This window comes from Ruditapes philippinarum, unplaced genomic scaffold (assembly GCF_026571515.1).
Source record: "Ruditapes philippinarum isolate M1 unplaced genomic scaffold, ASM2657151v2 ctg4810_1_1_1_1, whole genome shotgun sequence".
Lineage (NCBI taxonomy): Eukaryota > Metazoa > Mollusca > Bivalvia > Venerida > Veneridae > Ruditapes > Ruditapes philippinarum.
In genome coordinates this window covers 2850-74938 of record NW_026858822.1, presented here as the reverse complement: position 1 = coordinate 74938, position 72089 = coordinate 2850, and the positions used below count along the sequence as shown (strand labels likewise).

The 72089-nt window shown below is 33.2% G+C and overlaps 3 protein-coding genes across 5 annotated transcripts in view; 2 read left to right on the top strand and 1 right to left on the bottom strand.

Moving 5' to 3' along the window:
• LOC132754375 (OTU domain-containing protein 3-like) overlaps positions 1–8034 on the bottom strand; it is a 10995-nt gene extending 2961 nt beyond the window's left edge. Inside the window, exons 1-5 of one of the 2 annotated variants that reach the window (XM_060744988.1) lie at positions 7905–8034; positions 2640–2952; positions 1657–1805; positions 848–960; positions 243–371 (exon numbers count right to left, since the gene is read on the bottom strand). In XM_060744988.1, coding sequence (XP_060600971.1) covers positions 243–371; positions 848–960; positions 1657–1805; positions 2640–2872 — 624 coding nt within the window. In that variant the 5' untranslated portion in view covers positions 2873–2952; positions 7905–8034. The remainder of the gene's footprint in view (positions 1–242; positions 372–847; positions 961–1656; positions 1806–2639; positions 2953–7904) is intronic. The other variant, XM_060744985.1, reaches the window with a different exon arrangement.
• Positions 8035–12836: 4802 nt separating this feature from the next.
• LOC132754374 (ER membrane protein complex subunit 1-like) lies at positions 12837–43409 on the top strand. Its single transcript, XM_060744984.1, has 22 exons — positions 12837–12961; positions 15963–16096; positions 19153–19318; positions 20188–20304; positions 22512–22670; positions 23091–23199; positions 24619–24771; positions 25166–25237; positions 26089–26187; positions 26809–26905; positions 27400–27572; positions 28470–28622; positions 29248–29412; positions 30031–30201; positions 30909–31034; positions 32334–32421; positions 33287–33406; positions 34962–35080; positions 38356–38566; positions 39333–39417; positions 39954–40102; positions 42148–43409. Exons 1-22 carry the CDS (start codon positions 12861–12863, stop codon positions 42306–42308), a joined length of 2928 nt encoding a protein of 975 aa, XP_060600967.1. The 5' UTR covers positions 12837–12860; the 3' UTR covers positions 42309–43409.
• A 12473-nt stretch (positions 43410–55882) lies between these two features.
• LOC132754386 (complement C1q-like protein 4) lies at positions 55883–69697 on the top strand. 2 transcript variants are annotated; one of them, XM_060745004.1, is made up of 3 exons: positions 55883–56159; positions 68785–68851; positions 69217–69697. In XM_060745004.1, the coding sequence occupies exons 1-3, from the start codon at positions 55884–55886 to the stop codon at positions 69621–69623; spliced, it is 750 nt and encodes a 249-aa protein (XP_060600987.1). In that variant the 5' UTR covers position 55883; the 3' UTR covers positions 69624–69697. The 2 variants fall into 2 exon arrangements, with proteins under 2 accessions (XP_060600987.1, XP_060600986.1); XM_060745003.1 differs by lacking the exon at positions 68785–68851 and adding an exon at positions 56924–57002.
• Positions 69698–72089: the final 2392 nt, after the last annotated feature.

Below are 72089 nucleotides of genomic sequence, written 5' to 3'. Positions count from 1 at the left end.
CCTCTTGGTGCATTATTTCAGGCACAAACATGCACCCGAGTAGAAGTACCAATGTTCTGTAAGCTTATTTTCTATATGTACCATGTTATAAATCCTATCAACCAGAATAGGTAAACCTGATGGAGCAAAGCCCCATGGTAATGCTTATGTTAGGCCTATGTTCTTTGTATATTATCTTAACTCAAAAATAAGGACACATTCATAAATCAGGAAGAAAAACTGCATTGTTTTTGAAAATTTACCTTTAATCTGATATTGGTTTGAGATTCTGTATTATCGCCACATTTTCTAACACTTGAGTAGTGATCTCCATTATGGTATGCTATATGTAACTGTCTTGTTGAAGGGGAACTGACATTAACTCCTTGAATCTGTAATTTGTACAAGTGAAAATGCCAATCAGTTCCAGTGTTTAACTTTTAAGTAACTGACAAGAGTTTTTCAACTGTTCAAAATTCAAAGATTTTATAAATGTTACTTCTTGCAATAATCATATTATTTCCATTAACCTCTACCACAGCTTTCAAAATAAGAAATTATACAGAAAATAATTTTGTGTAATAATTTTGATTGTTGTACAGCATTCACCTGAAATAGCCCCTCAAAACATTGAAAAAGAAAGTAAAAAGGTTAACATTGAATTCACCCAAGGCAATGTTTCAACTTATTTCTCCATCATAACTGAATCGATTATTCCAAACTAAACAGTAAACAATTTGTAAAGCTAAATATGTTTGGTTTCAAATTTTTGATGATTAAATTCCTTAATTTTGAAAATTTGAATAAAATCTACTTGCTAGTGGTCAAGAGGTCAAGGTAATATTTCATGAAGTACATGTGTACCTACCATAAGGAAAGGTGAATTGAGTTGATGAATGATCACATTAACTTCATGCAGTCTGGCAAATGCCACTATTGCATCATTGCCAGCATATGTCCCAAGTTTCTGTAAACCTGAAACTAAAATGTTGACATGATATTATTAATCAGAATGTATGATACAAAAACAATGTCTCTTATACAGCTTTGATTGGTCAGTTTTTTTGTTTGTTTTTTTAGCTGAGATTTTTTTCAACCCTTTTGGGAACAAGTCCACTGGTTCATGTCTTTCTAATAAGGAAATCAGATAAATTTAGAAAAACTTGAGTGCCAATTAAAGCCACCATATTGCAAATTTTGATTTAATTATTGACACTGTTTTAAGTACAGCTAGAAATGTGTTTCTTTAAAGGAGTGGAAATACATGTACTGTAGTTGGTGTGTTTACTTATTATGATTATTTTGATGACAGACTTGTGTACCAAAGTAAGGTTAAGTACAATGTAGATAAAGATGAGAAACATTGTCTGAACTGCCTATTCATCAAACAGGCATGTACATGTATTCCCTTGCAAATTTATAAATAAATGAATAATTGTTGTTTTTATTTTGTTATATTTATGTTAAATATTGAACTGCCTATTCATCAAATCAAATAGACATGTACATGCATACTTTAAAAATTTATAAACAAACAAATAATAGGTGGTTTTATATTTAACTTACATATTCAAGGTTCTGAAAAATAGCATCAAAAGTTGAAAATTTATAGCAACAAAATAACACGTCAACATACATTTTGTAATAACTATCTGAGACTTATGTAGAAGTACTTACTGTGTCGTTCAAAGGTGGTATCATCACTAAGGAATGGTTCAAAGTCGTTCTTGTGTTCACTCATATATTTAACTGTGTCTTGTCTATGGCGGAAATGATTGCGTACATGACCTTCATACTGGTCTCCGAGTGCCCTAAACAAACAGTTCCTGTAACAAAATGTTTATACTTTATATCAAAATTAATTAGCTGAACACAATGTTCTGTACAGATAAATATTTTTTTTCATTTTATTTTGCATATTTGAGCCGCGTCATGACAAGACCAACTTAATGTGTTTGCAACCAGCATGGATCCAGACCAGCCTGCACATCCGCGCAGTCTGGTCAGGATCCATGCCGTTCGATATTAGTTTCTCTACTTGTAATAGGTTTTGTAAACGAACAGCATGGATCCTAATCAGACTAATCGCAAGCGCATTACGTTGGTTTTGTCATGACGCAGCTCATTTATGTACCACTGACTTTCAAACATTCATGTAATGCTGTTACAGTTTTCTAAGCACTTTCCCAGAGTTGGGAATTTTTACAATGTTTTAGACAAATTGACAAAAAACTGACAATATATTGTATACATCAAATAAGGCAAAGTAATCAAATATTTGGTTAATTAGACTCCTTTTATATTTTAGACATAAGCACATATTACAATTTAAAATGCAAGTTTACTGTTTTCTACGGCACAGTGCGATTAAAGTGGCAAAATGACAATAATTTTGCTTATTTTATTTTTTTATTTTTTGTTACTTGAATTGGAAATTTTGAAATTGAAAAAAAAAAAACACAAAAAACACATACTTTTTGGCATTGGAAACAAGACCTATTATGGGTCATCACAATGGGCCAGAAAAAAAAGAAGGTTTTGTATAAAAAATTAATGGCAAATTAAAGATATTCATAGTTTTACTATTGTTTTTTTAATTCTTTAATTGAACCTTTCATGGTAATTTTAACATAGTTTAAATTATATTTAAATTTACTTACCCATCACCTGGTATATCTCTCAATTCTAATCCAAGTTTCGCCAACTGAGTCCGGAAGCTCGGAAAGTTCTCGTCCTCCGCTAGGTACGAACTTATCTTATGTTCACGCCTGTACGCTTCTCGAACCATCCTCTCATTCCTTTTCTGAGTTACAATGTCCGCCCGTACATAATGAACACGAGTGCCGCCTCCTTGTCCCTGGTTACGCATCTTGTTAATCCTTCTTGCAGACATGTTTGTTGAGTTCCTTATTCTTTTTTATTACCAGAAAAGTCAGTAGTGTTGAACACTATAAATTTCAAGATGTTTTACATCTGAAATAAAAAATTAAAATATATCAAAATCTCTTTTAAACAAGAGCCGGTTGAACTGGGTGATGCTCCCCGAATAGGTTTTGGACACAGGAAGGTATACCTCTTGTTGTGTCAGAGTTATGTCACAGACAAAGTTCAAAGTGTAAAAAAAAACCCAAATATTGTCCACGACACATTGTCTCAATATGGTGATCATTTTTGTGAAATAGTTGTAAAATCCAACTTCAAATAACGAAGTTATGCGCCGGACACGATTTTGCTGCAAGGTCATGCTGTGACCTTGACCTTGAAGGTAGCGACCCAAACGTTGCATGCGACACATCAATTCAATATGGTGATCATCTCTGTAATATAGTTGTATAATCCGACTTCCTGTAACGAAGTTATAGGCCGGACACGATTTTGATGCAAGGTCATGCCGTGACCTTCAAGGCAAGGACCCAAATGTTGCGCATGACACAATGTCTCATTGTGGCGATCATTTCTGTGAAATAGGTGTAAAATCCGACTTCAAATAATGAAGTTATGTGCCGGACACAATTTTGCTGCAAGGTCATGCAGTGACCTTGACCTTCAAGGTAGCAAGCCAAATGTTGCGCGCAACACGCCATTTTAATATGGTGATCATTTCTGTGAAATAGTTGTAAAATCTGACTTCAAATAAGGAAGTTATGGGCCGAACACGATTTTGCTGCAAGGTCATGCTGTGACCTTGACCTTCAAGGTAGCGACCCAAATGTTGTGCATGACACGTCATCTTAATATGATGATCATTTCTGTGAAATACTTTTTAAATCCAACTTCAAATAGTGGAGTTATGGGCCGGACAACTTTTGCTGCAAGGTCATGCTGTGACCTTGACCTTCAAGGAAGCGACCCACATGTTGCGTGCGACACATCGTCTCAATATGGTGATCATTTCTGTGAAATATTTTTAAATCCGACTTCAAATAACAAAGTTATGGACCGGACATGATTTTGCTGCAAGGTCATGCTGTGACCTTGACCTTCAAGGTAGCGACCCAAATGTTGCGCGCGACACGGCGTCTCAATATTGTGATCATTTCTGTGAAAAAGTTGTAAAATCTGACTTCAAATAAGGAAGTTATGGGCCGAACACGATCTTGCTGCAAGGTCATGCTGTGACCTTGACCTTTAAGGTAGCGACCCAAATGTTGGGCATGACACGTCATCTTAATATGATGATCATTTCTGTGAAATACTTTTTAAATCCAACTTCAAATAGTGGAGTTATGGGCCGGACACGATTTTGCTGCAAGGTCATGCTGTGACCTTGACCTTCAAGGAAGCGACCCACATGTTGCGTGTGACACATCGTCTCAATATGGTGATCATTTCTGTGAAATATTTTTAAAATCTGACTTCAAAGAACAAAGTTATGGACTGGACATGATTTTGCTGCAAGGTCATGCTGTGACCTTGACCTTCAAGGTAGCGACCCAAATGTTGCGCGCGACACGTCGTCTCAATATGGTGATCATTTCTGTGAAAAAGTTTTAAAATTCGACTTCAAATAACAAAGTAATGGACCGGACACGATTTTGCTGCAAGGTCATGCTGTGACCTTGACCTTCAAGGTAACGACCCAAATGTTGCGCGCAACACGTTGTCTCAATATGGTGATCATTTCTGTGAAATAGTTTTAAAATCTGACTTCAAATAACAAAGTTATGGGCCGGACATGAATTCGGGACGTACGTACAGACGGACTGACGGACAACCCAACGACTATATGCTCCCCAGAAATTTTTCGGGGAGCATAATAAATGATAATGGAATCAGTGTTTTATGGGAGACTACTTTTAAAAACAATGATATCTATTTCTAACATGTAGAAATTTTTGTTTATTTGTTAAGGAAATAATCACAAAATTTGAGAATAGATAACATTTCTACATATTTGTTCATCATCTCCTTTGAAAATGCGTGTCTCTCTCCATTTTGTTAAGATGAATTGTATTATTATCTATTTCATATTTATGCTATGCCTCTTTATGTTACTGTATGTTTATATACTACAGCGGCTTAATAGCTCATATTGTCATGTGTGTACAATACTGTAACATGAATTGAGTTCAGAAGTAAACTTTGAAACTATCCCTGCACTATCCCACATCTGCTCAGGTTTGCATTTAAAGAACTTTTCCCAAAGGCACAGATTGTTATGATTTGAAAAGTATGGGCAGGGCTTCCGTTAATGGAAGTTTGGGAGTCATTTACTCCTTGATTTTGGCTTGTGACTTCCAAACTCTAATACTTTTCTTCTTTAGCTATATAATGTGACTTCCAATATCAGAGATTTTGAAGTCTCTGACTTCCAAATTTTGAAACTTAATGGAAGCCCTGTATGGGAAAAAGGTATTTAGCTAGGTTTTGAAATTCATAATTCCTGAATTGTCAGGAGCCTCAATCCAATTTGGGGGAAGTGGGTTGCTACCCTCAGGCCATCCTTAAAAAAATGTTTGTTTGCAGTAACCCGACCCAGAATTTTCAAGGTGGGTAGGTAGGTCGATTTTTTTTTTTTTTTTTTTTTTTTTTTTGAACTGTACTCCCAAATAAACATGGAATTTCAAAATGCTGGACAATTTATGCTTTGATAATCTGGTAACAATTAATAAATTGATAAATGAATTCTAATAAAATAATACATACATTTTATTTCTTCTATTAACCTTTAAAAGAACAAAAACAAAGCACAAGGCATAATTTTCTGATTAAAAAAAAAAAAATTTTTTATCCAGACCATGAAAAAAACTTTTGAGTAGGGGCAAATTTTGTGAGTAGGTCGCGTTACTGCAAACAAACATTTTTTTAAGGATGGCCTCAGCAGGGGGAATTTTAGTGTACAGGGGGAATTTTCCTCTCTTTTTCATGATCAAATATCAAATAAACTAACCTTAATATTAGCTGTTTTTTTATTTACATGCATATTATTTTTTTAAAAAATCCCAAATAAGTAACACTAAACTGTTCAGAAGTGATTGATAAGATTTGAAGAAAAGTTTTTATGACCTTGCCCCATCAGACCTTTATGCTGCTTAGCTTTCTTTATGATTCACTCCACCACCCCCACCCCTAAAATAAGCATTGAGGAACACATTCAGACAAATATCTCCATTTCCACTAACATGAACAATATATGGACCTAAAGTGAAACTGCATTTCTAGTGTTATAACACACCTTTTAATAAGACAATGCTTCCTTTTCTTGACTTTGTAAAACAATTGTAAAAATCGGCATCGCGAAAATATGTGACAAATGAAAATTTGTCTGTTTTCTGTTTACACATCCACAAATTCTAGTTGTTGCTGATGTATATTATATAAAATTAAATTTATTGTTTATTATAAGATCGTTTTCCATGATCAGTTATTTCATCAAGTATCATGAAAACAAAACTTACAAGTTTGTAATTTACGGCAAAATTTACCGTGGTTGATGTAACATTTTGAAGACAAAAAAAATGATTTCATGAATAAACAATTTGAAATCGAATTGTTGATGGGAAATGTGGTTTTTTCTGCATATTTCTGTTGAAATTTTAGCATTTTTACTGGATAAAAGGCCAATATGTGACAGTACATTTTTTGGGGGGGGGGGGGGGGAAACAAACAGAAACGTGCAGACATGTACAGTACTGTATACAATATTCCGCTTACAAAATAGCTGTCAAATAGATGGATTTTACTTTTCAAAAACAACATGAGTTTTCATTTTTTGTCTTTATAACTTTATATGTTTAGAGGGGGAATTTTTACCTCTGTTAGGGGGGAAAAAAACATACTATTTTGGTGGGGGACAGATTTGGTTGATCGAGAGCCCAGCCCTGATTATTAATACACAAACTCTCACAATAAACACATGTGAAAAAAAACAACAGAATGAGGACTCTAACAGGATGACGACACTATTAAAATGATAAAATGCACAATGATATATGAATATTTTACCCATATCTCAAAAAATAAAGTAAGACATACTGTAGTCAAAATATATTGACGTGCCAAAGCTTGATTCTGAGATATTTTCGTTCTGGGGCAGAATCTGGCGAGATATTGCCCAGACACGAAAATAGCACAATATCTCGTCGCGCAGTACAATTAGTTGGACTAGACATACTGTAAAAATGAATGTTATTTTAACTGACTTCCCCATTCATACATGTACTGCATGCTTTGCCTAATTTCATATTAAGGAGCTCAAAGAGCGAAGGGACTGCTCACAAAACGAGCTTTACGGTACCTGCTAGATAGTGATGGTTTTGAAAACTTTCGTCCGAAGTACTGAATTGACACATCACAACTTTTCGAATTACAAAATAACAATAAAAGCTGAGGTATTCTGATTGAAAATGGAAGCGTAGACTGGTGTACTGCACACTTATATGGGAACCATAATAGGTAAGGGAACCAGAATAAACGGAAGCAGTGTATAAAATACCGAACGACAGTTTTTAAAACGGAAAATGTAAATTTAAAAAATGAACGATTTTTTATACTATTACACGACACGGTAAAAGTAAATTGAGCTCGCTTTGAGGCTTTGCCTTTTTCATATCAACTAATATCAGTTTGTAAAAAGTGGTCAGTCTTGCAGTCAAAAATTATACAAATATATTTGTATAATTTTTGACTGCAAGACTGACCAGAGCAAAAGTTCCAAACAAGAGAAATGTTACAATTTTATAGACTTTATTATTTTTCTGTAAGTAAATCTGTAAGAAGAACAAGTTATTTCAACTTAATATTAAATACAAATAGTACACGCCTTGTAGACTTTATTTAGATTCTGTGTTTATTCAGGTGGAACGAAACCTGTTTTGGAACCAACATCACATGTTGTCAAATTTCCACTCTATTCTCACGACACAAGGAGTAGTATTAGAGAAAAAAATTAATAAAACGAAAATTTCTTTTTAAAATAACCATACCAAACATTTACATTGTCAATCCTTGCTTATATCTATTAAATAATTCTGATTAATCACACGCACGGCGTTTCTTCTTTCACAAGTTTGGGTAAGTTACGGCCTTGACCCTTAGTACAATCGCAACTTTTCGGCTCTTTCCGTCAGTATTCGAATTAAGGATAATAGCCGAGGACATTCCGATTGCCCATTAATAGCGAAAAGAGTTTTTATTATACGAAAAATCGGCTTTAAGCAAATATGATGTTTCGGCCAAAAACCAATTCGGCTCCGAATGATTTTATGTATCTCAAGTTATATGTTGTAATATGGTATATATTGTCTCTGGTTATATGCAATTTTACAAAATATAATAGTAAAGAACAACAATTTACTGAGTTCAGCCGCTAAAATATGTATGTGCATATATCTCTATAGTTTGTGATTTAAAAAAAATATATCAAAAAGCAATATCATTTGATTATAAGCCTTGTATAGTTGTAATAATGTTCTTACCGAAATGGGTACAAACTATGCTTAAAGATAAATAAATCTAATCAAAATAAAAAAAAAATAATACATATACATTGTAGTAACTGACGTTCGGAAACTATTTATGTTTCATCCTATTAAAGACAAATTGAAAGACTAAAGTACGTATTATCTGCCGGAAAAATGGACATCTTCTCGTCGCAAGAGAGATAATTAACGCATAACAGACATATGCCATGTCAATGGGCATACTCTGGAGTGAGGTTAACTTATAATAACTGTCATTTCAGTTCCGTATATACAGTAAAAACGGGACAAAACGTACAGTATAATTTATGTGGCTGTTGCTTCACAACTTTATCTACATGTTTGCAAGCACTATACCATTTCATTCAAAATGTATTGCAAAAGTAAAGAAAAAGAAAAAGGGTTTGAACCGTATGTCTCATGTTAGACAATCACTAAACTGATTGCGCTTTTGCGGATGTGATGACACTCTAGTTTAAGCCAGTGTGACTTTTTAAAAATTAATTTCAAAAACAACAACAACAAAGTCCTTTTATTTAGTCAATGACCACAGTAAAATGACAACATTGCAAAAAATTTACCATTTTAACAAATGTGAGTTGAACCTAAATGATAAGTACTGTAAAAATGAATAAAGAATGCTCGCCAAGGCGTACCATTTTCAGTAAAGTAAGTACATGTACTGAATTCATGTGCTAAATATTAATAACTCACAATATGACAAAAGAATTACAAAACAATTTGACGGGGATACCACTGAAAAAATTGACACCTTTTTTATATACAAATATACATATCTATTATAGGCTGTTAATTGTATTAGTTTTTGCAATAAGCAATAGTAATCTAAGAGAGATGAAGAAGAAAACAACAACAACAACAACAAAAAGAAACAACAGCAACAGCGAAAACAAGTAATAACATTCAAAGTTGATAATGTAATAGTGTAGTAAAGTATGTCATTGATATAAATAAAATTGATAAAAAGGGGGAGACGAGCCTGTATTTGTGTCGTATGTCATTGATTGGTAAATAAGTTAGGAAAATTGAGTCCAGGGTAAAGCATGTTGAAAAGAGTAAAATTTGGCTGGTAAATAAATAATATTGGGAGAATAAGATCAAGGGGAAAACATTATGAAATTGACTTGAAATTTGTATCGAATAGAAGCATGCTGGTATTCCGAGAGAAAGGGGGTAACATATGACAGCTAGTAATCATGCGCAAAAACAACAATAATTTTGTATGATACGTAAATATCAGTTATTACTGGTCTGTGAGGCAACACATTTACAATATATAGCCTACAAGTACATGGGTCACATAATGGTTACATATGTCTCTTATAAATCTCAATTGATTTGTCTCACATGTATCTTAAATGTATAATATATGAATTTTATTTTATTTGTTTATGTGAGAAAGCGACGTAAATAAACAAATAAAATATCACATGAATGGGAAACTATTTTCATACATAAACCTTCTCATACACCAATAAGCTTTAAAACAGACTACACATTTTTAAAACTATATTTACTAAATTACATTTAATCTCGTTTGGCATTTGATTACTACCTTCCATCGGTATTAAACTACTATGTAAGTAAATTGTTTATCTATCTCTGAGTACTGCCAATCCCTCTCGCGAGTGTTATAGGCAGGGAATTGTGCGCATCGGGTGTGTTAGTAAAAGGTGTGAGAGAAAGTAAAAACTTGAAAATGAACATGATCAGGACAGTGAGAGACATTGAAAACTTCTGGTCATTGTTAAGATATTTTTATTAGTAAGGGTGAAAGAAAGATTTAAAAGTAAAAACACAACAAGTCAACTAATACTGTATCTTAACCACTGCCTGTTTGCATTGATCTAGATCAGGCAGGGTGACAATGTTCCTTTGGAGCTGGTTCCAAAGTGTGATACAGTGGGGGAAGAAGGAGAACTTATGGTAGTCTGATGTAACTTGTATTTTCCTAAGAGAGAGGGGATGCATATGTCTAGTAAGCCTAGATGGAGTTTTAATGTAGGTGGGAAGGCTAATGGCTACTAGATTATGGTAAATTTTAAAAAACATAATAAGTCTAAAGTCTAGTCTGCGATGCTCGAGAGAACGCCAGCCAAGATCTTTCTGCATGGCTGTAACTGATGACAAAGGGGAGTAATCCTGTTTTACCCAGCGTATCGCTCGTCTTTGGACCATCTCTATTTTTTTGGATGTTTGATTGTGTGTAGGGGCTCCAAATAGTTGATGCGTATTCTAACTGTGGTCTTACTAGGGATTTATAAGCTAGATGTTTTACTTTTTCATTTTTTGTATTGATATTTCGTTTTATGAATCCTAGGGTTTTGTTTGCATTTGATGTAATTCTTGAGATATGTGTGTTGTAGTTTAGGTCTGTGGACAAGTCAAGGCCTAGGTATTTTGAGCTAGGAACTGATATTAAAGCTTGGCCATGAAGGGAGTACTTGTTGTTGATGACTTTTTTGTTTTTAGTGATGTGAAGGACTTGACATTTTGAGGGGTTGAATTCCATGTCCCACTCCCTTTCCCAGATTTGCATCTTATTAAGATCCTCCTGAAGGGATTGTGAGTCTGAGGACGAGTTTATAGTAATGTAAACCACAGTGTCATCAGCAAAGAGGCGAATTTGAGACTTGGAGACAGAAGATGGAAGTTCATTAACGTAGATCAGAAAGCAGAGTGGGCCAAGGACGGAGCCTTGGGGGACACCAGAGTTTACAAGGACTTCTGTAGAGTGTTCATCTTCCAGTACAACAGTTTGGCTCCGACCTATCAGGAAGGAACGTGTCCAATTGAGAATTTGTGTGGAGACACCGTTTTCTTAAAGGGTAAGGAGAAGTTTACGGTGATTTACTTTATCAAAGGCATTGCTAAAGTCAAGGAGAATAAGATCTGTTTGTTTCCCTGCTGAGATGTTGTTGCCAGGTGAGTCTGTTAGTTCAATAAGCTGTGTTTCACATGAGCGTTTCTCCCTAAAGCCATGTTGAAGGTCGAAGAGAATGTTGTGATTACTGAAGTGTGAAGAGAGATGTGAGGCGACAATGTGTTCGATCGTTTTTTGCAAAGGATACATGTTAATGAAATCGGTCGATAGTTGGCTGGATCTGTGCTGTCACCTTTTTGTAAATAGGGCAAACATAGGCTTTGGTCCAGTCAGAGGGAATTGTACCAGAGGATAAAGATTTTTGGAAAAGAATTGTGATGATATCTGTGATTTCATTCCTCAGTTCTTTGAGGACAACCGACCGAACAAGGTCTGGGCCTGCAGCTTTATTTATCTTTAGGTTGGCAAGAAGTTTCAGCACCCCATTTTTGCTGACAGATATATCATCCATTTGGGAGCATTTACAGTATTTTTTGGGGTCAAGGTAATAAAGTTTTTGCATGCAAGTTTGTTTTAGAGACAGTGGAGAGGCACTGGAGAAAACTGATTGGAACTGATTGTTCAATATATTGGCCTTGTCGCGGTTGTTTGATTTAAGATAGCCTGTTGTTTGGTCTTTGAGAGTTGTTACATTTTGGGACTCTTGTTTGGAGTTTTTTAAGTGAGAGTACAGTTTTTTAGTAGAAAATTTAGTTTGGGCGTCTGTGGGATCATTGTCATCAAGTTCTAATATGTGTTCTAAGTGTTGATCGTAAGATGTTTTGATTTGAGTTTTGATAAGTGCTTTCAATTTTTTGAATTTCATGATTTGATTTATGTTTTTTTAGTTTTTGGTATAGATGGTCTCTTTTTTGTCATGCGTTTTTTAATTGCCTTTGTTATCCAGGGTAGGGATTTTTTTTATCCTATTCTTTTTATTGGAACAAATTTAGCAATTCCAGTTTCAATTGTTGATTTAAATTTTATTATAGATAAAAGGTGATCATTGACTGTCTAAAATGGATGACAGATCCGGTGTAAACTATTTCACACTTGATTTAATATATATTTTAATCAAATTTTAGATTAAAACATAGTTACTTTTAGAACATTAATAACAAATTAGGAACACATGTACAGTAGCGATTGTTTTTATTTGTGTGTGAAATTTTATGTTATAATTGTTATTATCATTAAGTTTGATTTAATGATGAAATTCATGTCTCAAATATAAAATATAATATTGTTTAGTCGATGCATTAGATTTCTTAGTGTGTATGTCTTATTAATTTTTTATTATCAATATACATCAAAATAGGAATCACAAAACTAATTAACGCTTTTACACCTTAATTTCGGTATATCATTAGTACTGTATATCAATTAATTTTTCTTGGCATGTAAGATCAAATCAAAAGATATTACTAAATTATTCAAATAGAATTGAAATGAATTGTTAAGACAGAATTTTAATTTTATATGCGAGAATGTTGATGTCGGTAGTAACATACCGCTGTACGCCACATTACAATTTTACGCCACTTTACGTACTTTAGGTACCATACATCGTTTCCAAAATGGCGTCTACCGGTGGATTTATCCTTGTATTCAGCACGTTTTTGGCATGTTTCCTGTGTATTTCTGCTCTGTATGAGGACCAAGTTGGCAGTTTTGATTGGTATATCTTTTCGAATGTATACATAATATCATTAAGGAAATTGATATGTTGATTAGATACGCTCTATTCCATAAGAGACAAAATTTGAAATGTGAATATTTTTTTATAGAGTTTAGCAGTGTTTAGGCTAGTAGATCGAATACTCCAAGATCGTCGTAAGTCGACCTACAGTAAGAGGAATTGTCGTTCATGAAATTCTTGAATAGGAAATGAAGCAGATTAATTTTTTTTTTGGGGGGGGGGGGAGGGGTACATCTTAGTCATCTATCTACATGTTACTACTGAACAATCAATGGGACTGGGAGGCGCTTGTCAGGAAAACTGTGTTAAAAGTATTAGGTGCATACTAAAATAATATGAAATTACATGCTACCTATGGCGCGGAAAGCCCTTATGAATTATGATTTTAGCATAACATGTTTAGTGTACATGTAAACCAGATCTTTCTTGCAATAAATTGGTGGTGTTCAACCTATCATTGGACGCTCGGTCTTATTCCGTAAATCTCCGAACGTAAAGGGGAACCACTGCGCATGCGTCGGCGTTTGGAAAATCCCGTCCGCCATTTTTGTTAATCTCTAATCACAGTTGTTGTTTTAACGTTATTTTTAATGCACTAAATTATCAAAAAGGATAATTATGTTAAAGTAACTTTTTTATATTTATTATCGTTACTATTTTTATTATCAATGAAGTGCATGTTTACCGTCATTCTTTCACCGGAAGTGTTATTTAGCATGCGTCTGCTAGCAATAGTCTAAATTATGTAGACGCTCATTAAAAGCGCTCTGAAATCTATATTTAGCTCAAAAGGATTTCAAAATGGCGGCGCCCAGTTAACTAAGGATTTTTTCACAGCTCATTAGGCTACAGAAAATTAATTTTTAGACTCTCATCCTCGCCCGCCCGTATCAAAATCTTTCCGCCCCAAAATAATTTATTTTCATAAAAAAAAATTGTTCATTTCCAGGGTTCCCTCTGGGTCAAAATTAGTTTCATCTTCACATGTTCCCGAAGTGTCACACAATTGATGACATAATTGATTATACGGTACCCGATTATACAGTTTGATAAACAAACTAATAGTGCGTGACCTTTCACATTTGGGCCGCTTATGTAATTGACGCGGCCGCTTATGACATTTAAGTGTACTAGTTGTTGGATGCTTTTATCTTACGTTGGCGCCAGTTAAATTCGCAAATTAAAGATTTTATGCGCCAGAATTAATATTTTGTCGCATTTGGCGCCATTGGCGAGCGACAGCGGGAACCCTGCATTTCGCAGACGTCTGTGGACGAAAATTCGTCCGAAAATCGTGGTTGAATATTCGCGGGACGAACGCATAAAAATCAGACTGAGGTTTACAGCTTCTAGTGATCAAGATTTTAAATACGTTCGTTTTCGATCAGTAAAATTGTCAAAATGTTCGTCTGACGTCATATGTGAAATATATGATGCAGTAAACAAGAAAACTGTTTGTGATTGGTTTGGCCTTTGGGTTTAGTTTTGATCAAAATCTGGGTGGAAATGATGCGACGTTCATCAATATATTCATACATTTCTGTTTTTTCAGGTCTTAAAAGTGATGGATAAAATAAATTATAAATTATAAATTCCACCCACCCGCCCCAATTATTTCTTGAAACCTGGATGAGAGTCTAAGATTAATTTTCTATGGCCTTAGGTATAGGATATATATTTTTTTGAAATTTTCATTTACTTTTAATTTGATATCATTTGAATTGATACGCGTAATACATGTTATCTCAGAGTGCTACAGCCCTCGCGGGGCCTTTGGCCCCGCTCGGACTTTCCGCGTATAAAGATCACAGATAAAAAAGGTGCAAGATAAAAGAAAGAGTGCAAGATTACAAACATACTGGGGGTGGGGACTAGAAGGTGTCTGTCGCCAGCCTATCCTTGAAGGCATCTAGGCTGGGACTGGATTTGACCTGATATGGAAGGCTATTCCAATACCTGAGAGTTCTAGGAAAGTAGGAATTAAGATGATATTGGGTACGGGACTGGGGTAGCTTAGGGTCTTCAGCATACCCGTTTATATAATATATACTATGACATGACGTGAGCGCTGAAGACAGACCAATAGCGGGTAGGGAAAGTCCACCAATAATCGTGCCAGGAATCTGACATGTTGGTATTCATTCATCGAACATGCCATGAAGTAAAGTGAAGACTACCTTGATAAAACTATATATAGTGGAAGTGCCTAGCCAAAAGTTCTAGCCGTACGTGAGTCATGTACGGCTAGCCAGGACACACTGTATTGGCTAATGCACTGTATTGGCTAATGTATAATATTGGCTAAATGCAAATGTTATATTATGACTTTAAGTAAGGATTTTAACCAAGAAACAGCAATTGTCTTCGTATGTTTACTTTTACTTTTTAGAGATTAATCGCCATGTCGGCTACAGTAAAGAAAGTACGAATATCCAGACGGCGAGAAAAAAAAGAGCGTTAATAACATCAATTGAAATAGTGATAATAATCCTTTTTAGTTTCATTAAGTTTAATTTTCAACACCTTTAAAAATGAAAAAAAAAAACACCGGAAATAATTGTTGTTGGGCTCTGATAATTGGGTCAATTACCAACAATAGAAATTTGTCCATCATTAAGGAAAGTTTGCATGTTCCATGAAACGCATTCTAAAATTCTATGGTACATGTAGCTGAAGACCTTAAGCTACCCCTCCCCTAGTTCTGGCTAAAACTTTATAAGCCGCTTTTTAATATTTACAATGTGTAAATTTCATTTATGTACCATCTCCGGCAGCACAAATAAATCAATACAAACCGATGCTTTTTCACACCGTACAAGGCATCTTGCTTCTTTTGGAATACAAGCTTGGTGATTGGCATATCTATCCAACCAACTTGTGCTTTAGTAAATAATGGACAGCATGATTGTCGCGTTGTATTGTAAACTGTTTTGATACGAAACTTCTTTTTTTTCAAGTGAGTAATTTTCTTGAATTTCAGGCGGCAGCAGTATATAGGAAGGTATAAAACTGCATACTGGGAGCAGGTCGGGGGCTCAGCAGGTGGAAAGAAATTGTTTGTGTCATCTGAGAAAAATGTCATAGCTTCATTGAATACAGCTAATGGAAAACTTAGTAAGGGTTTATATCACAGCAATAATAGTTTTCTACTACAAAGAAGGACTTTTAAAAAGAAATTGTTCTATTTTGTCCCAAAACAGATACTTCTTAAAGAAAAAGGAAATAACTTTCAAGGAGTTTCAGCTTTTTGTGTCGCCTCTACGGAGTAGTGGCGACATATAGGGATCACTTCTCCATCGTCTGTCTGTCCGTCTGTCTGTCTGTCCGTCCGTTTTGGCCGAGTTATGGTCCTTTGATAAAAGGTGTTTTTTTCTGTGTGTTGCCAGATACGCAAAAGCTTGTCCAGACTACTCCTCATAAACTACTGGTGCAATTTTTTCCAAGCTTTACAGGAATGATCAGTACAAAGTGGTTAGTCTAGTTGTGCACTGTCCGTCTGTCACAAAATTTGTCCCAACATGAAATTGGCCATCATAAGGCGACACATGTGATTACTGATCGCTCTTGTTTATTGATCATTTTTGTGCCCCCACGTTAGTGGCGGGCATTTAGATTTACCCTTGTCCGTCCGTCTGTCCGTCCGTCCGTTCACTTTTGTGTCGCACGTAACTCAAAAAGTATGTGACCTAGAGTCATGAAACTTTACAGGAATGTTGATCAGCTTGTGAAGTTGTGCACCTGGGTATTTTCGTCTGGATATTTTTAGTATTTTCAGAGTAATTGCCCTTGACTTAGTAAAATTTTGCAATTTTCAACTTGTGTTGCATGTAACTCAAAAAGTATTTGACCTAGAGTCATGAAACTTTACAGGAATGTTGATCAGCATGTGTTGTTGTGCACCTGGGTATTTTCGTCTGGATATTTTTAGTATTTTCAGAGTAATTGCCCTTGACTTAGTAAAATTTTGCAATTTTCAACTTGTGTCGCATGAAACTCAAAAAGTATTTGACCTAGAGTCATGAAACTTAACAGGAATGTTGATCAGCATGTGTAGTTGTGCACCTGGGTATTTTCGTCTGGATATTTTTAGTATTTTCAGAGTTATTGCCCTTGACTTAGTAAAATTTTGCAATTTTCAACTTGTGTCGCACGTAACTCAAAAAGTATTTGACCTAGAGTCATGAAACTTTTCAGGAATGTTGATCAGCATGTGTAGTTGTGCACCTGGGTATTTTCGTCTGGATATTTTTAGTGTTTTAAGAGTTATTGCCCTTGACTTAGTAAAATTTTGCAATTTTCAACATGTGTCGCATGTAACTCAAAAAGTATTTGACCTAGAGTCATGTAACTTTACAGGAATATTGATCAGCATGTGCAGTTGTGCACCAGTTATTTTTGTCTGGATTTATTTAGTATTTTTAGCTCGACTATTCGCAGAATAATCGAGCTAATGCAGTCACCCATTTGTCGGCGTCGGCGTCGGCGTCGGCGTCCCTGTGGTTAAGTTTTTGTATGTAAGCTGGTATCTCCATAACTACTGAAGGGAATGGATTGAAACTTCACACACTTGTTTTCTGTGATTATCTAAGATGATTGGCACAAGTCCCATAACTCTGATTTGCTTTTTTTCATAATTATGCCCCTTTTTCGACTTAGAAATTCTTGGTTAAGTTTTTGTATGTAAGCTGGTATCTCCATAACTACTGAAGGGAATGGATTGAAACTTCACACACTTGTTCTCTGTGATTATCTAAGATGATTGGCACAAGTCCCATAACTCTGATTTGCTTTTTAACATAATTATGCCCCTTTTTCGACTTAGAAATTCTTGGTTAAGTTTTTGCGTGTAAGCTGGTATCTCCATAACTACTGAAGGGAATGGATTAAAACTTCACACACTTGTTCTCTGTGATTATCTAAGATGATTGGCACAAGTCCCATAACTCTGATTTGCTTCTTTACATAATTATGCCCCTTTTTCGACTTAGAAATTCTTGGTTAAGTTTTTGCGTGTAAGCTGGTATCTCCATAACTACTGAAGGGAATGGATTAAAACTTCACACACTTGTTCTCTGTGATTATCTAAGATGATTGCCACAAGTCCCATAACTCTGATTTGCTTTTTTACATAATTATGCCCCTTTTTCGACTTAGAAATTCTTGGTTAAGTTTTTGCGTGTAAGCTGGTATCTCCATAACTACTGAAGGGAATGGATTGAAACTTCACACACTTGTTCTCTGTGATTATCTAAGATGATTGGCACAAGTCCCATAACTCTGATTTGCTTTTTAACATAATTATGCCCCTTTTTCGACTTAGAAATTCTTGGTTAAGTTTTTGCATGTAAGCTGGTATCTCCATAACTACTGAAGGGAATGGATTGAAACTTCACACACTTGGTCTCTGTGATTATCTAAGATGATTGGTACAAGTCCCATAACTCTGATTTGCTTTTTTTGCATAATTATGCCCCTTTTTCGACTCATGAATTCTTGGTAAAGTTTTTGCATGTAAGCTTGTCTCTCCATAACTACTGAAGGGAATGTATTGAAACTTGAAGAGTTTGTACCTTTTCGGACAATTTTATGTATTCATATAGGTAAGCATTATTATACTCAATGAAACACCCTTGTGACAAATTTTCGAATAGTCGAGCGTTACTGTCCTCCGACAGTTCTTGTTAGAGTTATTGCCCTTCACTTAGAAAATTTTTGCAATTTTCAACTTGTGTCGCAAGTTACTCAAAAAAGATTTGACATAGTCATTAAACCTTATGGGCAGGTTGCTCAGCATATTTAGATTTGCACCTGGGGTTTCGCTTGTGGATTTATCCAGTATTTGTAGAGTTATTTCCCTTGACTTAGTAAAAAGATTGACAGAACAGTGGCGCGGTGGGGGCACCCGTGTCCTATGGACACATCTAGTTTAAAGCCTTTTTTTTATTTAAACCAATTATCATACATTATTCTAAATGCAAATAGCTTTAATTACAACATTCATGAAGCAGTCATTTGAAACACTAATACATGTAGGTCATTACATGCCAATAAAAAGTAATATGAAATAATTTGAATCGAAAATAACATAAACTGTACATTGGATTTTAATTTTCTTTGGAATATAAATATAATTTGTTTGAAAAACAAAAATGTTAAACTATTTTTTTCAGTTTGGAGGAAAGTGTTTGAAGAGGGGCGTCGAGGGGAGGTGGATGATATGATCTATAATGGAGATATTTTGGTATCTGTGTTGGGTGGTCGTCGTGTCGCTGCATGGAGCCCAGGATCCGGAAACCTGCAATGGGAGTCATACCTAGATGGCAGTGACAAACATAAGTAAATAAATTAACAAAAAAATCATTTACCTTTATTATTTGAAAATTAATATTATTTTTTATGAATATTACCAGGGTTTTCATTATTAACCAATTGGCGTTTCGAACCATCGGTTAAAATGCTGTTAAAATTGGTTGTATTTTCAGCCTGTATATTAAAGTGTCACCCTTGGCAAAATCAATTGTTTTCTTTTGAGTATCATTCTGTTGCCTCAGATAAAAATGAAAACCCTGTATTAGAGTAAATTTACTAATAATTACATTAAATGTAAAAAGTAGTGATTGAGTTGAACTTAAAATTATGGCTATAATTTTTGAATGTGATGACCCATCATGTTAGATAACAATTAACATACACCTTTTAGTTTTAGTGCAACAGCATTTAATGCTATTGATAAAAAAATTCTACAATCCTTAAAGGCTTTTTTAGGTAAGAAAACCTGAAAACATAAAATTTGAATTACTTGTAAACATAAGATATCTGAGGCACTTAAAAGAGAACGACGTGCAAACAGCCTCAGAAATAAGTTGAAAATCATATTTTTGTGTTACTGTTAAGCCTTTTTCAGAGAAAAGCTGTCAATTTTTGTTCATTTTTATAAATTAGATAATTATTGGAAAAACAGAAGGAGCAAATGTACTGAAATTTTGCACACAAGTTATTGGTCTAGACCTACCTCAAGTGGAACATTAATCTCGAAAAAATGATTTCCAATTGGTTATTCAGTTTAGTCAAAAAATCTCAGTGGAGTTCCTTTAAACTTCCCATTTGAGCAAGACTTCAGAGAGTGTGAAACCATGATAGATAAAGTTTAATTTATTTGAACTCTTCAGGATTGAAATATTTGTTTTTTATTGATAAATTTACAGAGGTGTGGTACAGTTTGTTGGAGAGAGTGGACTTGTTGTAGCTCTCACAGCAGAGAAAGTTTATGCCCTACAGATGAGAGACGGTAGCCAGGCTTGGGATGTTGAATTATCTAACAGGTATAATGGAAATTTATAGATATAAAATTTTATCTTTTCAAAAGGAAGTTTTATTATGTACTAGAATACAGGGTTCTCACTAGGACTTTAAAACATGGAGTCCATGGACTCCCAACCCTGAAAAAGTTGGGAGTCCAAAAGCTTGTCGCAATTAATATGTTTACAGATTAGTCATTCAATGCTCACAATAGCATTGCTGATATTTTGAATCTTCAAGAGTCTTCCAAAGTTTATAGTTATTCAAAAGAAACTTTGAACTACATAGTAGATTCTATAATTATTGTTTTGTTGTTAGTAATTTATTATGAAATTATTTCATTATAATGCATCAACACATGGAAATCGTTTTTTTTTTCACTTTTATACCATTATACCAAATCAAATTTTATTCTGGTTAAATAAGTCCACTCTAAAGACAAAAAGTTTATATTTGTAAAAAAAAAACGTAAAAGTATATAGGCAGCGTTTAGCGGAATGAATAGGAAAATCGTGTACAGCGTCACACAGTGTGTAAGAGATTTCTGATCGACAATTATTTTAGCAAATATCTTCAAAAGGGGGCAAATTGAAGATTGATATTTAAAGATTTAATGTTGATTAAATAATAAAGGAACAATTCATTCGCATGTTTGGCTTGGAAACCGAGAATTTTTGCGAAATTTTAAGGTTTCTGGCGAACGTGAAATCGCCGATGTTCGGGATCAATTTTCGGATAGAATCTAGATATCAAAGAAAAGCATATGTGTATTTTGGTTTGTTGTCCTGGCATTTCGGCACAATATCTTAAATTCTTAATACTCTTATATAAAGTTTTTGCAAGAATGAAACTAAAGCAAAATTGTGCCTAGAAAATGCCGAAAATATTCGACAATCATTCAAAATTACACTCATTTGTATTTTGAGAAACAGTCTTTAAACTTGCGGCGTAAATAGTCGATATTTTTATCCCTTTGTCGGTAAAATTTGCTAATTTCCAATCAACTGTTGATCAAAGATATAAAATTATCACCTCGTATTATATCTGGTAATTACATGTACTGTACAGCGCGTGTATACATTAGTCTGATCAATGATCGGAAGCATTATCGCTGATTGGCTAATCGCTTCACGGGTCGATGTGCATAGGACTGCCTACCTATAGACTGACACGCTCTGATGCATTTGTGTATTTGTGGCTGTAAACAATCGGTAATGTTTATTCGTCCCCAGGCAAAATTAAGCGTACGTGGAATCCTTGCTCTGAAATATTTGCGTCCAGCTGTAATAAACATGCGTACCGGGACGCCGAAATAAGCGTCCCTGAGAACCCTGGAATAGCTTTCATGGCCTTCTTGTTAAGGCATTGACTTTAAATCCTCACCACTATGGGTTTGAATACCACAAGGAGCTTCTGATACTGTCATGTGAGAGTTATTCAGCAAGATTAAGGGATGTTGGTGGTTCTACTGAGATTTCCTCCGCTGTTTTAATGTACAGAGTTATTCCTAATTGTGCATGAAATAATGTACAAAGTGGTGTTACAATTACATGCTTCTGAGATTCTCACTCATCCTGAAACAATGAACAAAGTGGTGTAAGGGTCTTTCCAGATTCCCTATAGCGCATGAAATAATGTACAGAATGGTGTAAATTCTTCTGAAATTCCCACTTGTGCTTGAAATAATGTACAAAATAGTTTAAGATTCAACTGAAATTTTCATGCTGATGAGAGTTATCATAATATGAATATGTTATTTTTGTTGACAATTACCTCCAGGGATCGGTGATTAGGAACATGTATGAGTTAATAGTCATTCCATTAACCAATCCATGTTCCAACAATTTATTGGTATCATTACACCTGTAAAATAGATTGGTTCACTTGGTATACTTGAAAGAAAAGGAAATAAGGAAATAATAATGGGAGAATATTTGCTGCAATACAAGATGCATTCATGACCGAGTGGTTAAGGTTGTTGACTTCAAACCACTTGCCTCTCACCACTGTAGGTTTGATCCACGCCAACATCTTCAAATTATTTCATGTGAGAAAGCTATCCAGTTAGCTTATGGAATGTTGGTGGTTCCATTGAGGCACCTAAGGTCTTCCTCCACGAGTAATGCTGAAGAGTTTCCATAGGACCTTCAATGTAAAATCCAAAAAAAACTTAAATAAGTTGTATACACTTTAATCACTCACTTAATCTATATTTTGAAATTCGTTACAGTGATACAGTCAACTATAATAAACTGCAAGTGTTTGACGGGAAAATTTATGTGGTTGGCATGACAGCAGGGTCAGAGGTCAAGGTCATTTCAATTGGACTTGATGGAGCCGTTCTTTCAACAAAACCTGTCTTGGCTGGTTTCTTAAGAAAGGATACAAAGTAAGTATATGTTATTTGTTTTGATTAACGGAATGGGCAGATACTGCAAAATCACTTATTTGTGGGGGACTGACTTTTCATGGATTTCATGAATACAAAGGAAACTTTATATCGTTTTCTTTCAGTTATTGCTGTTACATTAATTGCAAAAAAACCCAGAGAATTTATGAATTTGAGAACCCATGAAAATGTCCTTTTTGACAAAAACAAATTTTCATGCACACAAAATCAAATGAATTCACAGTTTTTCTCAAGCATGACATTCAATGTTAATATTAATAGTAATACCAAGGTTGAAATTATTCAAAAACAATTTGAGGCCTGGCTTTGAAAATTGTGTACATTACACATTTCTGCTATTTTATATTTTCATTTTTTCATAATAAATGATCCTCTACATTTGTGTATCTGTTTTCATAGGTGTCGGATAGTGGAAGAGAAATATCTGATGTGTATATGTTGGATGTCCTCGTCATTTCATGTCCTTAATCTTAAATCACCGCAGGGCTTTGTATCCACATCAGCTCAGGTAATGTTTTACATATTAGTTAATTCTTTAAGACTGCTTGCTGTTCACATTAAGTTACCTGTTTTGGTTACATTTTCATTTATGCTCATTTATTTCCATACATACAAAGCTATTACATTCAAATATATTAAACACAATTGTATTATTTTATTTGCCAAAATTGTGCAGCTGCAATTCAGATAGCTTATGGAATGTAGCTTATGCCTGAAAAAATGCACAGAGGGGCACCAATGTCTTCCTCCACCATTAAACCTTAAAGTGACATTATGCTTAAATTTTGCTGTCAAGTTAAGCTGAATTATAATATGTTTCAAAAGATGGACTTTAAGGTATTAGCACCCTAATGCATTACCTCCGCTTTGAAGAGTATTTAAATAGGCTAGAATTACTGTTAACTACATTAAAAATGAGGGCCATGGGTTCAATCCCCAGAAGGGTCAACTTTTTTTTTCTTTCTTTTTTTCTTTTAACATTATTTATGTATCTCTCATGTCCCATATGGAAAGAAAAAAGTGTTTAATTTTGAATTTTTAATTTATATAGGTATTTATTGGCTAAATTATGCTAAATCTAGTAATAAATATTGTACCTGATATTTTCAAAGTGTAATATAATCAAAACTAGACGGTAAAAGTATTTCATATTTTACAAGATCAACCAATATACTTTTTTAAAAATTTAGGGAAACTTTGAAAACAGGCACTCATTTGGGTAAATTTTAAGAATTTTTTGAATTAGGCTCCCTAAGTAGAAAAATGGTCAGACATGTAGTAAAAATGGGTGGGGTAGGGTAACATTTTTATACAGATTTCATAAATTTTAAGTAGAAACCATAATTTTGCTTATGTGGATTGTGAATTGAATGGTACTATTTTTTTCTTACCAAAAATTTATGGGAAAACATTTTTCATTAGAATGTTATTGCAGATTATTTAAAGGTTCCTCATTTCTAAAAAAGGGCCCTCATAACATCCTAGCTTGAGTTCAGAAAAGTGGCCATAACTTGATTTCCGTACGGTAAACTTTGTTTAAATTTTGCATACAGGTGTACTTTAAGGTATACATCTGACCTATGATGTCAATTCTTTAGTTCCTGATAGTACCCATTAGGGTCCTAATACCTTAAATGGTGATTGACCATTAATTGAAAATGAAAAATATTAATTTAGGATATAATATGAAAGCTACGTAAATTAGAAAAAAAATGCCACACTCTCTATTACATGTATTACAATTGAACGCCACCGATACATTTAAAACAATAGTTATAGAAATTTATTGTTATATCATGCAGACCGCTTTAAAAGTTTTGTACATTTTTCTTGTCCGGCTATTATTTTGATATTGAAGTATATTTCATTTATACTTTGAAGAGAAAACTAGTCAATAAACAATGCCAATCGTCAAATCTTTTTACAGGATTTAGGTCATGATATAACTGAGGAGTCAAGATGGATCGAACAATATTCTCCAAGTATGAAAGGGGAGGCTGTTCAAATAAACAAAGATCGTACAATTCTTGTGACAGTCAAGGACAATGGAAAAGTCATTGTGATGAAAGATCTACCAAAGGTGTGTACAGTATATTATGGTTACTGAATATAGAGAGGATTTAAGAAATAAGATTTAAATTTTCCAATTCAAAAGAAGAAAGAGGGTAATATGCAATGATAAAGTAATACTTTTTTTAAGTATTCTCAAAGATCAAAACTGAAGAAAATATTCAAATATCAATCATCAGTTAATTGAGTAAGTAAGGTTGTTTTTATTTCATGTGGCAAAGCTATCTCTCCAGCTTAATGAAGGTTGGTGGTTCTACTCTGGTGTCCATTGGTGGGTGAAATAATGCAAAAAAATGACATTCCGCCATCACCAGATCCCTTATGAATATTTTTTTATGTTGGTTTGACTTTAAACAAACAGACAAAACCAACAAAACATAAAAAACTTAACTTTTGTATTACAGAGTGTAATAGCATCTACTGTGCAGTATGAGGGCAAAGATTACATTATAAGCTTGGAACAGACAGGGCATGAGGTATTTTACTACCTTAAATTTAATAGAAAATAAATTAATTTTGATGCAATATGCTGATAAAAATTTGAGAGAAGATGTTAATAGTCTTAATAAATAAAATGTTGTAGAGTGGTGTAAGGTTTAACTGTGATTCTCAGTCATGCCTGAAATAGTGTAAAGCTGTCTACTTCTTTTCATCTACAATATCAATTTTAAGCTCCACTTTTTTTTTTTTAAAAGAAATAAAAAACAGCTGCCAAACAGTTTATTAGAATTATACATCCTTTTCTACTTTGCTTTTGCTTTCATCAAGACCTGAGAAAAGTTGAGCGCATTGCTTCTCAGATAGTAAACAAATTGTACTGTTAGGATTTTTAGAGGTTTATTGGAAGCAGCAAATATCAAATATTTATTTTAGGTCTTATTTATATGTTTCTTGATTAATGTAAAGAATTGGCTATAAAATCTTAGTTACCAGGACCACTGTTATATGAATACAACTGTTGATTAATAGACCTTAAACTGCGAAATTTATAAAAAAGTTTATTTTTGCTTTCTCCAAGCTAATCAGAAGGTACAAACAAACTTTTACAGTTACAACTTGAAAATTAAGCACAACAGCTTTACAAAATCTATTGTGACTGTAGTGCAGTGTGAAGCTATAATGGTAAAAGTTTGTTTGTAACGGGTGATTTAACTCGGAAAGACCAATATTTGCGGAAATTTGGATAAGTGCTATTGATAACCGTATCTTCACCTTGGTGCAGTAACCGTTTAACTCCTTATATAAGTCAATAGGAGTAAACCCATTACTGCACTAAGGTGATGAAATGCTGTAGCAGATAGAATAAGAAGATTTCTCTATTATACAGGAATTGACAGTGAATATGTATGAGACAAATACAGGGGACCAATTATCCGAGGCCAATCATAAAATACACTACATGAAACATCATGGCCGACCTTTACAGGTATTTCATTGTTTCTTTGTTTCATTATTAACGCCCACATGGAAGATGTGTTGGCCTCATTTAATAAAGTTGTTACTTACTTACTTACTATTCGTGGTTTTGTGTCTAAAAAATACATGAATCAAGGAGTAGTTACCAGACAAATACTGAAAATAATGGATGTCAGAATGCTTATTATTAATGACGAAATTCACAGGTTAAGGAGTCAATTTTTAAAGTTGCATCCCTCCAGCAGAGCCATTATATTTCAAGAAAATCAAATTTGAGAATAATGTACTTATATTTTTTTGAAAAAAGCAAAAAGATTCTAGTAATAATTTACATGTTACATACGATTTTGTAGTATTTATCACCATATTTCTACTGTGTGACTAAGTATTAAAAGGCAAAAGAAGCAAAAGATTGTTCAGCAAATTGGCCAATAAGTAACACTTAGGAAACTCTGCACCATCAAAAATTAAAAGCTTTAGAGAAATAAAATTAAAAGCAACAAGTAACATTAAGGAAACTCATCAAAAATAAAAAGCTTTAGAGAAATAAAAAAAAAAATTCTGGCATATAACAGGCTTTAATGTTTAATAAGTACAATGAGTGTCACATGGTTATATTGAAAATTTACAGGTAACATGTGTTCTTGGTCAGAGAAAAGATGGAAAAATGGCATATAAACTGGCACTACTGTCTGAGGATTATGCTGTCCAACTCTTTCATAAATCAGGTAATTATAGTTACGTATATACTGTTATGAATATATCTTAACATCTTTTATAGAATGAGGACCAGTAGTAAGGGCCCCTGAATCACTAGCACATCACGTCTTTGGGGTTTTTTTACCTGCTCCAGGTGTATATTTCCTGTAATTAAGAAAGCCATCAAGTTGGCTAATTAGTAGGTCATTGATTCTATCTAGAAATCAACCTCTGCTTTAATTGTGCTGAGAATCTGGTGTAGTTGGTAAGTCGTGAGTAAATATGAAAAAATTGCTGTTTCACATATCCAGTTTCAATGCATAATGTATTACACAAATATATATTAGTATGTGTTGTTTGGTATTTGGACTGTTGCATCCCTTAAATTGACAATAGCCAGATCCCAACAACAAAACCCCCCAAACAAACCTGGAGATGTAGAGATGAGATAGCAATTTTTAAGTTCATAATTTTTTGATTATCCTATCTAATAAATATTAAGTTGTAAATATTTTGTGTACAGGTAAAGTAGCATGGAGAAGAGATGAGTTCTTGGCTTACACTGTTGCCGTAGAAATGGTTGACCTTCCTGTGTCTGAGAACCAGGCCAAGTTTGAGGACGAGTTTGGTTCACATGAAGACAATGTTATGACCATGTTTGTAAAGAGGGTGAAAACTCAACTCTCACAATTACAGGTAACTTAAATAATAAAATTGTTTTATCCTCAGTCTTTTTTCATTCCAAGAATTATCTTGGGACTTCATGAGCAGAGAAAGAAAAGTGGAAATGCCGTTGCACCCTTTGTTTGAAAATATTAGCATTCTGAAAAACTGTGTTTAAAATGTGTTTAATGTCATCCTAACTCTATTTGTCATATCATCATAAGCACTTTATTTCAATGTCATCAGTACTTAATCTTAATGTTTGTAATGTGATAAGCAGGATATTATTAATATCATCATCACAATATTCATATTGTCATCATCACAATATTCATAATATCATCATCACAATATTTGTAATATCATCATCACAATATTTGTAATATCATCATCACAATATTTGTAATGTCATCATCATAATATTTGTAATGTCATCATCATAATATTTATAGTGTCATCATCATAATAATCATAATGTCATCATTATAATATTCGTAATGTCATCATTACAATATTTGTAATGGCGTCATTGCTATATTTATAATGACAATATCATTATATTTATAATGTCATCCTTCATCACAATATTCATAATGTTATTATCACAATATCTGTAATGTCATCATCACAATATTCGTAATGACATCAACACAATATTTGTAATGTCATCATCACAATATTCATAATGACATTACACAATATTTGTAATGTCATCATCATAATAATCGTAATGACATCAACACAATATTCGTAATGTCATCTTTACTACATTTGTAATGTCATCATTGCTACATTTTGTTTTGTCACCATTACTGTATTTTAATGGCTATCAATGTCATGATCACTATATTTATAATGTCAACATCATATATATGTCATAATATATTGTCATATAATTGTAGTGTCATCAGTGCATTAAATATATTTCAGACATTTATCATACAGCAGTTACATAGATTACAGGGAGTAAAACATCATACTGTGATAGAGGAGGGGGATGATGATGATACTGAAGATGAAGAATTGTTACGAGATGAATTTAGTCTTCATAAAATCATCGTCATAGTAACCAGTCCTGGCAAGGTATAACTACCTGTTCTAAGTTTATTTATTTTGGTGATAGCAACATACAAACAAATGATACAAACAAATGATGATAAAACGTAGAAATATCAGTAATTGAAGAGGGAGATATTAAAAAATGTGAAAGACATGAAATGATGATGTACACATTTGTTATTTTGAGGTTTTGTGTGATTTTCAACAAATAGTTCTGATGTAATCAACACTTCATAGTGATAAGCATAATTATGATCTCTAGTTATAGTGACATTATGTCCATCCAAAGATATAAAGTGAGTAAACAGGTGAAAATCAAAGAAGTTTACATTTTGCCATGAATCCTTTCAATTCTGTCATTTACTTTGTATGAACAATAAATTATTTACATGGCCCAATTAAATTTCTGTAAATATCCATAGGAATTTACATGTAACATTCAATTTATAAAATGAGTGGGGCAGTCTTTTTATATTTAAGGCAGATTTACATGTTATCCTGAACAGTTTTGGTCAGTCATAATTTTTAAAAGTCATTTGTTTGAAATATATAGCTAATTCAGCACATCTTGACAGTGAAAAAATGGGCATAATGTCAAAGTCAGGAAGATTATCAGTTAGATAATAACATTTTTTTCTTGTTTTAACAGATTGTTGGAATGAAGACGGTCAATGGGCATTTACTCTGGCAGCATTTTCTTCCAGAGTTAGGTCCCTTTGATAGATTTGGGAGGGAGAAAGTGTTACTGCATGTACAAAGAACGACAGCTCATTTCCCGAACCCACCACAGTGTGTGGTACTGGGAAGGAACAGGGTAGGTTACTCTATTCGTCAAGTTTGTTATAACTCATTTATACAGCAATTTACAGCTTATATTTTGCTATCAAAGAAATTTATAATATTAAGTGTCAAATTAAGTTGTCTCTGGCATTTTAAAAGCCAGTATTTTGTTTGAATATAATTAGTTTATACAAATTAATTTTAGTGTTATTGTGTTGGAAGCTATAAGCAGATTGAAACTCTCTTGAATCTGTTCATGGAATCAACCAGTACTAAGTAAAGAATGTAAAGTTTCTTGATCAAGGTAACAAGACTTGCCCCTAATGGGAATTTGAACCTATGCAGTCAGCAATTCTTAGATTACTAGTTTGAAGCGTTAACTACTTGACTTAACCTCCACTTCTTTTCAATATAATTAACATATATAGGGAATTTAACATGATTGTCATTTTTCTGATGGGCTGTATTGCTCTAATTGATTGCATGCAAGAATACAAATTTATGTAATCAACAAGAACAGATCTGTATCTTTGTATTTATTCAGTTCCAAAAATGAGAGAAAATTTATAGGCATGTAAGAAAAATACTTACAATATGGCAACAACAGGAAAGATAAATGGGAAGTTTATGTTTTGCATTTGGTATACTTTAGGCTTCAGGACGTGGGCAGCTGTTTGCGTTTGATCCTATCAGTGGCCACAGTGTTGCACAGATGCCCCCTGGTGGACTACATCTGCCGTACAATATTCAGCAAGCATTTTTACTGGGAGAATGGGACGAGCATTTTATGAAGGCCTTGATTATGTTAGATGATAGTTTCACGGTATGTACTGTTGATTAAGTAATATTAAACTTAATGAATCAATAAATATTACCAAATGTTGGATAATAATGTAACCGAAATAGCTTTTGCCTTCTACTAACAGTTTATGTAATATCTGTTGTTAGGTGCGTCCATCGCCGAGTCTTTCTCTGCTGTAGATTTGAGCCGCGCCAGATCTTTGGATTTTTCATGTAAGAAAGGTATTCAGCTAGGTTATGGAACCCCAGTGGTTCTACTCAGGTGCCTGTTTGTGCCTGAACTAATACACAGAAGGGTACCAGAGGTCTTTATACACAAGTAAAGCTGGAAAGTCACCATGACCTATACTGTGTTCGTGTGATGTTAAACCGAATCAATAAAAAAATTCAATAGGTTTTGCTTTTGGTAAATAAACAGATAAATGTAATAGATTATGAAATAGAGAGGAAACTTTTAAATTAATAATTAAAAAAATAGTAATTAATCCATTGCTGCATTAAAATGATGATTTATGGACTTAACATATGAGTTTACAAACAGGATTTAGCCTATTTCTATACTGATGGTAAAGGCTAATCTTTTTCAGTTCCAGTAGATGAAGGGTTAGTGTAAATATACTTGCAATGTTTTATGTTAAGATCACCAAAAAAATATTATTATCTTAAGAAATACAATGTGTTACAAATTGCAACAAATTTTAATGATGTGAACACTTTATTTTATTGCAGATACACACCTACCCAACCAGTGCCCAGAAATTTGTAGAGAATCATAGATCATCTATTTATTTGTACCTGGCAGAGGTTGATAACAGTCTACTGAGCGGATACAGATTGGTTCTCAATCAAAATAAGGTAAGAACAAAAGCAAAGTGTCAATTTGTAATGTTAAAGTGTGCAATATAATATACAATACTGTTAAAGAATGTATTGCATGAAAATTAAAATGGGCTTCATTTTATTAACCAGGTTTTCCGAAGGAAAAAACTGGTTATTAGATTGAGGTATGTCGGCGGGCGGGCGGATAGGCGGGCGGACAGGCGTTAACAATTTCTTCTGTGCGCAACTTCTACATTTCTCGACGGATTTTGACCAAACTTTCACAGAAGCTTTGTCATCAAGTGCCCTGGCGCATATTGTTGGGGTTTTGCGAATGGATAATATTTGACCTAATTATGGCCCTTTGTTTTTTTTCCTTATATAGAATAATTTATATAGTGAACAATTTCTTGTGCTGAACTCCTCCTACATTTCTCAACGGATTTTGACCAAACTTTTACAGAAGCTTTGTTATCAAGTGCCCTGGTGCATATTGTTGGGGTTTTGTGATTGGATAATATTTGACCTAATTATGGCCCTTTGTTTTTTTTCCTTATACAGAATATATAGTGAACACTTCTTCTGTGGCAATTCCTCCTACATTATTCATGTTTTACATTGCACATAGTTACATTTTGTTGTTGCTTGTATTTGTATTTCAAATACAACATATTTATCTACAATGGTGATAATTGAAAACCTGGTTTTGTGGCATTGCCATGTTTCTTGTTTTTTGTTGGAAAAACAATTCTCTGTTGTTAAAACAATTCTTTGTTGTTCCAAACTAAGTATTTCAGTAATTTAATCTTGAAAAAGTGCATTATGTCACTGTTAAGTCGTCTTCAACATAGTGTCCCAAGAGCTATTTATAACATGTGAGTGAATTTTGTTTCTAAAAATATAAGATCGGGAAATGAGTCGTCCGCCTTTAGGGGTTTCCTTATCGTTTATGTATTATATTGATGACAAATTTCATTTCTTTTGATTTGACAATTATATGGAACGTTTTATTTAAAATAACAAATTTAACCTTGAGAAAAGGTGAAGCCTGCTTTAATAATTGTATGCATGAGAATATGAGCCGCGTCACGACAAAACCAACATAATGGGTTTGCGACCAGCATGGATCCAGACCAGCCTGCGCATCCGCTCAGTCTGATCAGGATCCATACTGTTTGCTATGAGTTTCTCTACTTGTCCTAGGGTTTGTAAGCGAACAGCATGGATCCTGATCAGACTGCGCGGATGCGCAGGCTGGTCTGGATCCATGCTGGTCGCAAACCCATTATGTTGGTTTTGTCATGACGCGGCTCAATTATTGTATTTATGTTTCAGTTATCAGCAGACAGTGTATGGACAGTTAATTTACAGAATCAGAGGCAGAATATCAAAATTACCAACATTGTAGCTAAATCAGTCCATGGTAATATACACTTTTGTATACTTATACTTTGTAAACCAGATTTTCTGTTATTAGATTTGTGACTGTTGGCAAACATTTTATTATGTACGCAACTGCTATATTTCTCATGGGAATTCAATCATACTTCCTCAGAAGTATTATTTTCACCAAGAGCTTTGTTTTTGTGTTCAGATCATATATACAAAATAAGGCCTCTGTGACAATTCTTAACTCTTGTCGCTTTTGTGTTTATGAATGAGATTTTTATTGCATTGTTAATTATGTTTAGAACATAAATTCCATATATTTTTATTGCATTGATAAAGGCATTAATGACATAAATTCTGTCTATTTTTTGTGCTTTAACAACATCAATGACATATATTTTTATTGCATTGATAATTATGTTGAAAACATAAATTCCATCTATTTTTAGTGAATTGATAATAATAATTGATAACATTGATAACATGAATTACATATCCTCAACAAATAGTTTCAGAATATTTTTTTGCACATATCAGTGCTGCTTTTGTGACTCTGTAAAAATGGTATTGCACGGCCGTGCATATATTTTGACGTGACGTCATTAGCGTTATGCAAACATAGTGTAAAGACGCGCTCAATGTTAGCGTTCTACTATAGGCGCGTCAACGGAAAATGACTCTTTTTCATTTTAACAGTCTTTATTTTTTAGTATTTGAAAAATAGAATATTAAATTCGTGTAAGCTCATTACTGAATTTATTGAACCCGTAAAATAAAATAATATTATGCTCACCAGAGGCTCGCATAATATAATTGATTCAACTTGTTAATAAATCAGAATTAAACCTACACTCATTCAATATCTTCTTCTTAGTACTTATTCTTTTCTTGTATTTTAGAGCACACATATTCTCAAGGTCGTGTGTTAGGAGACAGAAGTGTGTTGTATAAATATCTGAATCCCAATGTTGTGGTAATCACTACAGAGGGTGAAGAGCCTGCCACGTCTCAGCAGAAAGGTAAATTATTTATTTATGTAGTCCATTTTAGTTAGAATGGGTTGGTGTTTTACTACATGTCTGATTAGTAGAGCTGGAGAACATGAGATTTAGGTATTTGGTATCACAACAGTTTCTTGAAATGCGAGTGTTTTATGAGTTTGAGTTACAATTCTGTAATCTTGAGTAACAGTGCTGTAATCTTGAGTATCAATGCTGTAATCTTGAGTAAAGAGGCTGTACTCACCAATCCCAATAATATAAAAATGATAGAATGCCTCTTCTCTGATTCTCTGATTTAATTGTATGGATTTTTTTTTAGAAATATTAAACTGTGTTACTTGTTTCTTAAAAAGAGGTGTTAGGTTATGTGGTGACACACATGGTTATGTGGTCACACACATAATTAAAATTTAAAGCTGGCATATAAAATAATTTTCCAACTTTTTGCATAATTATTCATAATTTAATGCCAGGGGCCTAGCAAAATAGCTGAAAAAGCCACTGCACACAGCTAAATGTATGTTTATGTAAGAACCAGACCTGGGGATGATTACATTGATCAGTAATTGATTTAATTACAATTACTTTCAGGTTTTATTGTAATTGATTACTATTGATTACTCAGACTTGCCTCTGTAATCAATTAAATTACAATTACTTTAAGAGAGTAATTGATTGATAATTGATTACATTCAATGTAAAATAGAATCCATACTTAAAACCACCCCTGAATAAAGACCACCCCCTTAATAAGACTATTTTTTTCAAGGTTCTTTATGTCAATGGTTACATGATCCAGAATTAAGAACAACCGCCTATCCACTTTTTAAGACCACCTGATTCAGTTCATATTATTTGCTTTATTCTAAATTTGACCCCACTATTGAGACCACTGATATTAAAGTCAACACTTATCTAGATCTAAAATATTGTTGTTATGATCATTCTGCTTGAATGCTTTGCATGACACTTTATTTCACAAGGTGTGAAAAACCGTTATTATTGGTTTATTGTATGAAATAAGGTGAGAAGGTAAAATTTAGAGTTTTCAGCAAATTTATTTTGTGAAGAATTAATTTTTATTTGATAGGTGATTTAAATGACTAAACAGACCATTGTCATAAAGAATGTAAGCAATGATAAAAATATTTGCAATTAAGCCACCCAAAATTAAGACCACTTTGGTCCAGCCCAGATTTTGGTCTTAATTAAGGGCTTTAACTGTATAAATGTAAAACAAAAGTTTAAACTGTAACATCATTCATGTAAAACAAAGGCATCCTTTGAATTGAAAAAGTTTCCTGTTAAATCCTGAAAGTAATCAATGTCAATCAAATTGTAATCATAATTACTGACTGAATTTTAGCTGTAATTGATTAATTACAATTAAATTAATCAATTTTGGGCAAGGTAATCAATTACATGATGATTACAGTGTAATCATGTAATCAATTAAAAAATCAATGATTACAATTAATGATAACCCCAGGTCTGGTAAGAACATTCTAGTTTAGACATAGAATCATGTTAGATATAAGTTAGTGTACATGAAGAGATTTTCTGTATTTTACAGGATATCCTGTGATCAATGTGTATGTAATAGATGTGATAACTGGTCACATGATCTTCCATGGTAACCATAGAAAAGCCCAGGGACCGTTGCATATAGTACATTCTGAAAACTGGGTTGTAGTAAGTGCATGTATTATTGTTATCATTCTTTTTTTTTCTTCAACTTTTAATTACCAAAAACCAATTCAAAATTAGAGGTACAATATACATCAGAAATCCACAATTTTCAATTCTTTATCAAGCATTTGTTTTAATAATGTTTTAATAATGGATGACGAACGTGTAAGATGTTTGCAACCGTAGAAAATATCGCTGAATGTGCAATAATGTGTGCTGGAGGTAGCAATATGTAAACAAAGTAGTATTTTCACTTCCATAGAAAATACTAATTCACTAATATTATACCAATTGCCAACAAAGCAACAGAAGCAGCAGAAATTCATCAACATGTGTGTATATGGCAAATATTAAAATGCTTAATTTTTTAGCTCACCTGACCACGAAGTGGTCATGGTGAGGTATAGTGATGGGGCTATGTCCGGCGTCCGTCGTCGTGCGTTGTGCGTCGTGCGTTGTGCGTCGTTCGTCGTCAACAATTGGGTTGTTAACAGTCTAGCAGTCACAGTTTTGATTGGATCATCATCAAACTTTGTCAGAATGTTTGTCTCAATGAAATACAGATCGAGTTCGAAGATGGGTTATCTCGGGTCAAAAACTAGGTCACAGGAGCTAAAAATAGAAAAAGCTTGTTAACACTCTAGAGGCTGCAGTTTTCATACAAATATTCTGGAAATTTGTCAGGAAGGTTGTTTTAATGATATCTAGGTCAAGTTCGAAGATGGGTCATCTCCGGTCAAAAACTAGGTCACAGGAGCTAAAAATAGAAAAAGCTTGTTAACACTCTAGTGGCTGCAGTTTTCATCCAAATATTTTGGAAATTTGTCAGGAAGGTTGTTTTGATGATATCTAGGTCAAGTTCGAAGATGGGTCATCTCCGGTCAAAAACTAGGTCACAGGAGCTAAAAATAGAAAAAGCTTGTTAACACTCTAGTGGCCGCAGTTTTCATCCAAATATTCTGGAAATTTGTCAGGAAAGTTGTTTTGATGGTTTCTAGGTCAAGTTCAAAGATGGGTCATCTCCGGTCAAAAACTAGGTCACAGGAGCTAAAAATAGAAAAAGCTTGTTAACACTCTATAGGCTGCAGTTTTCATCCAAATATTCTGGAAATTTGTCAGGAAGGTTGTTTAGATGATATCTAGGTCAAGTTTGAAGATGGATCATGTCTGGTCAAAAACTAGGTCACAGGAGCTAAAAATGGAAAAAGCTTGTTAACACTCTAGTGGCTGCAATTTTCATCCAAATATTTTGGAAATTTGTCAGGAAGGTTGTTTTGATTTTATCTAGGTCAAGTTCGAAGATGGGTCATGTCTGGTCAAAAACTAGGTCACAGGAGCTAAAAATAGAAAAAGCTTGTTAACACTCTATAGGCTGCAGTTTTCATCCAAATATTCTGGAAATTTGTCAGGAAGGTTGTTTAGATAATATCTAGATCAAGTTTAAAGATGGATCATGTCTGGTCAAAAACTAGGTCACAGGAGCTAAAAATAGAAAAAGCTTGTTAACACTCTAGTGGCTGCAGTTTTCATCCAAATATTCTGGAAATTTGTCAGGAAGGTTGCTTAGATAATATCTAGGTCAAGTTCGAAGATGGGTCATCTCCGGTCAAAAACTAGGTCACAGGAGCTAAAAATAGAAAAAGTTTGTTAACACTCTAGTGGCTGCAGTTTTCATCCAAATATTCTGGAAATTTGTCAGGAAGGTTGTTTTGATGATATCTAGGTCAAGTTGGAAGATGGGTAATGTCCGGTCAAAAACTAGGTCACAGGAGCTAAAAATAGAAAAAGCTTGTTAACACTCTTGTGGCTGCAGTTCTCATCCAAATATTCTGGAAATTTGTCAGGAAGGTTGTTTTGATGATATCTAGGTCAAGTTGGAAGATGGGTCATGTCCGGTCAAAAACTAGGTCACAGGTGCTAAAAATAGAAAAAGCTTGTTAACACTCTAGTGGCTGCAGTTTTCATCCAAATATTTTGGAAATTTGTCAGGAAGGTTGTTTTGATGATTTTCAGGTCAAGTTCGAAGATGGGTTATCACCGGTCAAAAACTAGGTCACAGGAGCTAAAAATAGAAAAAGCTTGTTAACACTCTAGTGGCTGCAGTTTTGATTAAAATATTCTGGAAATTTGTCAGGAAGGTTGTTTTAATGATTTCTAGGTCAAGTTCGAAGATGGGTCATGTCTGGTCAAAAACTAGGTCACAGGAGCTAAAAATAGAAAAAGCTTGTTAACACTCTAATGGCTGCAGTTTTCATCTAAATATTCTGGAAATTTGTCAAGAAGGTTGTTTTGATGATATCTAAGTCAAGTTCGAAGATGGGTCATCTCCGGTCAAAAACTAGGTCACAGGAGCTAAAAATAGAAAAGCTTGTTAACACATTAGGGGCTGCAGTTTTCATCCAAATATTCTTGAAATTTGTCAGGAAGGTTGTTTTGATGATGTCTAGGTCAAGTTCGAAGATGGGTTATCTCCGGTCAAAAACTAGGTCACAGGAGCTAAACATAGAAAAAGCTTGTTAACACTCTAGTGGCTGCAGTATTGATTCAAATATTCTGGAAATTTGTCAGGAAGGTTGTTTTGATGATTTCTAGGTCAAGTTCGAAGATGGGCCATCTCAGGTCAAAAACTAGGTCACAGGAGTTAAAAATAGAAAAAGCTTGTTTACACTCTAGTGGCTGCAGTTTTTATTCAAATATTCAGGAAATTTGTCAAGAATGTTGTTTTGATGTTTTCTGGGTCAAGTGCTAAGATTGGTCATGTCTGGTCAAAAACTAGGTCACAGGAGCTAAAAATAGAAAAATCTTTTTAACACTCTAGTGGCTGCTGTTTTGATCCAAATTTCCTGGAAATTGGTCAGGAAGGTTGTTTTGATGATTTCTAGGTCAAGTTTGAATATGGGTCGTGTCCAGTCAAAAATTAGGTCACATTGCCCAAATATGGAAAAATCTTTATAACACACTAGAGGTCACATGTTTGACTCAGTCGCATCAAACTTGGTCATGATGCTTGTTAAAGACATTGCTTGGATGCGGTTGTGTCAGGTGAGCGATCCAGGGCCATCATGGCCCTCTTGTTTTTGGAAACCGTTACAAGATACCAAAAATTAAAAGTTTTTGAGAAATAAAGATGAAACCCAATAGGCCTTTATATTTTTTTCTGCACTAGGGGCACTTCTTTAAGTTACTGCAATAGTGAAAACTGAAAAATTTCCTGGAACTATCTTTTAAGTATTTGAAATTTGGGTAAATGAAAAATAAACCTCTCTTCTAAATTTCAGTATAGTTATTTTAACGCAAAACAACGTCGACACGAGATGGCAGTGTTAGAGATGTACGAGGGTAAGAACCAAAGTAATGCCACAGTGTTTTCCTCGTTCACGGCTCCCCAGCAACCTCTTGTGATGAGACAGAGTTTCATCTTCCCTCTACCCATGTATACAATGACTACAACAATAACAGAGAAAGGAATTACAACCAAAGACCTTTTAAGTAAGTCTTCTTGGTATTAATTTAAACTTACAGTGCAAACACTCTGCATTGAGGCCCTTTGTAATGCAATCACTAAATAGTGTAAACAAGCAGTAGCCCTGAGTAAAGAAATAACTTTTTTATGCTTTTAAACATTTTTACAACATATCAGTTCTTCCTGGAGAAAGACTTTACAATGAATTTAACCTCTCTAGAACAACACCTCCAGTGTCTATTCTAGGAGGGGGGATGGGGGAATTCATTCATATTTTTGAGAATTCCCCCCTATTTTTTCAGAGACAGGGGGAAAAATTTTATATAGAGAAAGAAGGAAAAAGAACAACCAATGTAATAAATTCTCACTTTTCAATAAAAATCCTCCCTGTGTTTAGAACCATAGAATAGACACTGCACCTCTTAGAAATAACCAAAATCTTTGTTGTTTCACAAAGGTTTTGGCTCTGTAAAGGTTGTGCTGTCTTTTTTTATATATATCTTCTAGAGCTTAACTGAAACTACCCAGTACTGGCATTATATAAAGAAACATGGTTTCATGTGGGTTATTTGTGTAGCTATTTATAGTATTGTATAATTAAATGTAGATATTTTTAGTTCTTTATGATTTTTGTGATTATGAGATTTTTCATGATTTTGTTTAGATATTTTACAATTTTTGTTTAGATATTTTATAATTTCACAAGGATTTTTTTCTTCGTTATGTGTAGATAGTTTATAATTAAAGAGGCTTAATATATTTAGTTAGTGAACAAATTTATATCTGTTTCAGTTGCCTTGAAAAATGGTGGAGTATTTACATTACAAAAAGCTTTCCTGGATCCTAGACGACCATTAACCCCTACACAGGAAACACAGTAAGTCTTCAATCTCTAGTGACAATTTATGTGTATTTTTGCACCAGTTATCAAACTATAAAATTTTATTTGCAAAGAATGATTCTCTGAATATACTGTTTTCATCACCATTTTTCTTCCCTGTTAACTATTGGAGTATGGTTTGTTTTTGCTAATTTTGACTCATTGAATATGTCTTATGCATACATTACCTAACATGCTTTCTTGACAATATTTTCACATTTTAAAATACATTTAAAATGCATGTCTTCATAAAAGATAGCAGGAGTCTTGGCATTCAGCTTTAAGCCATACCAGGTTCAAAGGGCTTGTCCATCTTTCAAACATTTTAGCAAAAGTTTCGAAATAAATACTGACTGAATAGCAAACACTGCAGACCCTTTAAGTTAAGTATTTTCCAATACAGTTATCAAAACAATAACTTTGTGAAGTTCAGTCTTTGGTTGGAGACTTTTAACATTCTGTTTTCATTGAATAACTTTACATTTTTTAATTAAAATGAAACTTTATAATTTTGCGATAATTTCTTTTTTCAGAGAGGAGGGGACATTCCCATATATTCCAGAGTTACCTGTTCATACAGAGGGTATGATAAATTATAACCAGACTTTGTATCATGTACAAGGAATTCACACATCACCTACAGGGCTAGAATCTACTTCATTAGTACTATGTTATGGATTAGGTAAGGTTCTTTGTAAATTAGTTTTAGTAGTTGTTATATATTGTTTTTATGCAAGTTGTATTAAGTCTGTCCTGATTTAGCTTGTCTAAGTCTCCACAATGGCAGTTTTAATTTCTTTGCTTGATTGCATTGGTTTGTCATGTCTGGACAGTAACTTTACTATGCACTGCTCAAATGTTGAATAACTTTGCACATACTGTATGTCAACCTCAGTAACTTGATTTTTATACAGTATCAAAGGGAAAATGTAATATAAGTAAACTATTTATAAACGTTAATACAGAAACTGCAAATGTTTTAGGTTTAAACCGGTAATTGGGTTATTCAGAAGATAAATTGCGACAGGAGCAGAATTTAGTCAGTATGTTTAACAAATGTGGATTTTAATCTATGTAAAACTAGCTAATTGAAAGTTTTCTAACTTGAAAGCATTTATTTTAATTACTTATAAACTTAAAGGAAAAAAAAACAATGAATGGGATTACCATGTTTTTAGCTCACCTGTCACAAAGTGACAGGGTGAGCTTTTGTGATCGCTTTCCGTCCGGCGTCCGTCCGTCCGTCCGTCCGTAAACTTTTACTTTAAATGACATCTCCTCATAAACCACTAAGCCAATTTCATTCAAACTTCACAGGAATGTTCCTTTGGTGGTCACCTTTAAAAATTGTTCAAAGAATTTAATTCCATTAAAAACTCTGGTTGCCATGGCAACCGAAAGAAAAAACTTTAATTATCTTCTTTTAAAGAACCAAAAGAGCTAGAGCTTAGATATTTGGCATTAAACATCTTCTAGTGAGTGTCTACCAAGTTTGTTCAAATAAAAGCCCTGGGGTCAAAATTGGCCCCGCCCCAGGGGGTCATTGATTTTCCCTATATACATATAGTAAAAACTTAAAAAATCTTCTTTTAAAGAACCAAAAGAGCTAGAGCTAAGATATTTAGCATGAAACATCTTCTAATGAGTGTCTACCAAGTTTGTTCAAATAAAAGCCCTGGGGTCAAATTTGGCCCCGCCCCAGGGGGTCATTGATTTTCCCTATATGTATATAGTAAAAACTTAAAAATCTTCTTTTAAAGAACCAAAAGAGCTAGAGCTAAGATATTTAGCATGAAACATGTTCTAATGAGTGTCTACCAAGTTTGTTCAAATAAAAGCCCTGGGGTCAAATTTGGCCCCACCCCAGGGGGTCATTGATTTTCCCTATATGTATATAGTAAAAACTTAAAAAATCTTCTTTTAAAGAACTCAAAGAGCTAGAGCTTAGATATTTAGCATGAAACATGTTCTAATGGGTGTCTACCAAGTTTGTTCAAATAAAAGCCCTGGGGTCAAAATTGGCCCCGCCCCGGGGGTCATTGATTTTCCTTATATATGTGTATAGCAAAAACTTAAAAAGTATTCTTTGAAAAAACCTAAATAGCTAGAGTTTAGATATTAAGCATGAAACATCTTCTAGTGAGTGTGTACAAAGTTTGTTCAAATAAAAGCCCTTGGGTCAAAATTGGCCCTGCCCCGGGGGTCATTGATTTTCCTTATATGTGTATAGGAAAAACTTAAAAATCTTCTTTGAAAAAACCCAAATAGTTAGAGTTTAGATATTAAACTAAACATGTTCTAGTTAGTGTCTACAAAGTTTGTTCAAATAAAAGCCCTGGGGTCAAAACTGGCCCCACCCCAGGGGTGTCATTGTTTTTAACTATATGTGTATAGTAAAAACTTAAAAATCTTCTTTTAAAAAACCCAATGACCTAGAGCTTAGATGTTTAGCATGAAACATCTTCTTATGGGTGTCTACCAAGTTTGTTTAAATAAAAGCCCTTGGATAAAATTGGCCCTGCCGGGGGTGGGGGAGGGCAGATTATTGTTTTTCATTGTAAGTGTGAACATCATGAAACATCTTCTTATGGGTGTCTTCCAAGATTGTTCAAATAAAAGCCCTGGGGTTTAAACTGGCCCCGCTCCGGGGGCCTACATACAGGTGAGCGACCTCAGGGCCATCATGGCCCTCTTGTCTCTATGTTTCATTTATTTTTTCTTTTACAGACATGTTCCACACAAGAGTTCAGCCATCTAAAATGTTTGATGTTTTGAAAGAGGATTTTGAACACTGGTTGATTGCTAGTGTAGTGTTGTCCATGTTAGTCGCGTCATTTATTACTCAGAAATTAGCGTCGAGAAAAGCTTTAAACCGTCAGTGGAAATGATGAAAAGTTTGTAAAATCTAGGTTCAAATTAGAAAGAAGTATTTTGCCATTTGTATTTAACAAAATACAGGGTCTACAAAGAAGGATTTATGTTTTGAGTTAAAAAGGTTGGAAGGAATAATTAAGCTAGTCTTGTGTTTTACATTTTGGTGCAACACTTGGATTGACCTAATTTTACAGTGTCCAGTGAAGAGTCATGGTTAGGTATAAAACTGATGTAAAGGTATAATAGATTTAAAGCAAGTCAAGTATAGAAGATGCACTAGTCAGGAATTAGTGTAAAAAGGAAAGAATTTAAACTGATATATGCTTTGAAACTGATATTGATACTGTTTGGTTTTTTTGTCTTAAATTTTTTCATTTCATTCCGCACAGGATTGCTGAAATGTTAAATTCTTATTGTTTCCCAAATATTATTATGAAAAGTTTTGATTTATACATTTAAAAAAAGTAATGGTTCTATGCAGAAAAAAAAAACCCACATTAAAATTGAACTTGTTACCTACTGGAAATGAAAGTGATTAGCCGTAGCCTCAAGTATACAGCCAGTCCAACCAGTTACCGACACTCAGCGGACACATCTATATAGTGTGACCAGGCTAAAATCTTTGCATTGTGATATCGCAATTCCTTACACTTAGATTGAACTGCTCTAAATTTAATGCACATAAATTCAGCAAGTGAAGGGTTACGATAAAAAAAACTGTTTATCAGACAGTCATGATTTAGAAATGAAGTTTAATCGAATATTTATTAGCATGTCATAAATTCCAGATTTATATAAGAACTTTTTTTTTCTTCATAACAAACTTGTGGCATTAACAGAACAAAAGTGTGTTCATGTACTCGAATTTTTTTTTATTAATTATTCACAACAGGGTAAGGATTATTTTGAAAATATTTTAATAGTTAATGTTATTATGCAAATATACTAAGTAACTAACCCTCTCAAAAATACCAGTAATAGGTGTCATTTAACTGACTATCGTAATCCTTGTGGTGTACATGTATGACACCCTAGACATTCCATATCCATGATTATACCAAATGTTTGTATTGTGTTCATTTTGATGGTGCAGTTAACAAGTTCTGTGGCTAAATGTTCTGTTTTATTGAAGGATACATTGCTCCTATCACTTTAAGAAATGCTAATTATATATCTACATTATTTCTCTACCTGTTTTATTAAAATTGAGTAGAAATAACACAAATATCTCTATAAATTGACATTGATAGTATAAAAATGAAATAAAAAAAGTGTGTGGATAATGATTTTTATTATGTAGAAATGAGAATTAAATTACAAAATTTCTTACTAAAATTTGACTTTAACAGTATTCATATTGTAAAAGTCTAACAAACACACAAAAAGCCATATTCACATCTTACAAACACACAAAAAGCCGAATTCACATCGGAAACATTTTCACTACAGCACTTCTCATTGTTAATGGCAAACAATATCTTGACAAACATTTTTAGAATATATAAACAGACATTGGATAATGGATATAAGATAATACATAAGATGTGAATTTGTCTATTTGTGTGTTTGTAAGAATTGAATTTGGCCATTTATGTGTTTGTAAGAATTGAATTCGGCCATTTGTGTGTTTGTAAGATGTGAATTCGGCCATTTATGTGTTTGTAAGATGTGAATTCAGCCATTTATGTGTTTGTAAGATGTGAATTCGGCCATTTGTGTGTTTGTAAGATGTGAATTCAGCCATTTATGTGTTTGTAAGATGTGAATTCGGCCATTTGTGTGTTTGTAAGATGTGAATTTGGCGATTTGTTTGTTTATGATTGCTGGATTATCCTTTGTTATAAATGACAGTCCTATAAACTTGAATTATATACTTGTATATTTTGAATGTATCATTATTTATTCAAGAAAATATTTACAGATAAAAGTTCTTCCTGTACTTCAGTTGAGTTCTGGCTGAATTTGCTTGGCTTGTTTACTAAAAAGAGACCCAACACAAACAAAAGTAAGCTGTAAGATTGAGCTTAAACTATACAATAAGTTAATGAAACAGAATGAAAATTTTAAACCACCTGCTGGTTTATAAAAATATTAGGAAAGTACAAAAAAAAAACATTTTGCATATCTTTTTGTTGTAAAATTGTCAAATCATTGAGACCGAAAGTTTAATTGGCAGTGCTCCCTTAGAGCATTAAGTTTCTTTAAATATGGGCGTCCAAACACCTCTCCCCTTACCACTGTGGGTTCGAATCCACAACAGTGACTTTGGATTCATTTATGTGAGGAAGCTATCCAGCTAGTTCTACTCTGTAGCACATTCATGCCTGAAGTAATGCATGGAAGGGCACCTGAGATCTTCTTCCACCAGTAAAGCTAGAAAGTCACCATTTGACCTTTACTGTGTTGGTGCACCGTGAAACACAACCAAAAATAATGTTTAGAACTCCCTTACAAGAATTGCAATTAAAACTGGTTTCAAATATTGATGCAAAATTGCACCTCCTCAAAATAAGATGATTAGTACTATTTAGTATTTGTGGTTACTGATGTTTTTAATTGTGTATAAATAAATTTTATGCTTGTGTTGGTAATTGTGATCAAATTTTTTTAGTATATTTGGAAAAGTAAGGTCATTGTAATCTAAGCGTGAGGTAAAATTGGATACAAGTGTATAAATGAGGAGTAATCATTTGAAATTAATTGATTAATGTAAATTTATCCTCAAAATGTTTGTGAAAACTAACGATTAATTGTTGTTTTATTCATGTGGAACAACCATTATTTTAGAATTTATTTCTCATTCTTTTTTGTTGATCATAAATCATCAAAAGAAATTAAGCATACTTATTCAAATCACTAGCTCAAGGAAATGGTGACAGGTGATATATCTGTTGCTACCCTTTTTCTTTATTTGTTTGTTTACATATTTAAAACCCACTTTATCATGTATATATATATATGTTTTGTGGGTGTGTTTTACTTAAATGCTAAAGAGTGCAATCATTTATAAACCTTACACAATATTTTTCATCTTGTCTAGATGTTATGTATTTAATTCATTATTGCACAAGTCATAATTTGGGATCGTTTTGATTTTGATACTGAACTCCCTTTTATCCACAATGACATATGGACTGTTCCGAATTTAAAGCAGGGAAAGTCAAGTACACAAATATAGCAGTGTTACAGTTACAAAACTGATATTTTTCAAATTTGAAATAAATTGAACTTGAACACCAATTATATGCATCTTGTAAAATTTATAGAAGTACCATTTATAAATACATGTACTTGTACATTATTGTTTCATCAAGAAAGACTTCAACATGAATCTGCTAGTATACATGTATATATTATCCTATGATTGGGAACATGAAGATTGAATTGCGTCTATTTATTACTATTCATTGTTGATGCTTTGTCATAAACTTACTTTGTTATATTATTGTATAAATTACCATTTAAAAAATCATGCTCAAAATGATTGAATTTAGATATTTCTTTAATATAATATGTTGTAAACAGATCATTAAATACTTGATAAATCAATAACTGTGGTTGTTTATTTATGTTTAACCAAATCTGCTATTCAGAACACTTCTCTGATTATCAATGATTAACTAAGAGTCTGGAAGAGCTGAAAGTAGTTCCAACTACTATAATGTATATTTTGTAAAAAGTGGAGTGGTGGCCTAAGGGTTAAGCTGTCTGCCTCTCATCAACCAAGGGATCATGGGTTCGAGCACTACTTGGGTCACGACCATGTTTCTTCATATGACACCAGTACAGGTTGGTTCCAGGAAGCGGACTCGAAAGTGATTAATATAAGTTGCAAGAACTTGTTTCACAATCAAGCTTAAATATGTATAAAGTAATAAGTAATACATACATGTACATTGTTGTAATTTATTTAACAATTTTCAATACTGTTTAAGTAACATTTCAAGGTTTGGAATGTTTTTCAACTTTATTTTAAGAAAATGTCTGCAATTTAAAGACAGCAAGATAATTTAGTTACTTATATGATTATGTAAATGAATAAGAGTTGAAAACAATAAAATTACAGTCTGAAATATATTTTCTTTTGGGTGCTGAGTCAATAGGTAATAAGAATAAAGAATTATTGCACAATAATATCAATATCTGTTTCTAACACTTCTTCCTGAAAGAATGTCAATTATGAAAATATTTCTCCACGATCCCTAGAAACTCTGAATACTTTCCTTCATATCTTTTGCTGTACAGAAGCACAATTTTTACACTCACATACATGTAAGAAAGATGTCCATGTGCAGAGCATTTATTTTCATATGAAATATGAAACATATTTCCAATCTTCTGTTGGAGTCTATTTTCCTGTGACTGTCAAGACCCTGATACAAAGTCGCACAACTTCTATTTTTTCCTTACGATTTGAAACATAAGATTCAACTTTTGTGTTTGATTGGATTTTAGAATGCAGATCTAATTGACTTCATGTTTTAATTTTACAAATTTATGCAATTTTGTCTCAATAAACTGATGGCATTTTTGGAGTCAATAATTGTATCCAAAATATCACAGTCTGTAATCAAGTACAATTCATTAGAATAGATCAATTGCGGGTAGATCAATCATCAAGGGAAGCCAATCTGACTAGAGGTAGGCCTATTTCAACATTTTTTTTGATGTCCCATGCTTTTTCTTTCAGACTGCACGCCGAGCTAACTTCATCAAACTCGTAAACACTTCCACAATGCAGCCCATATTAAATATCCAAAATGGAATCATTATATAAAATAAACGTAGAGTTTTCACATACTCCAGGCGCAAACACAGGAGAACTTGGAATAACATCTTTAAAGATATGCCGCAAAGGCACCATGTTTTTCGTTTCAAACTTGTCTCATGAACATTATGCCACCACTTATTTTTACAATGCATGACCATATTGATTAATGTATAACGGGTTTATCACAGAGTCCAAAAACCCAAACTTTGGGAATAAAAATTATAAAACCAATTTCCCAGCCCTTTATCCGCCCTCCAACCCCAAAGTGAGCAAATGTGAAAAAAGAAAAAAATCCAACAAAATGTTATTTTAAATTAAAAGGGCCAAATTTTGTTTCAGTAAAAGTAAAACAATAGGGTATAAAATTTTTCACAAAAATGTAAAAAAATTTTTTTTTTTTTTTTTTCCCTTTCCTTTAAGACCAATTTTTTAATTCTCGTCCCAGCCGTTTTTAAATTAAAAGTTTTTAAAACCCCCGTCTGGTAGGGCTAAAATGCGCAACGGGCGAAACGCACAAGAATGGGGACCAACGTATCGTTATTTATTACAAATATCCGGGTGGGGGGAAAATCCCGGGATCGCCTATAGAAAAGCCGGGATCCGGGATCGTATTAAACATATAGTAATCCCGGGAATTGACCACCTGCTATCGGTGTGATCGATAAATTATCGATTATCTCATGCCTTTTGTCAAGGATATGCTTGTGATATGAAATGCTGACAGGTTTAATGTTGTTTATTTACTTTTTTAGTCTTGATGGCTATAATATTTTTTTGTAATTTAATGATTTTCGCGCATACATACGTACAGTACTGTACAACAAATGTTTGGGGACACTACTTTGTTTTTTATGATAGAAGTTTAATATAAACATATAATACTAATAAGTAATAAGAAAAAGTAAATGCCAATTGGTAAAAAAATCATTTATTGAAATATACATGCATTTTATACATGTATTTTTAAATGTATTAAATATACATGTATTTTAATATAACAGTAATGCAGGTGTCATTGGTAAATTATCGATTAGATCTAACCCCTGCATTTTTACAGAGATGTGTAATGTTATGTCAGATTTCTACAAGGAATTGTAAAGAAGAATTGTGTTTATTTTTCTGACTGAGTTGGTTTTATTGTTGCGATGATTTCGAGATATTTGACTAAGATGACACGTGCCCTTTTACAATATTAGAGTAGCTCTAGACATCTGTCTGGTGAACGAAGTGTGAATGCTACGTAAAGTGAGATATTTACAGTAGTGTTTTTTTTTCCTCGCTCTTTTTTTTATTAAAAATACACTTTGTTTTATTTGTCACGGAACAAATGACCTTTTGTGTAAACTTCTGGTTTTCCTACTTAGATATAGATCTCCATAGTGATTTTCCACTTGCCAAACATAACCGACTTGTAATGTTCAAATTATTTTACTCCTATCAAAATATAAGTATATTATACCATGATTGATAAATCACAACAAACGCATCAATAATGCAGATTGTCAATTTCCCTATTAGATCATTACGATACTTGTACAATAGTTTAGACCGAATATCTTTGAACTCCCTTATCACATTCAGAAAAGCCGGGATCGTATTAGATATCATGTATATTAGAGATCCCGGGAATTGACCACTGCCGCATGCCACATTCAGATAAGCCGGGATCGTATTAAACAAGGAGAGAGATACCGGGAATTGACCGTCTGCTATAAATCACATTCAGAAAAGCCGGGATCGTATTAGATATATAGAGATACCGGGAATTGACCGTCTGCTATAAATCACATTCAGAAAAAGCCGGGATCGTATTAGATATATAGAGATCCTGGGAATTGACCGTCTGCATAATAACATTCAGAAAAGCCGGGATCGGATAAGAAATATCAAAAAAAAGCCGGGATCGTAAAAAGATATAGAGAGATCCCGTGAATTGACCACTTTCCATATTCACATTTAGAAAGCCGGGGGATCGTATTAGATTATATAGAGATCCCGGCTGAATCGCATTCAGAAAAGCTGGGATCGTATCAGACAATGTGTTCAGTGAAACACGGGATAGTCTAAAAAATAAATATAATAATGGATATATAAAGAAGGTCAATACAAGTTGGCAATCAATTCATTCTTATTATTATTATACATGCATTTAAAAACATAATATCCGTTAGGTAGAAGTAGTTAAAATTTTGAACAAACACATATACAGGACAATAGAATAAGAAAAAGAACTTTTATTTGCACTAAAGCCCAAGAGAGGCCATTGACAAAGCATCAATATATATACATACAAAAAAATAGAAAAATGGCGATACGTGACAAGAAGTCGAGATGGCATGTGTATCACGGGAAAATAATTCTTTGATAAATGTAAAAGTAGCTCATACAATTTAAGCTGATTAACTGTGCCATATAAAATTACCAAATCAAAGAGCTTCAGGAACAATATTAAAACGAAGAGTGGTTTCACATGACATCTCGCTTGGGAGAAGCAGAATAATGTAAATATTACAATACGACAAAACAGTCATGTCGAAATTGAAATAATACGCTAATGACCAATGCCTCAGAATGCATTTGATGTGATAATTAGATAGTAGCACATTTGTTTTACGTGCATGACCAAGAGTATATTAATATAAAATTGGATTATTTAAGGTTTTATTTTCTAACAACAATGTATTATAAATGTATTTTATGTATTATAAGAGCAAGAGTATATATTTACATAATCACTTATAATTTCATTATAATAAGCAGGTCTGTCATAAAGCCGGGATTGTATTAAAACATATAAGGATCCCGGGAATTGGCCAGTTCAAGAATATAGTTTTTTTCAAAAAAGGCGGGATCATATTGAACATAATTATAGGGATCCCGGGAAATTGACCAGTTTAAAAATATGGTTTTCAGAAAAGCCGGGATCGTATTACAACATATAAGGATCCCCGGGAATTGACCAGGTCAAGAATATAGTTTTTCAGAAAAGCCGGGATCGTATTGAAGCATATAGGGATCCCGGGAATTGACCAGTTCAATAATATGGTTTTCAGAAAAGCCGGGGTCGTATTAAAACATATAAGGATCCCGGGAAATGACCAGTTCAAGAATATAGTTTTTCAGAAAAGGCGGGATCATATTGAACATATAGGGATCCCGGGAATTGACCAGTTTAAAAATATGGTTTTCAGAAAAGCCGGGATCGTATTATAATATATAAGGATCCCGGGAATTGACCAGTTCAAAATATAGTTTTTCAGAAAAGCCGGGATCGTATTGAAGCATATAGGGATACCGGGAATTGACCAGTTCAACAATATGGTTTTCAGAAAAGCCGGGATCGTAAGATCAAGGGAATTGACCAGTTCAAGAATATAGTTTTTCAGAAAAGCCGGGATCGTATTAAAACATATAGGTATCCCGGGAATTGACCAGTTCAAGTATATAGTTTTCAGAAAAGCTGGGATCGTATTAGACGTACAGATAAAGAGTAAATTATCATTCGGTCTATTGGTCATAGTCGGAAGTGTCACTAGACATCTTCAATACACCAATGTTTATTAACACCATGGGACGATATGTTGGGCAAATTTATTAAGAAAATGAGTCCACTGCCGTTCTTTTTCATTTCATAATTTCATTGACAAGTAATTTGTTCATAATTTATTCATACTTAAAAAATATATTCATTTAAGACATTAAAGAAAGCATTAAATAGGCCGAATCGAATAAGATATATATATCCCGGGAAAATGACCATTACCATCTTGCTTTCAGAAAAGCCGGGGTCTATTACACAGTACAGAGATCACGGGAATTTACCGCCTGTCATACATGTCAAGAGTTTTTTTGGTTATAAATGATGTTAAGTATATCTTATGATATTTTCTAAAAATAATATTTAAATACATGTACATAAAATTAAGCCAAAAATTATATTAACAAAAAATTTTATTCTCCAATTAGGCAAATATAAGTATTGTGATTTCCGCATTTTAAGTATATTAAATATATTTATATCTTAAGTAAAATTAATTTACCGGTCATTAAATACAATAAAAAATAAAAAGTTAACGTTGAATCGCCTTTCATTACGGCAAAAACCAACAAAAATATAGTTTATTAGTTTTCCCTATATATCTAATACGATCCCGGATCCCGGGCGTCCCGGATCCCGGATCCCGGGATTTTCCCCCCATCCGGGAATTGACCGTCTGCTATAAATCACATTCAGAAAAAGCCGGGATCGTATTAGATATATAGAGATACCGGGAATTGACCGTCTGCTATAAATCACATTCAGAAAAAGCCGGGATCGTATTAGATATATAGAGATCCTGGGAATTGACCGTCTGCATAATAACATTCAGAAAAGCCGGGATCGGATAAGATATCAAAAAAGCCGGGATCGTATAAGATATAGAGAGATCCCGTGAATTGACCACTTCCATATCACATTTAGAAAAGCCGGGATCGTATTAGATTATATAGAGATCCCGGCTGTATCGCATTCAGAAAAGCTGGGATCGTATCAGACAATGTGTTCAGTGAAACACGGGATAGTCTAAAAAATAAATATAATAATGGATATATAAAGAAGGTCAATACAAGTTGGCAATCAATTCATTCTATTATTATATACATGCATTTAAAACATATATCCGTTAGGTAGAAGTAGTTAATTTTGAACAAACACATATACAGACATAGAATAAGAAGAAGAACTTTTATTTGCACTAAAGCCCTAAAGAGAGCCATTGACAAAGCATCAATATATATACATACAAAAAAATAGAAAAATGGCGATACGTGACAAGAAGTCGAGATGGCATGTGTATTCACGGGAAATAATTCTTTGATAAATGTAAAAGTAGCTCATACAATTTAAGCTGATTAACTGTGCCATATAAAATTACCAAATCAAAGAGCTTCAGGGAACAATATTAAACGAAGAGTGGTTTCACATGACATCTCGCTTGGGAGAAGCAGAATAATGTAAATATTACAATACGACAAAACAGTCATGTCGAAATTGAAATAATACGCTAATGACCAATGCCTCAGAATGCATTTGATGTGATAATTAGATAGTAGCACATTTGTTTTACGTGCATGACCAAGAGTATATTAATATAAAATTGGATTATTTAAGGTTTTATTTCTAACAACAATGTATTATAAATGTATTTTATGTATTATAAGAGCAAGAGTATATATTTACATAATCACTTATAATTTCATTATAATAAGCAGGTCTGTCATAAAGCCGGGATCGTATTAAAACATATAAGGATCCCGGGAATTGGCCAGTTCAAGAATATAGTTTTTCAAAAAAGGCGGGATCATATTGAACATATAGGGATCCCGGGAATTGACCAGTTTAAAAATATGGTTTTCAGAAAAGCCGGGATCGTATTACAACATATAAGGATCCCGGGAATTGACCAGGTCAAGAATATAGTTTTTCAGAAAAGCCGGGATCGTATTGAAGCATATAGGGATCCCGGGAATTGACCAGTTCAATAATATGGTTTTCAGAAAAGCCGGGGTCGTATTAAAACATATAAGGATCCCGGGAAATGACCAGTTCAAGAATATAGTTTTTCAGAAAAGGCGGGATCATATTGAACATATAAGGATCCCGGGAATTGACCAGTTTAAAAATATGGTTTTCAGAAAAGCCGGGATCGTATTATAATATATAAGGATCCCGGGAATTGACCAGTTCAAAATATAGTTTTTCAGAAAAGCCGGGATCGTATTGAAGCATATAGGGATACCGGGAATTGACCAGTTCAACAATATGGTTTTCAGAAAAGCCGGGATCGTAAGATCAAGGGAATTGACCAGTTCAAGAATACAGTTTTTCAGAAAAGCCGGGATCGTATTAAAACATATAGGTATCCCGGGAATTGACCAGTTCAAGTATATAGTTTTCAGAAAAGCTGGGATCGTATTAGACGTACAGATAAAGAGTAAATTATCATTCGGTCTATTGGTCATAGTCGGAAGTGTCACTAGACATCTTCAATACACCAATGTTTATTAACACCATGGGACGATATGTTGGGCAAATTTATTAAGAAAATGAGTCCACTGCCGTTCTTTTTCATTTCATAATTTCATTGACAAGTAATTTGTTCATAATTTATTCATACTTAAAAAATATATTCATTTAAGACATTAAAGAAAAAGCATTAAATAGGCGAATCGAATAAGATATATATATCCCGGGAAAATGACCATTACCCATCTTGCTTTCAGAAAAGCCGGGGTCTATTACACAGTACAGAGATCACGGGAATTTACCGCCTGTCATACATGTCAAGAGTTTTTTTGGTTATAAATGATGTTAAGTATATCTTATGATATTTTCTAAAAATAATATTTAAATACATGTACATAAAATTAAGCCAAAAATATATATTAACAAAAAATTTTATTCTCCAATTAGGCAAATATAAGTATTGTGATTTCCGCATTTTAAGTATATTAAATATATTTATATCTTAAGTAAAATTAATTTACCGGTCATTAAATACTATAAAAAATAAAAAGTTAACGTTGAATCGCCTTTCATTACGGCAAAAACCAACAAAAATATAGTTTATTAGTTTTCCCTATATATCTAATACGATCCCGGATCCCGGGCGTCCCGGATCCCGGATCCCGGGATTTTCCCCCCACCAAATATCCGCATTTAAGTAGAACGTAGTAATTGTATAGAGTAATTGAGTATAAAAAGGAAGTCTGTTTCACAATTTATAACAAATAGCTTATGGTTGCAACTTTTGTGAGTTTTTTTTTAATTTTTGGCGAAACAGGTACAATATATTATGAGTGAAAAATATATGTCTTACACTCACAATATCAATTTTAAAACATTATTAATAAAACACACACCTACATAAACTTATAAGCAGATCCGAAATAATGTTGACATTCATATATTGTGTGTTTTTCGTTAAAAAAGATCACATTTAAGTATATAGATAATGTACTTTTTTACCATCATATCTATAAATTTACTTATTGCAGTCGAATTTTACAGCATATGATGTCTTTGTTCAAATCCTAGTAGAGCGGATGTACCTATTACCGACAGCTAAGCAACTTCTTACATTGGTCGGAATTATGAGCACCTGCAATCAAAGAAAGACAACCCCTCAAGTGTGTTCGTCGGGTACATGACTTAAGTATATTTGTAAAGTTGTTATCTTCTTAACAAAAAAATCTGTCTAGTGTTCCTATATAATTCCGAGCTGGGAAGACGTAAAAGTGTATTTAATCATATTGATAAACATTTTAACACCACTGATATCTCGTCGATCAAAGAATATGAAAATGACACTTGTAAGTCGTTCAAGTCATATTTTTTCAGTATATATGGACTGGTAATGTCATTTTTTTTACCAATAGACAAGTTAAATTACTTCTAAAGACCGCTTTTGGTTCTTATCCCAAAATTTAAGGACCTTTGGTTTATTTCATATGAGGAAGTTATCCAGTTAGCTTACAGACAGTCGATAGTTCTACTCAGGTGCTCGCATGTGTGCCTGAAGTAATGCACGTTGAAATATCTAGATGATGTCTTCCTCGACCAGTAAAGCAGGAAAGTTGCCATATCACCTGTCACCTATTACAGTATTGGTGCGATGTAAATCCCAACAACAAAAAATGCTTAACAATAATATCAAAGGACATAAGTACATGTAAGTGCCCTGATGAACTCCTGCTTCAACTACATTGTATAACCGTAGTTTTAGGTTACGATGAGTCGCCCAGCAAGAACATTTGCCACTTTATTTATTGTTGCCTAATGTGTTTTGGTTTAAAATGCACAAACCAATGAACATAATCTTTATTCTCTTCAATGGCCTTGTTAAAGAAGTTTTCCTAGCCTTTTTAATCAATGAAGTAACTTTGTTTCTTAAAATTTTGTACTGATCTAAATCTCCTTCTTCATGACACTTAATTATTGCGCAAATTTATCGTTATTTTAACTTCATCTGTAAACCAGTCAGGTTGGTGCCCACGATTTACGCGTTTTTTTCTTTCATTAGCGCATGTTTTGCTAAAACATCGTTTAAAACGGAGTAAAAGAAATTTTAAGAATGATTTGGATTTGTAATTGTTAAAGTAATATCTAGACCAGAGGTATATGTGACATTATGCTCATATTTCCATAGCTCAGTTGAACTGAATTAACTACATATTTCATAAGTTTGTCTCTTATAATGGTGATTGACCAACTGTTGATATTAGAAAATGTTTAGGATATCAATAAAAACAATGCCTCAAATATAAAAAGACGGTCCCATGCACTCTTTTTTATAAATTGAACGTTACACGTAAATTCCGTTGGATCCATGGGCCATGTGAGTATATAAAATTGAAAGGAATTTTGGCAAGATTTCAACTTATTTTACTCTCACATCGTCACCCGCTATATATACAGACCCGCTATATACACTTGTATGAGCATAATGTCAGTTTAAAAGATCACGTTGATTTTTTTCTCACAAAAAGTTGTAGTCATTCTATAGTTTATCATTTTATATAACACATATTTTTTCATTTTTGGTAGTTTTAGTTGAATACAGGGAAATTATCACTGATATAGATAGAGATGGTACGAAAGTGTCTTTCACGTTCTCAGTATTACTTGCATATATATATATGATCAATTATATATGAACTTTTTTTATAATAACTTTCGATGTGCCTGAAAATTTCTGATGAATTCGTGCCAAATCAATCCGTTATCAGCAATGCCATACTTATATTGAAGCATAACAAACCTTATCAGTATATATACATGCAAATTACAAGACCTAAAATTTTAATCTGTATAGGTGATTCACATTGTTCTATTATCTATACATACGGTAAAACAGAGAAACAGACAATGGCGTATGGTGTTATTTTCTTCATATCTGTAATATTCATTCAAAGCTTATTAGCTGATGATAATCTTTCAAAAGAAGAACAATCTAAGTTAAAACGCTACGTGCAGGACCTATTTGATGAGAAGATTGCCGAGGAAATCAAAGACTTGAAAACACGCCTAAATGAAGCTGAAAAACACATTCTGGTAAATATCACCTCTTTTCTACTGGAGACGTACAATTGCACAATTAATTAATATTTTTACCATTATTTTATTACTTTCATGTTTTGAAAACAAATTATTCATATATATATTTCACGAGTGCACTGATTCAAACCCAGACCAAAGCAGTTAATATTTTTGAGGAAAAAAATGGAGTAAAATACTTCATGCTAAGCCCATACTGACTGTTCTGGTTTCGGATGTAAAAATAGGAAACGGATTACCTATATAGTGACCATAACAATAGTACACATTTCCTTTGAAAAAAGCCGATGACTGTGCTATCAATCTTTTATTACACGAGCACAGGCACGAGTATCGGATTTGGGAAGAAAATATGACCACATTGATAAAAAAAAGTGTTCATCTCAAATGTGTCCTAAAAAAAAAAATGCCCCCTTAAAAATATACTAAGTTAAGTAACTTAACTATAACTTAACTTATAGTATATTTTTAAGGGGACAATTTTTGTTTTGGTTTTTGACACATTTAAGATGAACACAGATGTTTTTTTATCAATGTGGTCATATTTTCTTCCCAGGTCCGATACTCGTGCCTGTGTACACGAGGGACAGCCCAGCTATTGTGTAGTAACATGTTTTGATTTATTTGTCTTAGACGTCAACATATGACTCAACATGTTCATTTGATACGAATAAATAAAATCAAAATTCGGTGATAACTGTATACACATTATTATTAGCCATTGAATACGATTTCATCGATTTCATTGTATTTAATTCCAGCACACTGAACAGAAAAATGCAAAATTTGAGGCTCAGTCCGGTTCATCAAATCTTTCTAGAAGATACTTGATGATGGGAGGTAAGCGAAAGTTGAAATAAAATAGTATTGCAAGGAAAGTATTTATGATGATTGACCCAAACGTCTTTTAGTCTGTCAATAAAGCAGGCCCAAGGTTATAAAGAAATTCTCTAAGCCAAACTCATATCTCAGGTATTCGAGTGGTCAGAAACTGCCACAGAATGTACACTGACCAATTGAAAATCCTGAGATCTGAGACAGAACTCAGAAAAAAGTTTTATGACATTGAGGTGCAATAGTGATGGAATAACCAATGAGGCATTGGCCAGAATAACTGATGCACATTACTTATCTGTTTTTACTGTTGTCACTTATAAAATGTAGATTTGAGGACGACCATGTACCGGTATAATTAAGTATTCATCTCAGTGTATTTAAATATTCCATTTTATCATAATAATTGTCTATATACAATCAAGTGCACTTCATATTTTAGAATTCACAATTGCTCTGTTTATGATAAATATTAGATCTAGTATGCTTATCTAATTGGTTAAGAACTTTTTTTATCATTTAAAATTTTTTATCCTTTTGCTGGATCCCCCTTTTGGATTCCCTGCAGTTCGGTCCGATTTGCTAAAAACCTTTGGGACCAAAAAACATCATCATGTTGACGAATTTTCCACAAAACGGCGGGGGATATCACAATAATACAGGCGAATTTAAGGCCCCCGTGAAAGGCTTGTACGACTTTCAGCTGTCCGCAATGTCGACAACCGGAAGAAATCTTGCTCTGGCGTTCGTCAGGGATGGGAGAATGATTAGTCGTATCTACCCTGATGCAGCAGGCTCATCTTCATATGAAACATCTGGCAATCAGTGGGTCGTTGAACTGAACCAGGGATCTGTGGTTTGGATTGAAACATACCCCAGTGGTGGCATTCATGGAGATTGCTTCACTGTTTTTTCTGGCTTTTTGATATCAGAGATGGCATGATTTATACAAAAAAAATGTATTAGAACATGCTATGTAGAACTTTAAAGTCTTAGTATTTTCTTTCTGTAAAGTACATTTTGAAGGAAAAGCGTTGCAACGGTTTTAAATTTTGGGTCAATTTTCACAATTAGAAAAAAATGTTCTGGTGAAATGGACCGAGTGATGATCTGAAAGTTTGCACATAACTTATTGGTGTAGGCGTAAATCAAATGAAACATTTATCTCCAGTCGCGTCGATCATGTCAAAAACCTCAATGGAGTCAGAGTCCCTTTAACATTTTTAAACAAACCCTTTTCTTTTTACGATATCAATACATATAAACAATCGTTAACTTAAATTAGTGCAGTAACGAGTTAACTCCTATCAAATTTAACAGGAGTTCACCGTTACTGCACTCATGATTTTGCATTCATAAGTTTGAATGAATCAAAGTACGGAAAGCAAAACTTTGATGAATAATGGTTAAAGCCGGAAGACGGAAGAAAAAAAACTCACCGGGAAAAAACTATCCCGGACAATTTGTTCACGTGCTTAATATCACAAGGTTATGGTTAAATTCACTGTTTACATCTGTTCATTAATTGGCGGATGTTAATTCGATTTTAATAGCCCGCTGTGTTTAATGTCTAAATATAGTAAATCCAGCTGCGTTAAGGTTTTAGTAGCTGGTTAAGAAGGAGAGTTGCTATATGTGAGGTGGTGGTCCAGCTAAATTAGTACGTTAAATCTATACTTAAAACAAATGATACTAATGTAATGAATGCGTATGAACAATAATATTGTTTGTAGAATAAAATAAGATAAAAAATAATTCTGGCTTCAAAACAAAATGTCGGAAGTCTATATGCTGAAATTTAATGACTGTCCAACTTATTCATCATTCAAAACCGTGTTTTAGTTTTAACAATAGTTTAATTTTGCTTGAGACATCCCGTAGTTAAAAAAAAACATGGGAACTTAAGAAAAATAAAAATGAAATAATATAATAAAAGGAGAATGAGACAAGAAAATGGAACTGTTTGCATGAAAATAGTTCTGACCCAATGATTATGACTGAAAGCGGTCAGAATGTAGGTTATTTCAGGTTGTGTCTGTGACGTCTTTTTTTTAAATGTTGATAAATAAAAACACAATGTAAAAATTGATTTAGTTTTATTTCTGTTTAAATAATCAAATTGCTACTTTGCAACAAAACGATCTTCTTAGGCTCGATCTAGAATTTGTATTTCTTTGTCAATTGGGTTTTCTGAAATGAAAGAATACATTATTAATCCATATAACTATAAATTTGTGAAATTACCTATCACTTTAAATTTATGACATTCACATATAACTATCGTATAAATTTGTGAAATTTACTTATACATTGTAACTATAAATATTTGAAATTTACCTATACATGTATATCTATCGTATAAATTTTAAATTTACATAAAACTATCGTATAACTTTATGTAATTTACCTATAACTGTACACAATTACACACGTATTTGCATTAAGAAAATAACATTTAACGGTTTCAAGTAAATAACTTAAAACTTATATATGACAAACAAAAGTGAATTTTAGATTCAAACAGAACTTAGCGACATATCACAATCCGATGTAAAAAAAGTTCGACCGGTAGTCATCGTATGAACAATTAAAATATAACATCTCATTTTCACCATGACATCAAGTTTATGCAAAAAGTAAGAAAACAATGTCATTAAATTTAATTTGTGTGTGCAATTTAACGACATTTTATTTTGACATCAATGGATAAAAATTAATGGTGATATTTTAATTTTCATTTCTTGTTTTGGCATCTATTCTTAGTATTTGTAAATACATATAATACATAATTATAAATGAAAATAGATTATATTTTGTATTCGAGGGACATCATTGAAAAAAAATTAAAAAAATTTAAAATAAAATTTATTTTAAGTCTTCATAAAACCCCCCGGGGATCAAAGAAAAAATTTTTAAAAAAAAAAAAAACGTTAAGATGGAATAGTCTACAATGGCACATTTTCCATAAGTATTTAAAATACTTGTATTCATAAAAACAATAGAAATATAACATTTGGATATTAAATACTGCTTGAAAGAAGAGAAAAAATGTTGGCAAAATTGATTGAGTGATTTAGAATGATCATTTATCTGATGAATAAGAATATGTTGTTTTAGAACACTTTATTGTTTGCTATATTTTAATATATGTAATATTGGATCATGTACATGTGTATCTCACACTTACTAACAACTTCCATGAATAACTCTTTCGTAGTTTGTTGTTATGTCTAATATTAAATACTATCGTACGTAATTATACATTACATTATACAGACATTCCAGTATAGAACATTTCACTTTAAAATGTTAAACGATTGACCCCAATTGGATTTAAAGGCGTTTGTAGCTTCACACCCAGATTGTCTTTGATTTACCCAACCTCCAATGTTAAACCATTCTTGACTACCAATGGACCCTGAACGGTTTAGAAAACGATTTCATTATTAAGAAGTAAGAATTCATCTTGAATGACACATAAACTTTGTCACAAGCTTACCTACGGATAGCATGACATCATGCCAGCACGTGACGCTCCTCTCAGATGCTCGTATGATGTCAAGATTAATTCACTAAATAGAATTTTCAAAATTATAAGTTTTGAAGTTCTGCGCCCTTCACCTTTTCTAATGAATAATTTTGACTACTATGACAAACATTAACTATAATTTCAGTCTGGTAGAGAAATCATTTAGTTCAAAAACAATTTGAGTGCTAATGAACAGACCTGATGTTAAGATCAAAAGTTCTTCATTCTCTTATAGATTAAGAAATTAGTCTATAAGAGCATGAAGAACTTTTGATCTGTTAATAACCTTACACTAAAATGGCCGGACAATGCCGTTACTAACCGTCAAGTTCCGGCGATGTCCAACTCCTGTAGCTTTCCCAAGAAGGTTGTCTGTCATTTATAGGCTCAATTTTGCTTGGTTCTCGGAAACGCTTTAATTATAAAAGGTACAACTTTGTAAAAAGTTGATTCGAAACTCATTTTCTCTTATATTTCTTAATCTATATATTTTGATACTTGTGTACAAAAAAGCTACATGCATGTATTCAAAGTTGAGTTTTGTGTTGAAAATTGTAATCCTTTGACGAAACTTATTAATAAAGAATACAATATTATTGGGTTGCCTCTATTTCTATTTGATGTTCAAATGAGCCGCGTCAGGACAAACCAACATAGTGCGTTTGCGACCAGCATCCGCGCAGTCTGATCAGGATCCATGCTGTTCGCTGTCAGTTTCTCCACCTGTTATTGTAACTTCCAGGGTTTGTTCAAATCACATGACTTGTTTTTTAACTATTCGGGGATTCTGTTGGCGTCTAGATTTCGTTCAACATATATAGTAATTTTCAAGCTTCAAACCCAAAATATATAGAATTTACACAGTAATTCATGCTGGGACTTTAAGAAATGTCATTTTAGGGTGATTTGAGTACAGAAGATAATTTTTATATTTTTGTCATTATTTTGCCTGAGTATCCCTTTAAATCAATTGTAAAACAATGTAAAAACCATATCTATAAAAAAACTAATAAGATTTGTATAAATCACTATATAAAAAGGGACAAAAACATTTTTTTTGTGCATGAGAGCGGTGTGTGAGTGCCTGTGTATGTATGTGTATATGCGTGTGTGCGTGTGTGCATATGTGTGAGTATGTGTATGTGTATTTGTGTATGTATCTGTGTGAGATTGTTTTGTGTGTATGTTTTACATTACTGTTAGAATTGAATAATTATTATAATGGAATATATTATGTTGAATACATGTAACAACAGTATGTTAACTGGAATGTTTTTTTTGTAATTCATATATGAAAGAACATAATAAATGAAAAAAAAAAGTTTCTCCACTTGTAATAGAGTTGGTAAGCGAACAGCATGGATCCTGATCAGACAGCGTGGATGCGCAGGCTGGTCTAGATCCATGCTGGTCGCAAACCCCACTATGTTGGTTTTGTCGTGACGCGGCTCAAATGATCTTTATGGGGTTGAAACTGATTTCATTGAATGATGTCACAAACGACGACAATATTTTAATAGTGGTTAAAATTTGGAATGAATAGTGCTGTATAAATGTCACTAGATCTATATCCTTACTCATAATGAAACAATGAGTCTGCTATGATACTATAGAACTTATTTTCAAGAGTTGAACAAATACACGAAACCGTTGTGAAAAGAAAGAAAAATCAATATTTTAGATCATGATTGCTAAAGTCTTAGAGCACAGCTTTATGTTTAATCAACTTCGGAAGAATTTTCACCAGAGAATTTATTATTACCCACCAGAACATGCAAAATCATTGTCAAATAAGTGCCATTGAATTTTGAAACACTCACCACTCTAGAAAGGTGTCTTTTCCTTTTAATTTGCTTGACAGGCCTACGAAAAGTTGGTCGACATATGTTGAAACAACACAATGTGTATTTCACCTGCAGACACAAGACAATACAACTTAAATTCATATATTACGTATCTATCGCGTTTTTTAAATCAGATATATTAATATATTTTGCCTCCGTGGTTTAGGGGTTAGAGTCGCTGACTTCTAATCAAGTTACCTCTCTGGCGTGTGTTCGATCCCGCGGGAGATGCGCTTTGGTAGTGGTATAAGTCTAGTACTGGTGTAACTCTCCAGGAACGATGGTTAGGAAACTACCCGCCTATATGACTGAAATACTGTTGGGGAAAAGGCGTAAAATGAAACAAACAAACAAACAAATCTATAAAAAGAGCCTAATTAATTGTAGCTACAAAGTATTTATTTAAGTAGGCTACTCCACTAGCGTCCACAGCCATGTGTTCTCATGTCACAACTGTTGCTTAATTAGTTTTCGAAAGTGGTGTTTTTTTTTTTTTTGTTTTTTTTTGTTGGATAAAATTAATGCAATAATTATAAATCGACAAAACTTTACAAATCAAAACAAACCTTGTTCTTTCTTTCATGGCTTTGTGTATCTTTGTGTTCTTCTACAAGTATCGTCTGCTTAATTTCAAAATTCATAATTGCCGCATTTTTTTATCTTCTTTAAAAGTTAATTACTAGAAAACCTAGCTAGACTTTCAAATTCCGTTATAAATAAAATATTCCTGAGATAATAAGAAGTTTAACGAAACCAAGAAACTTATAAAGTTGCATATTGACTCGATTTGTAAACACTTTAAATTCCTTAAATCCATAAATTTTATAATTTTTTTGTGAAATACAAAAATCTAAATTAAATTCCAGTCTGACACATGAAAGTAACATGTCATTTAAATCTGTCACGTGCGACAATGATGACTGAGGATTGATGGTTATTTATTCAATCATTCTTTAACGAAATGCGGTAATAAAGTGGTAAGTACCAATAATAACACATTCCAACCTTTGATCTGTAGGATCACTATAGGCAGCTGGTAGTATAAAAACCATTAATTGCTGCTCCTGTATAATTCACAGGTATTTGAAACAAACTATTTTTAATGTTCTATATGGGCTATATACTTTGGTAAATACATGTAATAAGAATAATCTTATTTATAGTATACAGCTGTATAGCCCATACATAACTTTAAAAATAGTTTGTTTCAAGTACCTGTAAAATACATATATATTCACTGGAAGGGACATAATTATAGTTTTCTTGATAAAAGAGAGATGTCTTTTTTTTCTTTTAGATATGGTCACGGTGCTACCGTGCATGGATTATATGCTTTAAATAAATATGCATGCCAGAGAGTATCTTAACAAATTTTTACATGTTAATTTTTTTTTATCTAAAAAAAATATATATAATATATACCTAAACCAAAGAGTGACTGTTTTAACAATGTTAAAATAAAATAATTTTCCATGCGCTGAAATAGACTAAACATGGATTTTAAAGGTGGTCAGCCTGTTTTCTATCATTTTTGAAAGGATACTATTTGGGAATTATTCTATAAAGCATATAACCAGCGCACCATATCTTAACAAAGAAAAACAATTTCTCATTCTTTTTTACGAAAACTAATTACTAGTATGTCTCTTTGCATGAAATTTAAAGGATCAGAGATAAATCGCCTTACTAATGATTAAGTTGTAGAAACATAGCTTAAACACGCATTTACAAAAAGTGCATAACCAGATGGAGTTCAAGGTCATTCCATGTCCAACTGCATTCTATCATGGGTTGAAATGATGCACAAGTAGGTTATTTTCATTAAAGATGGACATTATCAAACTGATAGATCCCCTTTTATTTGAACAAACATTGACATGTGCTCTTTCATAATGTTGGTGAAATTCTTATTGAAATTTACTTATCTTAAGACAAGTTAGGGTCATATATACTAGGGTCTAGGGCTCCTTCCATACGAGTCACTGACATTAAGATTTTTGATCTTTTGCTATAAACAATAATAAGAGACATAAATGACCACTTGGGCTGGTAAATTTTGACCAAATGGCAACATTTTAATCGACAAACTTCGAATGTTAGAAATTCTAAAAACACTTAATCATGCTTTATTAGGATTTTTTAATTTGTAACTACATGTATTGGGTCATACCTACAATTGGTTGTTGTTGTTGCACCAACAACACAGTAGAGACCATATTGCGACTTTTCAGGTTTACTGGTAGAGGTAGACCTCAGGTGCCCTGCAGGCTTAAGAAAGGACCTGATTAGAACCACCAACGTTCCGTAAGCTTCCTGGATAGTTTCCTCACATGAAAGAATTGGATGGTTGGATTCAAAACAACAGAGTTGAGGGGCAAATAGTTTGAAGTTAACGTTGCAAAGAACCTCTTACTGATGCTACATGCCAAATACAGAACTGCGGGCCTAAAATACTCTTTAATGGAAAAGATTTCACAAACATGCTATTTAGCATATTTTGGACCTTTTAGGGGCCACAACAATGCATGATGGAAAGAAAGAAACCACCATGATCTAAAGGTGACAACTACAGACACTATGTCAACTAAATTGTAGTTAGAAAAAAATTCAAACAATATCCTCGAGTTGATTCAAGCCCACATCTATAAAGGACAAGACAGGTACCTCAAGTCCTTAGACCCTTTACCCACTCATCTATGGGAGCTCACAGTGACATTAAGGTTTTGTTCCTTGTATTATTTCAATTCCAAGAGAAAACAGAAGGAAAATGAAAACTCAACAAATTTTATTGAGGATAATTGAAATGTGTTAAAAGCTGCATGCCTCCAGATGAGCAAGAATATTCAAAGAAAAATAAACTTGAGAAATATGTACTGAGATTGTAAGAAAAATGAAAATAAATTTAGATTCAAGTAATAATTTACATGTAATGTGCGATTAATGACTGATTTTGCAACAATTATCATCATATCTCTACTGTGTTATTAATGCAGTAAAGACTATTTTTGCATATTTTGACCTTTTTGCAATTTACATGGATAACAAGTGCTATTTGCAATGTGTAAATTATTTTCATTATATATGTATTGCAGATAAATCAATGAAGAATAGATCATTGGTCTGTAGCCATTTAATAAGCATTACCAATCTTTTTACTTATAATAGTAACCCAAAATTTTAAGAAATGGTATTTTCATTTATTTCAGCACTTTCACAAACATGTATAAATTAAACGTTAAGTGTATTTGATCATAATAAAAGACCAAAGGAATAGAGTTACTATATAAAACAATATAGTAATAGGTGATACTTGGCTTCAGCACATTTCACATATAAAATATAAGAGCACAATACACACGCAAAACAAGAGCTGTTGGTAGGACAGCGTGCCCAATTATTCCTTGTGCTTGATAGTTAATCATGAGCCAGGCTAAATGTAGAATTCTAATTTTTTTTAACTTTAAAAGATCCATGTTAGAATTATGGGCCTTGGACAGTGACCTCCTAATATGCTATACAGTTGTGTGCAGTTTAAATCCCTTACCTTTAGTACTTATGTACACACTATATACTAATTTGCACACCAAAACTTAACCAAAGTGCGACACCCATACCTGGGTCAGTACAATAGCTGTCCTTATTCTCCGAACAGTAAAGCTAATGATGTTGATTATACAGTTTATACAAATACATTTATGTTATTTGATTCAGGGATTTATTGAATATCAACACATATGAAAATATATTACATGATCAACTACACTGTAGTAAGAAATAATAAAGCATAAAACAAGAGGGCTATGATGGCCCTAGGTCGCTCACCAGAAACAACTGCTTTTCAGTGTTGGAAATTATCCATTGTCAATATTTTCTAATAGTAAATTTGAGCATAGAATATCTTTAAACAATAATTTGAAGAAATGCCATGACCTGGGGCATAAAGCTTTAGCTTAAATAGGGCCAATCAAATTAATATGAGCAAACTTGATAAAAGACTACCTAAGAATGCTACAGACAAAGTTTGGTGATAATCTATCAATTATTTCAGTAGGAAATGATGTTCGAAGGTTTTTCTATTTTAAGCTTTAGTAGCCCTTAAAAGGGTCCAATTGAATTAATATGAGCAAACATGATAAAAGACTACCTAAAAATGCTACAGACAAAATTTGATGATCATCTATGAATTAGTTCTGTAGAAGCAGACGTTTAAAGGTATTTCTATTTTTAGCTTTAGCGATCCCTAAAAGGTGCCAATCAAATAATACGAGCAAACTTGATAAAAGACTACCTAAGAATGCTACAAAGTTTGGTGATCATCAATCAATTATTTCTGTAGGAAATGATATGATAGGTTTGTTTCTATTTTTAGCTTAAGCTACACCTAAAAGGGGCTTATCAAATTAATATGAGCAAACTTGATAGAAGACTACCTAAGAATGCTACAGACAAAATTTGGTGATCATCCATCAAAAGGAGATGTTTAAATGTCTTTCTATTTTTAACTTTATCAGCCCTTAAAAGGGACCAATCAAATTAATATGAGCACACTTGATAAAAGACTACATAAGAATGCTACAGACAAAGTTTGGTGATCATCCATCAATAAGTTCTGTAGAAGCAGACGTTGAAAGGTATTTCTATTTTTAGCTTTAGCGGCCCCTAAAAGGGGCCCAATCAAATTAATATGAGCAAACTTGATAAAAGACAACCCAAAATTGCTACAAAGTTTGGTGATCATCCATTCATTAGTTCTGTAGAAGAAGTTGTCTAAAGGTTTTTCTATCTTTAGCTCTAGAGACCCCTAAAAGGGGCCAATCAAATTAATATGAGCAGACTTGATAAAAGACTACCTAAGAATGCTACAATCGTGTCATCGTACCATCGCGTTTACACCATCGTACCATCGTGCATCGTCGGTAGGGAAGAAATAAAACAAGAGGGCCATGTTGGCCCTAAAGTCGCTCACCTGTTTATAGGCCCCCGTAGCGGGGCCAGTTTAAACCCCAGGGCTTTTATTTGAAAAAACTTGGTAGACACCCATTAGAAGATGTTTCATGCTAAACATCTAAGGTCTAGCTGGTCAAGGTTTTCCTTTACACTTATAGTTAAAAACAATGACACACCTGGGGCAGGGCCAGTTTTAACCCCAAGGGCTTTTTTTGAACAATCTTTGTAGACACTTACCAGAAAATATTTCATGCTTAATATCTGAACTCTAGTTATTCGGATTTTTTGAAGAAGATTTTTAAGTTTTTGCTATACATATATAAGGAAAATCAATGACCCCCAGGGTGGGGCCAATTTTGACTTACTAGAAGATGTTTCATGCTTAATATCTAAACTCTAGCTATTTGGGTTTATTCAAAGAAGATTTTTAAGTTTTTGCTATACACATATAAGGAAAATCAATGTCCCCTGGGGCGGGGCCAATTTTGACCCCAGGGCTTTTATTTGAACAAACTTTGTTGACACTCACTAGAAGATGCTTCGTGTTTAATATCTAAACACTAGCTATTTGAGTTTTTTCAAAAAAGATTTTTTAAGTTTTTGTTATACACATATAAGGAAAATGAATGACCCCGGGCGGGGCCAATTTTTGACCCCCAAGGCTTTTATTTGAACAAACTTGGTAGACACTCACTAGAAGATGTTTCATGCTTAGTATCTAAACTCTAGCTATTTGGGTTTTTTCAAAGAAGATTTTTTAAGTTTTTGTTAAACACACATATAAGGAAAATCAATGACCCCCCGGGGTGGGGCCAATTTTGACCACAGGGCTCTTATTTGAACAAACTTGGTAGACATCCATTAGAACATGTTTCATGCTAAATATCTTAGCTCTAGCTCTATGGGTTCTTTAAAAGAAGATTTTTTAAGTTATTACTATATGCATATAGGGAAAATCAATGACCCCCGGGGCGGGGCCAATTATGACCTCAGGGCTTTTATTTGAACAAACTTGGTAGACACCCATTAGAAGATGTTTCATGCTAAATTTCTTAGCTCTAGCTCTTTGGGTTCTTTAAAAGATTACCATTATATTATAACTTTCAAGTTTAAAACACAAATTATTCATATTAATTAACCTGAGTGCATTGATCCAAACCCAAATAAAAGCAATTTGCCCATACTGTTCTGGTTTTGTTTACAAAAAGACGATTACCTATATAGTGGCCATAAGAAAGGTACTCAATTCCTTTGACAAAGTCGCTGACTATGCTGTCTATCTAGTCATTACTTGTGATACAGCTCAACTTTAGTTTACTAACGTCTTTGATTTGTCCTCATCATCAAAAATATGACTTAACATGTTTTTTTTAGACAAATAATCGATCGTTTAGAGTAGAATACGGTGTACGAGTATGTCCATTATCGTGCTTGCTGTTAAATACGATTTCATTATATTTAATTCCAGAGCACGGAACAGAAAAATGAAGAGTCCGGTTCTTCAAATCTTTCTAGAAGATACTTAATGATGGGAGGTAATAAACTTGGATTATTATATCTAATTTTTTTCTGGTTCTTACGATGATTGATCCAAATTTCTTTTAATCTGTCAAAAAACCAGTTCTAGTGATCAAATTAACCTACAAGACATTGATAATAACTGATGCACAGACATGTATTATCTGTTTTACTATTGTCATGCTCTTACAAAATGTATTGGAGGACGTCCATTCACCGGTAAATTTCATCATAATCATGCACTCGCCCAATGTGTTGTCCATACACTTGAGTTCATTCCATATTTTATAATTCACAATAGCTCTTTTATGATAAATATTAATGCTTATCTTAAATCAATTTAGAACTATTTCATCTTTCATTGTGATTTTTATGCCTCTAGCTGGGTCCCCTGTTGGATTCATGGCATGTGTCAGTCCTGCAGATTTGCTAAACCTTGGCGATAAACACACCATCCTGTTCGACAAAATCATTACAAACACTGGTGGGGCATATCACAACCATACAGGCGTATTCATCGCCCCTGTGAAAGGCTTGTACGAGTTTCAGCTGTCCGCAATGTCGTCTGCCGGAAGCCATCTTTATCTGGCGTTCGTCAGGGATGGGACAGTAATTAGTCATATCTACCCTGACGCAGCCGGCTCATCTTCTTATGAAACAGCTGGCAATCAATGGGTTGTTGAACTGAACCAGGGATCTGAGGTGTGGATTCAAACTCAAACTGGGGGCACAATTCATGGAAATTGCTTCACTGTTTTTTCTGGCTTTTTGATATCAGAGATGGAATGATTTATACAAAATATTAACTGTATTAGATTTGCATCGCATGCTTTCTTGAATATTAATTAAAGTCTTAATATTTTTCTTTCTATTAAGTACATTTCTTAAATTTCGAAGAAGAAATTTGAATAGTCACTAACCCACAAATTAATTTACGATATGTAACAGTCATAATCCCAAAGCATAGTGTGATGTTAAAGGAACTCCACTAGGTCCAAAAGCCTAAAACATAACATTTGAATTTCTTTCACAGATCATCTGGGGCATTTAAAACATTAAGATAATTATGCGGAAGGTTATTACGACATAAATTAATTGAAAATCGTATGTTTGTGCTATTCTTAGCCCATTTTGAGGGAAAAGCGTTGCTTTTCAATTTTGGGTCATTTTTGACCATTAGAAAAAATATTCTGGTGAAACGGACCGAGTGATGGTCTGAAAGTTTGCACATAACTTATTGGTCTAGAACTACATCAAATGAAACATTTATCTCCAGTCGCGTCGATCATGTCAAAAACCTCAATGGAGTCCGAGTCCCTTTAACATTTTAAACAAACTCTCTTCTTTTTATGATATCAATGCATATAACAAATCATCAACTTAAATTAATGCAGTAACGAGTTAACTCCTATCAAATTTAACAGGAGTTCACCGTTACTGCACTCATGAACTTGCATTCATAAGTTTGAATGAATCAAAGTACGGAAAGCAAAACTTTGATGAATAATCGTTAAAGCCGGAAAACGGAAGAAAAAAACTCACCGGGAAAAAACTATCCCGGACAATTTGTCCACGTGCTTAATATCACAAGGTAATGATTATTTCACTGTTACATCTGTTCATTTATTGGCGGATGTTAATTAAATTTTCATATACCGCTGGGTTTAATCCAAGGAAATGTCTAGATACATTAATAAGCGGATGTTAATTCGATTTTAATAGTCCGCTGTGTTTAATGTCTATAGATATAGTAAAGCCAGCTGCGTTAAGGTTTCATTAGCTGGTTACCAAGTAGAGTAGCTATATTTGAGGTAGTGTTCCAGCTAAATTAGTACGTTATATCTATACTTAAAACAAATGATACTAATGTAATGAATTCGTATGAACAATAATATTTTTTTAGTAGAATAAAACCAGATCCAGATAAAAAAAAATAATTCTGGCTTCAAAACAAAATGTCGGAAGTCTATGCTGAAATTTAATGACTGCCCAACATATTCATCATTCAAAACTGTGTTTTAGTTTTAACAATTATAGTTTAATTTTGCTTGAGAAATCCCGTAACTTATGACGTCCAAAAACAAAAACAAAACAAAAAAAACAAAAAAAAAAAAAAAAAAAAACCCAAACAAATAAATAAAAAAATGAGAATGAGACAGGAAAATGGAACTGTTTGAATGAAAATATTTTTGATCAAAAGTTTTGCCAATGATTACGACTGAAATCGGTCAGAACGTAGGTTATTTCAGGCTGTTTATGTGATGTTTTTTTTTTTTAAATAAAATTTAGCCGCGTCACGACAAAACCAACATAATGGGTTTGCGACCGCGCAGTCTGATCAGGATCCATGCTGTTCGCTTACAAACCCTATTACAAGTAGAGAAACTGATAGCGAACAGCATTGATCCTGATCAACTATGTTGGTTTTGTCATGACACGACTCAAATGTTGATAATTACAAACACTATGTAAAAATTGATTAAGTTTTATTTCTGTTTAAATAATCAAATTGCTACTTTGCAACAAAACGATCTTCTTAATTAGGCTCGATCCAGAGTTTGTATTTCTTTGTCAATAGTGTTTTCTGAAATGAAAGAATACATTATTAATCCATATAACTATGAATTTGTGAAATTTACATATAGCTATAAATTTGTGAAATTAACCTGTATGACTATCGAATGAATTTGTGAAATTGACATATAACTATAAATTTGTGAACCTTACCTTCTTAACTATCGTATAAAATTTGTTAAATTTACCTATATAACTATAAATTTGTGAAACTGACATATAGCATTAAATTTGTGAAATTTACCTGTAAAACTATCGAATAAATTTGTGAAATTGACATATAATTATAAATTTGTGAACCTTACCTATATAACTATCGTATAAATTTGTGAAATTTACCTATATAACTATCGTACAAATTTGTGAAGTTTACATATAACTATAAATTTGTGAAACTGACATATAGCATTAAATTTGTGAAATTTACCTGTAAAACTATCGAATAAATTTGTGAAATTGACATATAACTATAAATTTGTGAAACTTACCTACATATCTATCGTATAATTTTTGTGAAATCTACATGTTACCATAAATTTTGGGAAATTTACATATAACCAATCAAACAAAAATAACACATGTATTTTAGATTTAAGCAGAACTCTACATTTTTTGGCTCTTAGCAACATCTCATTCAGGTTGAAAAAAAAAAAAAAAAAAAATAATTATATATTTATAAAA

Coding starts and splice junctions, on each gene's coding strand:
- LOC132754374 (XM_060744984.1), top strand. CDS start 12,861: ATGGCGTCTACCGGTGGATTTATCCTTGTATTCAGCACGTTTTTGGCA. Junction 26,188..26,808: donor ATCATGGCCGACCTTTACAG/GTATTTCATTGT, acceptor GAAAATTTACAG/GTAACATGTGTTCTTGGTCA. Junction 27,573..28,469: donor CTCAACTCTCACAATTACAG/GTAACTTAAATA, acceptor AATATATTTCAG/ACATTTATCATACAGCAGTT.
- LOC132754386 (XM_060745003.1), top strand. CDS start 55,884: ATGCAAATTACAAGACCTAAAATTTTAATCTGTATAGGTGATTCACAT. Junction 56,160..56,923: donor AAGCTGAAAAACACATTCTG/GTAAATATCACC, acceptor ATTTAATTCCAG/CACACTGAACAGAAAAATGC. Junction 57,003..69,216: donor AAGATACTTGATGATGGGAG/GTAAGCGAAAGT, acceptor TTATGCCTCTAG/CTGGGTCCCCTGTTGGATTC.